Consider the following 72,089-nt stretch of genomic DNA (forward strand, 5'->3'; position numbering starts at 1 on the left):
TTCTTCTGTTGTTGGAAAGATATGTGTGTGGATAGTATCATGAAAATGTGTTGTGCTAAAGTGGCAAACTTTTACCTCCAAAAAACATCGTTTGATGCCTCAAAACGCTCCTAGAAAGTTTCAGACCTCGTTTCGCCAAATTGGGTCCCACCGGTAAAACGATCCCATAAGCTAATTCCTCCACTTTTCCCACTTTGAATGCATCGAGATGGATGAAAAACAATATAATGATCCAATCTGGATCAAGTAGCAAGTGATAATTTAAAATTTTAAATATTAATCCACCTCTCTCACTCTCCACGTGAATAATTGAAATATTTTCTTCTACAAATATTAATCCACCTCTCTCACTCTCTACATGAATAATTGAAATATTTTTCTCTACAAATGTTAGGCTCCTATACTACTAGTGTAACCCCTTATTGTTATTAGTACAACCCACTTATTATATTGATGTACCCATGTAGTGCCCATATTGTTACTATTGTGCCCCCATAGAAGCCCACTATTGTTATTATTGTGCCTTTATATTATTATTGTTAGGTCGGCTGGATTATATTGTGACTCCTTAGACTCCTATATATAGAAAGGAGGTTTTGTCATTTGAATCATCAAAGAATTGTTCATTTATGTAATGTAAAGGAGGTTGCCCCCTAGAAGAGGCTGAATTCTAAGTCGTTGATCTATCTTTTCTATCTTTTCTTGAGCTGGTTTCATAACATTTGGTATCAGAGCTTTGGATTCTAGGGTTTCGCTGCTTCAAAAATGTCATCGTGGCATTTTCGCTATAACATTTTTTCTGTGACGTTTCAGAAGTCGCAAAAAAAACCCATTTTAGAAGAAATCGCGCTGAACCTTGGGTCCGAATTTCAGATCTTTTCGCGTGATATTTGCGGAGATATGCTCTGAGGAAGTTAGTCTTTTTGCAGACTCCTGAATTACATTCAAAACAGGTGACCTAGGGAAAATCGTCATAACTTTCTCTCTAGGGATCGGATTGAAATTTCGTAAGAAGGTACAAAAATAGGACGGACTGTAGTTTCTTGTATATCTTTTTCAGAACCAAATATCGAAAATTGTACACGTGGCACTTCATACAACTTCGCTCTTCTGGAAAGGTATATAATCAGGTCATCTTGGGAGATTGTGCATAACTCTTTTGGATCAGACTGGTGGCATTGGAAAGAGGACACAGAGGGCTACTACAGGTAGAAATTTTAGAACTTAAAGATCCAAAAGTACAGAGTTACAGTCGTTTCAAGGTCGAGCTCTTAAAATCAAGAAAAAGAAAGATGAGGAAGTTTGATGGCAAGGATCCGTTAAATTGGATACTTCAGATGGAGCCATATTTTGATATACATGGTGTAAAACTGTTACAAAAGGTATGTATTGCATCTTCATATTTAGAACCAGATCAATTTTTATGGTACAAAGGGCTCTGTTCTCGTAAAAAACTTGTTACGTGGTGAATTCTCACGGAGGAAATGATAGCACATTATGAGGATACAAAGAGCAACACCTTCTTTAGAGCAACACCACAACAATTGGAAAGAGTAAAAGGGCCTTGTGACATATTTGAAAGTAAAATTATTGCAACAAGGAAGTCTACCCCTCACAACTATAAAGATGGACGTGTTGTTCCTCCTAGCCTTCCACAACCTACAAGGGTTACACCACAACAATTGGAAGAAAAAAGAGAAAAAGGGCTTTGTTACAATTGTGATAGCAAATGCACTAAAGGTCATAAGTGTGCTGAGAAGAAATTATTTTACATAGAGTATGAAGAGGAGGAAGAAAAGGATCAAGAAACATCAAAAGAAGAGGATATATGCCAGGACCCGACCCCAGAGAAAGAAGAAATGAATCAGAACATATCTTGTAAACTATTGGCAAGAATGACCACTCCTCAAACTCTCAAGATAGAAGGAAATATCAAGAAGAAAAAGGTGCAAGAAGTGAAAGATCACATCAGGAAAGAAGAAACGAATCCAACCATATCTTGTAATTCACTGGTCAGAATTACCACTCCTCAAACTAGCGAGACAGAAGGACATATCAAGAAGAAAAATGTTCAAGAAGTGAAAGATCACATCGAGCGTCAAGAAATGAATCCAACCATATCTTGTAAAGCATTGGAATAAATTACCACTCAAAATCTAAAGATAGAAGGACATATCAAGAAGAAAAAGGTCGAAGTAGTGAAAGATCACATCAAGCATCAACAACAAGTTCTCCAACTTTTAAAGGATAGCGCCACTTCGGTGCAAAATCAAATGAAACAACGGGTAGATCAAAATCATAGTGAAAAATGTTTTCATGTAGGCGATTGGGTATTTTTACTGCTACATCTAAAGCAAGCTATTTATGAGAAGGAACCGTTGGCAATACTACATGCACTTAAAAAATGGCGACCTTACCGAATGGGAAGACTCTTCAAGGATGAGGATGTGGAAGCATTGTTTTGTGTTATTTCTATTATCCAACCAGATTGGATAAACGAAGCAAGGGATGAATGGAAGAAGGACAAAGAAATATGGCCACTTATTCAAAACTTGCAAAAGATCCCAATTCAAACAATATTGCCAGATATTGAAAAGGAAGGAAAAATCATATTGGAACCTGGAGCAGTCACAGAAACAAGAACCCGACAACTACGAAATCGATCAATTTCAGAGTATCTCATCAAGTGGAAGAACTTACCCGCTGAAGATTCCACATGGGAGGACAAGAATTTTATACAGAAGCATCAAGAACTACTCAAGCGTTGAGGACAACGCTTTTTGAAGGAGAGGGGCATGTTAGGCCCCTATACTACTAGTGTAACCCCTTATTGTTATTAGTACAACCCACTTATTATATTGATGTACCCATGTAGTGCCCATATTGTTACTATTGTGCCCCATAGAAGCCCACTATTGTTATTATTGTGCCTTTATACTATTATTGTTAGGTCGGCTGGATTATATTGTGACTCCTTAGACTCCTATATATAGAAAGGAGGTTTTGTCATTTGAATCATCAAAGAATTGTTCATTTATGTAATGTAAAGGAGGTTGCCCCCTCGAAGAGGCTGAATTCTAAGTCGTTGATCTATCTTTTCTATCTTTTCTTGAGCTGGTTTCATAACAACAAATTTATATAAATTGGTGTTACATAGTTTATTATGATAATTTTATCACAAAAATAGTGAATATACCCATTCAAAGTAGTGATTAAGTGATTTTCTAATTCCTCATTTTGGAAAATCTCAAACTAGTTAAAGTAAAAAAATTCTAGATCCACAGTATAATTCCAATTTTAATGAAATATGTGTTCCTTTCTTATTTTTGCATTGGGTTCACTTCGATAAACAATAGTATTTGGCATTATATCTTGGGAAACATTGATATCCATATCCTCAATCCCTTCCATTCATTGTAAGTTCCAATGTCAGTGGTTTATCTAAATCTTTTAAGTTCCATAATTAATTATAGGGTTGTAAATTAGTGGTCCTAAAATTAAATCGACCAAGGGAAACACAAGCTGCTTTCCACTGAAGCTCCTCATTGCGAGTTCGAGAGACGACATGTGCATAGGAGGTACCACTATGGGTTCCAAATGCAACATTATTTTTTCCATATATTTTGTGATAATTCCAAAATTCAATCAAACGCCTCCCTTAAGCACAATTTCTTGCTACAAAAATATTCATCAAATTCAAGAATCTCCAAATGCTCTGCACCAGAAAGAAACCCAATGTAGGCTTTGATAATACACCTCTTATGTTGTGATCTGGTGAATGCTTCAATCACAATTGTGATAGAGGGACATATTTCCTCTCTACCATCGAACTGCAGAGGACTGTAAATTGCATCCATCCCAAAGAAGATTGCGAAGATCTTGGTGGGAGAAAGAATTTACATCGTGAAACTCAACAAAATCAAAATTTTCAAAACTTATCCAACTACTCTATCAAATAATCCCAAACTTATAAAATTATATCCCAGATCCCTGAAGCTTCTGTTATAAAGAATTCCAAGTGAGTTCAAAACTATGCTCATTACATTTTTCTTTACACTAGCACAAAAGTCTCTCATCGACAATCTCTAGCAATGGTAAAGTTCATCGCAAAATTCCATAAGTGGAATGCAGAGTAGTGGTGGTGGTGGTACCACTAAGGGCCCTCTCACTTTGTTAAACTTATAGCATGCAGGGGTCTGCATTTGAGCACCAACCATCGATTTCATACTTGCGATTAGATCTTGACACACATTCACTTAGCTTGTAAGCTTGACAAGGCTACATCTTCATCATGTCTAATATGATCGGGGCGGGGAATTGAACCAATGATTTCACATGAAGGAGTGCCTTAACATAGCACTGTTTATCCAATGTTCCGTGGATAAGATCACAACTTCTATCACCACATTTCAAAAACTCACTAAATGGGGTTTATTTGTGTGCAAATGGCTTCAAAACAAAATCCCATGTATTTTGAATATTTTATCCAAGGACTGGTTCCAGAATTTCACTACTTTGGTTAAATAAAACATTAAAATCTCATACAATTGTACCAAAAGTGTCTTTACTACATCTACAATAATCAGAATGAGCGTTTAGAGATTTGATGGATTAGCCAATCCCTTGACCTGTAATAGCAGGGGTATGGTCGTTAGGAAGGTAGAAAGCCTCACATTCCATGAAATGTTATATTGTGTACCGAATATGCATGGTGCCCCGCATAAGATTCATCATCCCCCACCTCAACTATCTGATGCGGTGAGATGGAAGATCACTATTGTCGAAGAATATTGAATTCAATTTCAAAAGAAAGGCAGACAGGAGGGGGAATAATGAATCTGCGAACTGAGCAACATAATTGTGTACAATAATTTGAAAAACTTTCGTGTAAAGATTAAATCAGTTCATTCCTCGAATCCCTCAATTTAATTATCTTATGCTAACATTTAATTAAAGGTTTACAGATAACATTAAATCACGAGTTTTTTATTTTTAAAATTAATTTTGTAGTCTAATAATTCCTTTTCAAACCACATACAAAGAGTGTTTTCATTAATTTTATCCAATAAAAAATTAAGAATTTTATAAATTTAAAAATATATTTTTAATTTTAAAAAAATTAAAATTAAGAAAAAAAATTCACATTCTAGTCAATGCTAATTTGAAATAGACTAATTACAATATTACATAAATTAAAGTATAATACGTTATAGATAATTACAATATTTACCTAAATGAAAGTATGATAAGTTATATTTCATATTTATACTTGTTTTTCTGGATGCATTAAATTTGTTACTCACGTCAAACGAGGCTTGATACTTTGTAGAACCCAAAATAATTGAAGGTTCTGCATTATTTTTCTTTACTAAGATCACATTAAGACTTTCTGGGTCGCTGTGGCGTTAAATATAATGAGTTGGGATGTGCACACTCGTTGAATCGCTTTTGAGCTCGTTTCCTTAGTGTTGGTGTTGTCTATAGATGTGACAAATTAGTCTCACGACAATTTTGTTGTTTGAATTCGGTAAACAAAATATTTAAAAATTAAATTGTTGGAGTGCTTAAACATTTTTTTATTAATGGAAATGGATTCAGCACAATCAAAAACCTCTGGACACCAAAAATCTTGAAGTTTGACTACTGTAAATCAATTTTTTTATCATAATTTTACTAGAATTTCCATTATTTTCCAAACTAATTTATAGGTTTTTTTAAACTACGCTCTTAGAATTAAGGAGAAATCCATTGCACGGGAAGCTATGCTTTGGAAAAGTATATGCAGGATTTTAATACGATGGATGACGTCTATACGTGGCCGTGGGGCACAAATAACAACGTCATTCTCCACTGTATAAAATTTCAAAAAATATTTTAAAAAAAAAACTATATATGACTTCTTTAGAAATAGGCGCACATAGCTTGCGATCTCAGAAATTATTCTTGGGATTTTAGTACAATGGATGACACTTATATACTGCCCCATATAGGGCACAAATTCCCAATGTAATTTTCAATATTTTGCATTTTCCAATGTAGTTTTAAATAATTATTAAAAAAAAAACAAAAGTAGGATTCCTGCATATCTATTCCATGGAGATACTGTTATAACTCCTCAAGGCTCAATGAACCAGTCAGTATGGTTAAAGAATGGTTAGCAGCACATAAGGTAGTAGCACTTGAAAGAGCAACAACAACAGTAGCGGCAGAGAGCAGCAGGCCTACGCATGACAAAGGCAATAAGAAGATTGTCAAAAGCGCGGAGGCGGAGCAAAGCTACAAGTTCAAGGAAGATCCACTTGTAGTAAGAGCGTCTTTGGAGATTGAAGCAAAGGAGTGACAGCGTAATAGAAGGATTGCGCAAGGACAGAGAGAGAAGCAGAAGCTGGAGGAGGCAGAGAATAAGTTGCAGGAGGTGAAGCAACTAAGGGAAGAACAAGAGCTGCGCAGAAGGGATAAGGAAGCGTAGTAGGAACAAGAACAACGGGAAGCAAAATGTGCACACATTGATGAAAATGCGCAAATACAGGTTAATGAATCAGAATATCTATCAGATAGAAAACAGGGTGAGCAGTCACAGGAGCAGGACTTTGCTCAAGAGATTGAACAAATGTTGGAGTAGATGGACACATATTTGTTTCAGCCAGAGTAGGATCAATATACAGAACTCATGCCCACTGACCCAAAGGTCACTCAACAGGATTCACCAGACCCGGGAGCAGAGAAAGTCCCAAGTGATCAAGGAGACATTGAAATCCTTGAGGACAATTCGAAAACAGATGTGCACAACATATCCTTTGGCGAGTCACATCACAAAGTTGTGCAGTCACACAGAGTGCCCACTAGGGATGTCCATGCATCTCCTGTGAATTTTCAAGAATGAGTGATCATGTCCAATGTGCATAGACATCCAACTACATTCGCCGATGCTAAAAGGCATACGCTGAAGCCACTAGCCCAAGAGTGAGATTCTTGATTGTTGAGAATGAGCGCATGGCTAAGAAATTGCAAGCGGCTAAGCACAGAGAATAGAAAGCTATAGCATATGCCAGAGTAGAGTGGAGGAAAGTGATACTTGATGGAGTATCGTCTCTTGAGATAGTCATGCGAAAGCTATACTTCAGGTTCGTCACCATACATAAGTTAGTTGTCCATCTTGATGGTTGGCAGCAGCACTGTGCTAGGGGAGCACGCATCTTGACAAACATACACACCGTTGTCGATCACATGCAGATATGGACAATGAGGTACAAGGGAGCCTCCTTGCACTTTCCAAAGATGATGAATCCAAGGGAAGTGGAGTTGAAGGCACAGATCTGGAACTATGAGGAACTCCCACAGCTCATCACCAGCTTATAGCTTCACATGCACAAGTGTTGAGGAGCATGGATTCCATAATGCGCACGCATGCGATCCCATCCATTATCACACTCACTGAGGCAAAAGCAAAGAACCATGTCCGACTGGAGCTGAACATGTACTTCGAGAAGTTGATGCACATAGCCACCCGTGTAGATTTACAAATGAGCGTAAACAATATACACAAGTATGTCATTGGTTTGGCTGCGCTTAAGACCATGATGCACATGCTACATGACGAGTTGGATAGAGATGCCAGATCAGTGTACCCGCATGCTACAAAGGCGAATGTTCACTTTCAAAAGGATGTCACCACGGAGTACGCGGACACCATAATAGACTACCAATCTTGGCATTAGTTCACCACCAACGATCACCAAGAGGATGTTGAAGAGTTAGTCTTCCCACATTTGTCCAAGTCTCAGTGATGTCTTGTATGGATTACTCAAGCCCATTTTTGTCTCACATGGGTACATGTGCAGATTGTATTGTAAATATGTTGTAAAGTGAAAGACCTATTGTCAATAGTTGAATGTAAATAGGCATGTGTAAGTTGAAGAGTCATGGGGGTAGCTCAAAAGTCACAAAGGGGAATGTCAAGGGTCACCACACCCTTTGCTATATATAGAACTTTATAACTCATTATGAGGGCTTTTGGGAGCCAAGCTTCTGATAGGTATAACTTAGAGAAATCTTGTAGTATATTGTAACAAGCCTTGGCTTCTCCATAGTGTAGAGAGAGTACATCTCTTTGGAGGAGCAGGCGACAGTGACTGTAACGTTCCACCATTGGGGCTAGTGACCATCATGGTTGTATGTATGATTGGATCTTTCACTCTTTTAATATAACAGATCCAACACGTTTCATGCATGTATTGTTATTGTAGTTCAACTATTTTGTTTACTCTAACAATGTATGTAGTTGTAACTTATGCATGTATGTATGGACTATTCCGCATATGTTTGTCTGAATCTTATCGAAGCATATTGTTGGTTTAACTCATCACTTTGGATTTTCAACTATTTTTTTTTTCCATCTTGTGATGTCTTTCACCTCGTGTGTTCCCTTTCAAGCTTTGTACTATTACAAGCTTCTAAGGGGCTCACTCGTCTCCCCTTCCGTGTGTTAGAGCCTTTCCATGCATCTTCCTTGACTTGTTGCAAGGTCACACCCTTGCTTCCATCAAGGACATCTTACTTACCTCTATGTGCAACTGTAGTTAAGGCGATACCGTACTACCCACTGCTAGGACTCCTATTCCAAATGGTCCGAGGTCTAGTTGGGAATTCTTACTGGGGAGATCCCCTAACATGTTGGCGATTCCAGCACTGTCAACATTTACGATGCTAGAAGGAGGGTCAGATGACAAGCTGATTCCTCACAATTTGTTTTGAATCTTCGCACATCTATCATGGAGTTTGTTATAGTTCACCCTCCGAAATGTCTATCCAACAGATGTATCTTTGAAGTTGAGAGGGAGTTCTGGGATGACTTGTCACAAATCATGTATGAAGGTGAAGGAGAAGTAGCCTAGCCTGAGCACTTATATGACTTCCATGCAGTCATGGAGAGATTGGAAGGCCTTAATGAAACTATGGTTTGTACACTACTCACACACACAGTTCATGACTACCCATTGCTACAGTGTAGCATAATGCCTCATAACTTTGTGCAATCATTCAAATAGTTCAATGATCAAATTGAATCTGTTTTTTACCATTTTGATCTTGAAGCACTTGATAAAAAAATGTTACAACAATGGAAGGCCCCGCACGAATCTGTAATGGAATTTTGGGATCGCTTTTGTCTTCTCTCTTTTGAAGCTCCAAACAGTAAGATGCCTTTTCAATATATTTTTGAAAGATTCATGTATGTTTGTACCATATCGATCAATCCAAAAGAAAAAGTTCTCAAACCCCTCTCAGCATACTTCGGTGATGGAGCTGCGCAATCACAAGCGGACATAGTTGTTGTCACAAGTGACTTTCCGCCTTCCTCTCATCAAACAGCTCCACCCCCACAGTGTGATGTGGGAGAGTGTGCACATAAGTATGTTGAACTGTCACCTCCTCCCACTCCTACCACTCTCAATTTCTGTGCAGATTTGGTTGGGAATCCCATGGGTTGTCATATGCACTTGTTACCTCAACCTTCGTCCCCACGTTCTATTGATCCTCCGGATTGCACTGTCTTGTGTTCTTTCGTTCCGGACTCCACACTTGTTGTGAACGAGGATCAAGTTATCGATGGAGTTGATGTTGCACAACCAACATGTGTTGCCATTTATGATGAGTATGACTGGGAATATGAATGTGAACCCGCGATGAAGGATGACCTCCTTCTGTCTGTGCGTCCTCCACCTTTTCCTGACATCTTCAGTGATGTTGTTATTTATGATTTTCCTTGTGAAAATTTATCCTCAGATGCATCTACTTCCTATCATTGGTATAACACACTCGATGTCATTTCATCATTTGACAACGGAGAGGACAAATCTTTCATTGAGAATCCACTCGATTTTGCATCTATTGTTTTTAGAAACATAGAGGGTGAATATTATTGCTTCTCATCTACCCCTCTGTATGATTCATCAAACCATGAGGATGCCGATGAACTCATTGATTCGTAGTTGTTGTGATCTCTTTACTCCTATATTCAATCATTGTTGATCTTTCAAAGCCACCCGTTTATGATGATCTATCTATCGATGAAGTCGAAACCCCATAAGTTGTCGAGGAACTTCAACCCTAGATGATGGTTATGTTAGGCCGTCGTTGTCGTGAGGTTACTTTCACTTCTGATTAGGAAATTTTTGAACAACCCAAGGGTCCTCATTACTCATTTGTATGCATTGAAGATCAAACCAATACACAGATTTCACTTCCTCCACCCGAATCACATGATCCCATCGCTCATGCATTGGAGGAATCATACAAAGCAAGCACACTTTCAAGGCATAATTTTTCTCTCTTTCTCATGTTTTATTGTCTGTCATAGTCGAAAGTGTGCACATGCTTATTATCTGCACGCAGTGTGTCACAACACCATGTTACATCCGCAGAATTCTTGTCTTGTGCTTTAACTCTTTTCTTTTCCGTAGACGTGTTTAAAATCAGAGTTTGTTGGTCTTCATTGTAATATATTTCATGTTTGCTAGTTCGCATAACCATCATTTCCATGAATCATGCCCTCACTAACATGGGTCAACCAATGCGCCAATGGCTACATTGCAAATATCACTTCACATGATCAGGCCCATGCACCCTTAGCTTAGGAGTAGGAGTAGTGTTTGATTTGTGTCTTGTTTGCTTGCTTGCTTTGCTTACTTTCTTTTCTTTCACATTTTCTTCTACTCTTTGCTTTATTGTTTTGTTTTCTTGTTTACGTTCATAGGTTAGTTTCGCATGAAACCATGTGCGACTCTTAAGACAAGCAAGGTAAAGTACAAGAGGACTTGTACAGTTATCAACACTTGGTTATATATTGTCCTTTCTCTTTATATAGAACTTGTTGTCTTTAGTAAATGATACACCAATGGAATATATGTTCTATTCAAAGTGAATCTTTGCAAAAACACAACACTTGCACTCTAACTAGTACCAATTACTCTTGTCTGTTGTTTTGGGTTAACCCTTGTCAGCTCAGTCGAGTAGAGTAAGGTGAGGGGAAAACCTTAAAAAGTATGTCAGAGGTATATATAACATACTTCTCTGAAGGAACAACCTCTTATGCTCTCAATAAGTAGGGATCCCTCTTCTGCCTCTGAAAAAATAAGTGCCTATGCACAGTTCTTTGAAAATAAAAATAAAATGAAAAATGTATAAGGTGAAAGAAGAGAAAGGCTTCCTACGCAGAGAGGTGATGAAAGTAACTTTGCTAGGGTAATGACCAGGCTCACTGGTAGCGAAGCGATGCTTTTGTTCCTACATGACTCCGATGGGGTACTGTCCAGGCTTGATGGTAGTGGAGAAACACCGTAGATGAAACTTAAACTTTGACAACTATATTACTTGTGCAACAATATACCCCTCATCCCCAATTTAAACAACTAAGTTGACTTGGCATGGAATGTGTGCTGACCGATCAAGAGAATGGCAAGTGCTACATTTTTCACTCAAGCTAGTGTGGAAACCACGATCATCGAAGGATCGAACAATACTTCCAAAGGAGTTAGACTTGATTTTCATGAAACAAGGTCCATTCAGAGAGCTGGAGTTCTACTAGCGTGTCGCCAATGTTGCAGTGGCTACAACCACCCTCCAAAATTTTTCCTTAGCTTCATTTTGGAGCCTCCCTACCAACCATTCTTAGCAACATGTCTTGCACTGCCCAGGTACTTAGGCTTTCAATTGAGTATCTTTAGCTTATCAGCCTGTGTTCGCTAACTTATTTTTCTTTCGCCTGCAAGCTGACCTCCCATGACTTGGTCTCAAACCGGCTCTTGTATTGACATAGAAAAATGTGCAACACTGGAGGGTAACAAGCCATGCTCTCCAGAATTGCACAGTGCATCTTGGAAACCAACACGGCTCTCCAAAATTGCGCAGAGCAGGCAGGCTCCCTTCTCTAAGAAAAGTGCGCAGAGCAGCCCATCACCGGGCTTGATCTCAGAATTTCCATAGTTCTAGCCAACAGCCCTAGCTTAAGTCTAGAAATTACGCAGAGCTTGAGGGGCAACCAGAGCTATTCAACCCAAAAACTGCATGGAATTCATCCCAAGGCTTGTTGACCGTTGCATGTGCTCACAGGTTGACCCGTTCCCTACAGGATTTTGCAATCTTGCGTTGCATGCATGGGAAGTTTTTCCAAAAAAGCATCCCTAGATTTTAGGGATCTATTTTTAGCATCTAGGGGTTACATGCAAAAACTATTTTAGAAACTTCCTGCGAAGAGTCTTTTTTTCCTTGAATTGTGGCATGCGCATCATAAGCCTCGATCTTGACAAAACTGTTTATTTTACACCTCATAGCTCATTCTTCACTTTCAATCTTGGAGCTCTTGCATTCCCAACACATCTAGGAACCTTCGGCACACTCATCACAGCTTTTTCCGAGTAAGTCCACTTTTCATGTATTTTGCTGCTTTTTTGTCACTTTTTACATTTTAGTTCGCGTGAGTTTTGTTTGCTTGGTTTCGTTGAATTCTTGATGTCGTTTCAATGCATGTTAGCTTGTAGAAGCATTGTTTCGAGGTTTTCATTGCATTTCCTTGCTATTGCATGCATGCCATTGTTTATGCACTAACGGTCGTCGTTGCGGTGACCCGCTTCAAACACTTCATTGTTTTACCATCTTATTGAATCCCACACATACTGATTGCATGCATGTTTATTCACTCATGTATGCACCCATCTTTTAACATGTTTTCTGTCCTTATTGATTGCCAATCACCCGTTGGCAGGTCTGAGCTGCCTTGGCTCAGACCTTGCCTTGCCCGGTTTGCACTGCACATTTCTAGGATGGATGGCCTTCCCTTGCTCCCAGGAATTGCATAAATCTTGCCTCACACTAGCCTCCCAAGGTGTGATCTGTGCAATTTTTATACAAAGTGCCTCAGTTGGCCCCAGGGATTGCGTAATGCAATTTCCTAGGTAGTAGTAATGCTGACTGAAACTGCGCATTGCGCAGTTCCAATCCTCAACAGGCCAAGTTGGACTGTTCTCTATGTAGTTTCAGCAGTAATTAAACTCACTGGCAGCCTGGATTGTGCTTTGCGCAGTTCCAGCAGTCATATTCCCGCCTCTCCTAGAGAAAGCTGCACAATTTTCCTAGTCAGTTATTTAGGTGTGTTGCATGTTAGTCCTCAAGTTGCTTTTGGTTTCAACTGACATTTTTCTTGCCATGAGAATTGCTCTGTCTCTAGGTATCACAAGTGTTCATCAATCTCTTAGCAATATAGGTACAATGGCTTCCAAGAGAGCAAGGTCAAAGGACACCATAGAGAGCACAACTGGAGATGTGGTCGAGCAAGTGTCTGTGAGCTTGCCCATCTATGAAGATACTAAGTTGTTCATAGACAAGGAGATCAAGATCACATGGTAGGACATCAATGACATCTTTTCATGTACCTTTGAGGATAATTTGGAGGATCACAAAGTCTATGTCAACATACACAAGTTTGGCTTGTACCGGGTTTCATGCAGGTATCCTGCATTTCCATGTGCAAACATGATCCACTGGATTGTCTTGCATACTGATCCAGAGACAATGGTACTAAGAAGTGTCGGTGGAACAAAACTTTCTATCTTCAAGGCAGAGAACTTTAAGGAGATGTATTACTTGCCGCAACCGGTGAATAAAATGGATACACTCTTCACCAATCCCAGGAGCAGCGCAAACTCAAGAGACATCTTGAAGAGTTGGGTGAGAGAGTTGTCTAAGTTCAGGATGACACCCAACCAGGTATACAAGACAAAGACACTGCGGAATGCTTATCAGTTCTTGGTCACCTTTGCATGTCGCTCGTATGAGCAAGAGAGTACAAAAACCTTCCCGCAGAGTTGGGTGATTGTGTTGTATCAACTGGAAAACAAAGGAAGACCTTTCAATTGGTTCGACATGTTGGCTCTCCAGCTAAAGGGGAAAGTAGCAAATGTCTGGCATCTGCCCAAGGGTTAGTAGGTAAAAATTTTCATGTCCACCTACAATCTTGATGCAGTCTGTGCCCGTCAATAGTTCCCTAGCTTGGGGTGGGCATGGACACCTTCAGAAACCTCTGTGCACATCTATTGCAGGTTTTTCTTCGAGTGCAGTTTCTGTGGAGTTATACTATAGCTATTAGACCACTTTGTCACCCCAGTGTACAAGATGATCTTTGAGCAGGATCCACCTTTGATGTCACATGCAAGGATGGATGCATTGGTTAACATAGCAGATTTGTATGCCTCACCCCTTGGCACCTTCATCTAGATGTACAACGTGGAGAAGGCTCTACATGTGTTACTGAAGTTTGCCATGGACAAGTTGGTCATGAAAGAGGTTGCATACCACATCTCAACAGGGTTGTCAGCGAGACTGCACAGGAAGAAGAAGGAACCTTGGTCTGCTCTTCCTTTTCAGATCGAGTTGTATGAGATCCAGAGTCTCAAGCATGCTGAGGCCAAGACAGAGGAATTCAAGAGATTCACCTTCGGCACCAGAAGTTTCAATCCATATGACCTACATTTCTTATTGAATGACCACTATGCGAGAGTGTATCATCCTTGGATCTAGCGGGCATGTCATTGGCCTGAGGAATACCCATGGAGATACTGCTATAACTCCTCAAGGCTCAATGAATCAGTCAAAGTGGTTGTAGAATGGTTAGCAGCGCAAAAGGCAACAACACTTGAGAAAGAAGCAACAACAGTAGCAACAGAGAGCAGCAACCCTGCGCGTGACAAAGGCAAGAGGAAGATTGACGACGGCGCAGAGGCGGAACAAAGCTACAAGTTCAAGGAAGATCCACTTGTAGTAAGAGAAACTTTGGAGATTGAAGCAAAGAAGTGACAGTGCAACAAAAGGATTGTGTAAAGACAGAGGGAGAAGCAGAAGTTGGAGGAGGCAGAGAAGAAGTTGGAGGAGGTGAAACAACAAGGGAAGAACAAGAGCTACATAGAAGGCAGAAGGAAGTGCAACAGGAACAAGAACAATAGGAATCGCAATGTGTACACATTGATGAAATTGTGCAAATACATGTTATTGAATCAGAACATATGGTAGATCGCAAACAAGGTGAGGAGTCGTAGGAGCAAGACTTTGATAAAGAGATTGAACATACGTTGGAGCAGATGGACATGAATTTGGTTTAGCCAAAGTAGGATCAGGATAGAGACCTCATGCCCAAGGACCCAAAGGTCACTCCACAGGCTTCACCAAATCCAGGAGCAGAGCATGTCCCAAGTGATCAAGGAGACATTGAAATCCTCAAGGACAATCCAGAAGCAAATTTTCAGAACATATCCTTTGACGAGTCACAACACAGAGTTGTGTAGTCACGCAGAGTGCCCACTCCGAATGTCCATGCATATCCTATGCATTTTCAAGAACAAGTGATCGTGTCCAATGTGCGCAGACATCCAGTTGCATTGGCCAGTGCTACAAAGGAATATGCCAAAGCCACAAGCTCAAGTGTGAGATTCTTGATAGTTGAGAACGAACGCATGGCTAAGGAATTGCAAGCGGCCAAGAAGAGAGAAGCGAAATCTACAACATCTGCCATAGCATAGTGGAGGAAAGCAATACTTGATGAAGTATAATATCTCGACACTATCATGCGAAAGTCATATTTCAGGTTCATCACCGTGCATAAGTAATTTATCCATCTTAATGGTTGGTAGCATCGTTGTGCTAGGAGAGCACACATCTTGACAGACATACAGATTGTTGTCGATCACATGCAAATATGGACAATGAGGTACAAGGGAGCCTTGTTGTACTTTCCAAAGATGATGAGTCCAAAGATAGTGGAGTTGAAGGCATGCATCCGAAGTCAGATCTGGAACTATGAGGAACTCCCATAGCTCATCACCAACTTATAGGCTTCAAATGCATGAGTTTTCAGAAGCATGGATGTCATTGTGCACAAGCATGTGATCCCATCCATTGGCACACTCACCGAGTCAAAAGCAAAGAACTAAGTCCAACTGGAGTTGGACATGTACTTCAAGCAGTTGATGCGCATAGCCATCAGTGGAGATTTGTAAACGAGTGCAAACACTATGCACAAGTATGTTGTTGGTACGGATAAACTCAAGACAATAATGCAAATGCTACATGACGAGTTGGACAGAGGTGAAAAATCAGTGTATCTGGATGGTATTAAAGTGAAAGTTCACTTTCTAAAGGATGTCACCACAGAGTACACAGACATCATAGAAGACTACCAAGCTTGGCATTATTTTGCCACCAACAATCACCAAGAAGATGTTGACGAGTTAGTCTTCCCACAGTTGTCTGAGTCTAAGTGATGTATTGTATGGCTTACTCGGCTCAATTTTGTCTCACATGGGTACATGTGCATATTGTATTGTAAAAATGTTGCAAAGTGAAATACCAAGTATCATTAGTTGAATGTAAACAGTCATGTGTAAGTTGAAGAGTCATGAGGGTAGCTCAAGAGTCATAAAGGGGAATGTCAAGGGTCACCCCTGTGGTGAAGTAAAATTCTAAGTGCGTACACAAGCAATTCCTCTAGCCTGAGAGTGGGTCTAGACACAAACAAGACATTCTATGGAAGATTTCCTTATGTTAGAACCAATTAAGAGGGCCTAACTCTCAGTACGCTTATCCCATTTGCTGATGACCTTGTTTCCTTGCTCCAGCTATCTCCCGTTTCCTTCTTAGAGCACCTGAAACGAGTAAACAAAAACAAATAACAACTGTGATAATAGACAAATTGTATTCAACCTAATTAACAAGTCAAGAAACATTAAGCCATAAACATGTGAGATGACATATTATGTAGGAAATCAATTGATAGTTGCATATATATTAAATAAAGAAGAGATTACAACCATTGTCTTGACGTTGTTTCTCTCCTCCAACAAATCTGGGTTCCCACAACTTCCATTAGCATTCCATGATGGCCTCAACATTGGTAGTTTTAAGGCTCTTCCCTTTAGTCTTCACACTAAACCAAATTCACACTTCTCCCTCACACACAACCAGAGAGCTACAAGTACAAATAACTTGTTGATTACTCCATAATCAAAACTTCAACTAGAGCCTAATTAGAACTAAAAGCTAACACTAACTTGTGCTTGGGAAAAAGGGAAGTTTGTAGAAATTTCTCTATAGATCAGCTAGCTCTGATACCATGTAGAAATTCTACAAATTCTCTACAAATCTCACTCTAAGACTATGTAGAAAATCTGAATATAGATTAACCCGATAATGCAATATACCAAAGAAAAATACTATAACCTACTTCTACTATCAATTTGTGGAAGCTTAAAGATTGAGCAAGATCGAGTTGAACACATATAACCAGAAGAAGAAGAATCAATGCACATGAACACATAAAATACTCAGGGGAAAGCCTCAGCTAAATACCCCACTATCTGTATTATCATACAAGGTGGAAATACATCAGAATTTACAAAGCCTTAGCTCTCACAGCTAGCCAGATCTCAGTACAATCCTCCTGGATGCTCATAGGTAATCAAAGCTTCTCACAAGCCTTCTCATCTACCCTCCAAGCTCCTATTTCCTTGCGTTGTTCCTAGTGGATGATTCTCACCTCACTAAGTGGAACACTGCTCTTACACACTGTAAAAATACACAATCCTCAAGGAACCTAGTCTTGACTAGATGCATGATTTTCCTTTATAGGAAAACACATGCAACTAATAGTACATTGTCCTTGTCTTTAATCTCAATTGGGTCTTTCTATGAATAGACATGCATGATTTCCTGATGAAGAATCTTCAGTTATCTAGAGTACACTGGTTGAGTGCATGCATGTATCAACTAACCGATAACTCACAATTAGTTCCTCAAAGAGTTTGGAACTAATTTAACTGGACTTACAGTAAACTGAGCTAACTAATTACAACTCAAATATAACTCAATCTTATCTCCTTAATTTAAGGGATAACTTTTGCATGACTTCATAAAGACTACTAACTTAAATTTCTCCAACTAATTAATCCATAATGAATTAATTAATTATTTCCAAGTAGCTGGTGAGACTAAATTCGAATTTTAATTCAAAGACAAATTAAAATTGGAATATTCTGGATTCTATTTTTATCATTTCTTGTTGCTATTTCCAACACTCCCTCTCAACAAGAAAGGAATTCAACTCAATCCCAATCGCGAAACTTTGGAATGTTATGCATGCAACACTTCTCTCTAGTGTTGTTGCTCCAACAACTCCAGAAACAAAAAAAAAAACATCGAACCTAAATCAATATGATGCATCTGTCATCAAAGTCTCTGACTGTTATTGCCTCTGTCAATTGAAAACTTTGTGCTTCTGCTGACTCAGCCTTTCTGCACTGTTGTCAATCCTTCTCTACGCTCTTCAGTGTCTGATTGCTCTACCGTCTGTCACTTTGATCTTTGACTGCATCAATCTCACTGATTCCTCCCCCTACTATGTACTTTGGGCTCTCGTAGCAAGGTATGATCCATGAGATAAACCCTCTCAATGGACCCTACCCAATTTCAGCCTTCTTGAGACTATCAATTCACATCACCCCACCTCACACCTGGAGGTATGGCTGCATGTGATCCCTCTACCCACTTCTCCAATTGTGGCTCCTCCACAATTGTCGAAGACTTCTTTTGGGGCTGCATGTTGAGAGGTAATTTACTCTCCCTCTCAACCACCAAGTCTCTAACATTTACCTTGCTCCTCAAGGCTTTGCATGCATCTTGAACCTCAAGAGCATACAAGTTCTTAACTTGTGAACCGATCTGTTTCACCTGTCTCATGGTGATGTGTCTAAGGAAAACCTTTCCCTTACAGAAGAAAACATTGTAGCCTTTGTCCTCCAACATCGCGACCGATACCAAGTTCTTCTTTAGTCTAGGCACATACTTCACATCTGTCAAGGTGATAGGAGCTCCATGCTCCCTCTAGAAAGCAACCGTGCCCACTCCTGAAACACTATAATTTTCGTCATCACCCATCTCTATGTGCATCTTGAGGTCTTTCTCCTCCATGGTACTGAATAAACTTTTATCGTCGGTCATGTGGAATGAGGCTCCGCTGTCAATATACCAGACACAACCCATCATTGATGGCACCATGCATGTGATGAGGGTAAAGTCCATTTCAAACTGAGAGGCTAATGCCTCACCTTCCCATCCATCCGAGGATCCCTTCATGGACTTCTTTAATGGGCAATTAGTTTCATAATGTCCCATCTCGTGACAATTAAAGCATATCACTTTAGACTTGTCAACATTCTTCCCTCCATGAGAAGAATTCGATTTGGAATGGGAATCCTTCCCCTTCCCTTTCCTTGACTTACTCGTTAAGGCCAGATTTTCTTCATCATCATCCTTGGATGAAGAACCATCTCAATTGCTACTCCTAATCTCCTCCTGCATGAGATCCGACCACAATCGTTCCCAATCTGGCAGTTTCTCACTTCCATTCACAGAGGCCCGGTAGTTATTCCAGCTCTTTGGAAGGCCAAGGAGAGCGAGGCTCACCATATCATCATCGGCAGTAGTTATTCCCACACTACCAAGCTCATCTATGCAAGTGGTGAGCTTGTTTAGATATGTGGAAATAGTATCACCGTTCTCCATCTTGATTCTTCGAAGCTTATCCTTGAGCGCCAATTTCCTCTGGTCGCTACTGTTCTGGTAGAGGCCCTTCAATGTCTTCCACATTCAATATGGAGTATCCTTCCCATGGAGACTTGAGACAATATGGTCTCGAACTCCCTCAAGGATGATATGTCTCGCCCTCGCCACACATTTCTTCCACTCAGCCAAATTTTGTGCATTAGTTGAACCTGGCTTTGGGATTTCTTGATCAATGAAATCCTTCAAGCCATTGTCTTCTAATACAGCCTCCATGCGATCTTTCCATGCTATGTAATTCGAGTTGTCTTCCAAGGCATACTCGAGTCTCAAGCCATAGAACACCATTGGCCAATCTTGAAGTATGATATGAATTCGATTTGCACCTGCAACCTCGAACTTCAAACTTCGAATTCTCTTCTCTGTATATTGTTCACAGCTCCGATAAACTTGGCTCCGATACCATGTAGAAATTTCTCTATAGATCAGCTAGCTCTGATACCATGTACAAATTCTGCAAATTTTCTAAAAATCTCACTCTAAGACTATGTAGAAAATCAGACTGTAGTAACCCGATAATGCAATATACCAAAGCAAAATACTATAACCTACTTATAGTATCAATTTGCAGAATCTTAAAGATTGAGCAAGATCGAGCTGAACACATATAACCAGAAGAAGAAGAATCAATGCACATGAACACAGAAAATACTTAGGGGAAAGCCTCAGCTAAAAATCCCACTATCTGTATTATCATACAAGGTGGAAATACATCAGAATTATACAAAGCCTTAGCCCTCACAGCTAGCTAGATCTCAGTACAATCCTCTTGGATGCTCATAGGCAATCGAAGCTTCTCACAAGCCTTCTCCTCTACCCTCCAAACTCCTATTTCCTTGCCCTGTTCCTAGTGGATGATTCTCACCTCACCAAGTGGAACACATTGTAGAACTGTGCAATCCTCAAGGAACCTTGCCTTGACTGAATGCATGATTTTCCTTTATAGGAAAACACATGCAACTGATATTACATTGTCCTCGTCTTTAATTTCAACTCGATCTTTCTCTGAATAGACATGCATGAGTTCCTGATGAGGTAATCTCAGTTATCTGGAGTACACTGGTTGAGTGCATGCATGCATCAACTGATTGATAACTGACAATTAGTTCCTCAAATAGTTTGGAACTAATTTAACTAGAATTAACTCAGTAAACTAAGCTAACTAATTACAACTCAAATATAACTCAATCTTATCTCCTTACTTAAGGGATAATATCCTTAATTTAAGGGATAATTGTTGCATGACTTTAGAAAGACTTCTAACTTGAATTTCTCCAACTAATTAATCCATAATGAATTAATTAATTATTTCCAGGTAGCTGGTGAGACTAAAATCGAATTTTAATTCACAGTTTTAATTCAAGGACAAATTAAAATTGGAATATTCTGGATTCTATTTTTATCATTTCTTGTTGCTATTTCCAACAAGGTTTATATAGCATGGATGGAAGGGAGATAGTTCCTCTTCTCATGGGAGAAGATCTTATCTCTTGAGGTAGTTCCATCCTAATAGGGGAAAGGAGCCCAATCTGACCTCCTCCGCTCCATCCAAGCTAACCATTTACCAAACTTCCGTTACAAAGCTTCTAGAGTTGGAAGCTTTGGATCCTTCTTTAAAAAAATTTCCAAAAGAGGATCGGCGAGACTAGAACAAGGCTCAATCGCTCCAGTCAACGCTAGGAACGGTTGTAATCCCTGCATATCGGCGCGAGGAGGACACGGGTCATTAGTGTCGGTCTTGTAAACTGGGAAAAACAGAAGATTTTTGGGAAATGATGCAAAAGGGAATTGTTCTACTCATGAAGAGGGACACAATGGGAGTTTCTTCATAAAGTGAAAGCATGTAGGGTTCACTGTACAGGTCCTCTAAGATCGTGGAACAAGGAGTACAGGGACAGTGACAAACTGTTGTTTAAGAGATGTCCCCTGAAGCGTGAAGGATGAACTAGAGTGAGGGGTGAAATGCTTTATGAACCAGTGTGGGGAACCGGAGTCTATCATCAGAAAACCTGCAAGAAAGTATAGATACATATACATTATTGAAAACTCTGCCAAATGATACATGAATCTTGGTATGGACACAACCATCTAGAGAATGATCATGTAAATGGATCTAGGTATGGGCACAGCCATCTGATAAAGAGGATCATATCGAAACCAAGGTATGTTCGCAGCCATCCAATAATGAGAAGGATCACATATGAAAACTCATGGTATGGTCGCATCCATCCATCTGAGAGAGACATGCATATCAGTACAATCACGTCACACCGCCTTGCAACTTGGACTTTTGTAATCTAAGTCTAGGGTCTTGTGCTCCAACACGACCCGATCAAAGTACAAATTCTAACACGTGAATAGATGTGTTGACGTCGAACATGCTAGAAAATCACTTGATTACTAGCAATGATGTAAATTGTTAACTAACGCAAGAGAAACCACCAATAATGAAAATGGTCCTCAAGGTATTATCAGCACAATTCACGGAATGTGAATAAAGGAACTGAATTCGAGCACCCGTGAAATCACCCGATCAAAGCCAATGATGTGAACTTGTCGTTGACTGTGAAGAACTTTCCATTAGGGCATGCAAGCTCTGAGGTACTGGAAGGGAGTTTCTCAGTCAACTTCCTGGATAATGAGCTGAAGTTGACAGGGAGCGATCGTGTTGAAGGAGGGCCATAATGTATCCCACATCGTCAACATGAGACAAAGGGATGCAAAATGATTTTGGATGATGTTAGCACTCAGGATTGTACCTCAAGGCTTGGAAAAGGAAATCCTGAGGTTACCACAGACCAAGCTTTCGATCTTGCATCTAGCCCTTCCAGACCAGAGAGGGCTCTCTCTTTTCCAACGAAGGGTGGATGCAATAAATGAATCTTAGGCTAGCTATAAAGTGCGGGGATTTGTTTTAAAGTTTTGGGTCGAAAATAACAAGACAAAGGACCATTGGGCTATGGAGTCGATGTCGGTTTCTACCGTCAAACTTGGGGCAAAGTAGGCGCAATGCTCAACCAGATAAAAGATGTAAATGAGAGAAGAAAAGAGGAGAAAGCCTACTGCCCTGCAGGCATCAATTAGGGGATGGATCTACAGTGGCAACATTAGAAGAAAGAGAAACACAAGGTTACTCAATAGAGCATCTAACAGAGGATGGATTCTGCAAAGATAACCACTACATTTAACAACAAAATCATTGCGAAAGGAGCATTGTGCATGGATGGATTCCTAACACTTCCCTTAGATAATGTTGTAACAATAATTAGCAGAAAAAACAAAGTATTTAAGTGATCTTACAAGGAACACATGCTGGATATTAAACACCGTGATGGATCCAAAATCTAAAGGGCAAAAACTCCTCCATTAAAAATAATATTCAAAAAAAGCTTTACATAGTCCAAAGCAGCCTCACTCTGCTGCAAAATCAAAACCCCATTCTTTCAAACTAATCCTATTTATATAATATTACAAAATCATTTTAATTTCCTCAACATAGGAAATAAAAAATAAAAATAAAATTAATAATGAAATCCTATCATAAAACAATATTATAAACTAAACAATATTAAAAAACTCTCGTGAACTATGGCAAATAGAGTTGTTTTGAAAACCAAAATCAGTGAATTTTGGTCAAGATCTGCTTCCTTTAAGGGTGGAATTCCATAAAATCTGCCTTTCTACTACCATTTCACCCTTTGGCTGCTGATATTGAGCCCTAAGATCTGAGGTTTTCCTCAACTACTGTTGGAATTGTGCTTACCAACTCTGACACTTCAGTTTTTACCACTAATTTTCCTCTTTCAAAAGTTGATCTCCATTTCCTCGAATCTGGGACTTGATTATTCGATGATTTTAATCCTAAAATATCTCACTTGTTTCCAAATCTTCCACATTATCTAAGTTCAATGACAATGATTTTGTGAAATTTTTTAGAAGAAGCATTATGTCTACAGACATTCCCCATCTATAATGGTTGCTTGCTTGGTTGTGCTCTTTACTACAGTGTCCACTGACATATGAAATAGAAGTGTCAGCAGGCTTATATCCATCAGATGAGACACCACTTTCATACTTGTCATCAAAACTACTCTGCTTCCTTTCACGGGACCTATTTCTGTGCCTACTTTCATATTTATCATATGAACTCCTGGAATTTCTCCCTTCATGCCTATCAGCAAATATTTCCTCAGAAGTGGAGTTGCAATAATAAAAGACATTATTATCATTATAAAATTTCACACTATGACATCTATCATTGCTTTCATCCTCAAAATGATCATTCTTCTTTCTACGCTCATGCTTGTCTGACCCGTTGTCATTGTTAAGGAAGCTTTGTGAGCAATTGCTTCACCACCTTGTGTTTTCCAACCAACACAATTGCAGCTAGTTGTGCAAGCTCATTCAATTTCATGAATAATGCTTGGAAAGAAAAAGAGGGCATTGTATCTGCGTCCCAAAATAAATCCTCATTCTTCCCATTTAGGTATGTAGTTCTAGTCAATTGCACAGTGCCTTCTCTAGAATATATGAGGCCAAGGACATATTGCCGACAAAAATGATCTCTCAATATGTCTCCTACACATTGAAGATGGTGTCTCCACTCCTTGAGTTCTACAGGGAGTGATGCAAGCTGCTCTGTTGCTGCTATTTTGCATGTGCATTCTTGGTTTTCAGTTTGCTGTCCCAAAAATTTTGAGATAGAAAGTGGTATCAGTTCATCAGCAAGGGCTGACGCATTTCCCAAAAGGGCAAGTTGTTGAGTCTTTGTTTCCGTGCAAATCAAATTAGAGTTATCTATGAACTTTATGCTATTTTCCTCTTCCAAGGTATAGCGTATAGCTCCCATAAAAGTGTTCATATAGCTTTCAAAAAGGCAAGCAATCCATTTCAGAATACTCCCTCCAAAGTGCACAATTGCGAATGGGGTCAAGCATTCTACAGTGCCCTGTACCACTGAAATAAATTTGAATGCAATATTAGAGAGCTTAACTTGACAAACGAAACTAGCAACATTTTGTATCTGTGATGTGTGGTTCATAAGAATATCATTAACTGGTAAAGTGAGGACCCAATCATCACTTTCTGTAACAGCACAGATATCTTCCTCAACCTGCTTTAAGTTTTCCTGTAAAGCTCATTCCCAATACAGCTGAGTCCGCTCTAAGAGATATGGAGATAATATCAAGCCTTCCTTCTCCAACAATGAACAAAGCGAGAAAGAAGCCTGCACACACATCGTGGCAGCATGAAAACCTACTTTTGGATTTGAGAAGGATGTGTATTTCTTCACCAGCTTCACAAAATGTTTGATTTCTTTCTAAGCCCATTTTAAAAATTTGCAGAATATTCTGGTGCATCTACAGAAATTGTTGCAAAATTTCTTTGTTGCTTGTGAAATGACTGAAAAAACCAGTTGTGCTAGGTTTGTAGCATAAGTTTCAGGGTAGAATGGAATGGAAGGAAAAATACTTTGTATATTGCTCTCAAGTCGTGAATGATAAGAATGTAAGAATAATGTGATTGCCTCAGGACCATCACCAAGTCTGAGCAGACCAGACAATGCTTTCCGTAGCTCAGAGCCATGCACTACAGGTTGTTCAGCAATTTCAGCAAATTGTTTAGAAAGTCTGGCCTTGCACTCACTAACAACAGATTGATATAACAAGAATTCTGATGATGAAGAGTCTCCTTCTTTCTGATATTCAATGAGAGCTCCATCCTCTTCATCTGATGACAAAAGCGAGGATCCCATCCAGGAGTTGAATGCTACATTAGTGTGCCTCTCCAACTCAACTTGTGATAATTGTGTTGGAGCCTCAAGCATCTCAAAACCTACTGTGAGAGAAAAAGATTGATACAACAACTAAGTTGCTGGTTGTAAGATGTCTGTGTTAATCACTGATGTTTTTCTTCATTTTCCAATCTCCCCTTAAGAAATTAGGTTTAGTAGAGGCATGAATTATCTCAATATCTGATTTGCACATCATAACATAGGTGCATCTTGATATTTTCAACTCTCTTGACTTAAATGAGTAATTAACTAATGGTCTCTGTCACGTATAATACTATTAATACATCATTAAATAAACTCTGCAACATACATCAGTATACTTGATAAAGAAACATTTCTGCTTGCATGAAGAGATTCTTTCCAAGCCTTGGGCAGTAGAAATTTGCAGGAAACAAGAAAAGTTGCAATCTCCTCACCAACAGTTCTACTTTTCTTGCAAACCCACTTCCCAAGAACCAGAGTAAGTGGAGGGTTTGTGCTTCTATGGTTTGATGGCCCCAACAGTCTCTTGAAATCCTACTGCATATGGATAGCTAGTGCTATAGCATGGTCAAGAACAATTGAACCATTTGGTGGACACTTCAACAGACTATGTAGAGCTTGATGATACATCTGCATAGCCATTGATGGTCTAGCCACCTTAGAAAACTGAAGATCTTTGTCATTCAAAATAATATCACTGTCAGCAATGTACAGTGACCTATGCCACGAATTGGAAGCAGGTTCTCAATTACCAAGAACTACATCTCCTTTTCCTCAGGAGATCATTAAATACATGAACTACTGCACTGGGAGATCTTTGAGTCAATCATTCATTCGGTCATATCTTCTGATCCAGAAGCCAGTTTCGGGAGTGTGATATACCATTGGAAAGCTCTTTCCGAGCCACTTCTAATGAACACACTTATGAAATGTTTTGTAGTGAAGATCATGTGAAAAACATCTCTAAGATCCAGACATAGTAAAATCCCATTTTGATCACTAGTGACAGGCTGCGAAGACTGGAACTAACATTGGCCTTATTGGGGATGGCATCTCCTTGGATGTGTCAAGAACACCATAGACCAAGTGCCTAGCTGATTGGGCCAATACAGTCACCAACAAATCCAAACCTGAACAACTTATACCAACCCAAAACACACATACTGCAGCCTGTTTATAAGGAAATTGAAACGAATGCTGAAAACTGAAATGCTACCTTGGGTAGCTTATTTATGTACAAACCTACCCTAATTTGCTACAAAATTACTAGATCAAGTGATGCTATAGTGCTAAATCAACCAATCAAACAGCTGTGGCAACGATGATGCTAGGGAGTGCTTGAACCAGGACACAATTGGAAATGTTGACAACCATACATGCACACAATGCTTCTGGCTGTGTAAAAGACAATCTGGTTTGTCATTCAAACTGAAAAAATATTCCATATATGCAACAACAGGATCATAGAAACCAGACCATGTATGTTGCCCTAACTTCTCAAAATATGCTTCCAGCTGCAAACTGTTAATGCAAACATCCAAGGGCGGCCTTACCTTTCCTTCCTTTTGTTGAAAAAGGTCCCCAAAGAATGGGACTTGACAGTCCAGATCCTGGGACTGTATTTGGATCTCCAACTCGGTAAGATCTTCTTCAATTTTAATGGCAAACTCTTGCAAAAAATCCATCTTAACTTCATGGCTACATTGATAGGATTTCAGATAAGAAGAAAGAGATGAAGCAAAGTTCTCATATACCTCATCATCTATGTACATATCTTCCCATTATCTAAAGCCTTGAATAGAGGCCACCTATATTTTGAATTCTTCCTCTTTCTTATCCATGTTTTAAGAAAGATACGCTAGAAATCTACAAATGACTTAATATATCTGATAGGAAAACCTTTAATCCATCTTCTACATTTGCCTTGAAACGAATCAAAGAACAATTTGATGAAGACATCTTCTTTTTTTACTCTAATAATTTTCACAAATGTTTTAAAATTTTCTATATGTTCAAAAGTCAAAGTCAAATCTTCCCCATTGAATTTAGGGCCATTGCTCAAAATATATGCATCCTTCGGTAATTGATTAGGAAAACTAGGAAGATTAGAAAAATCGATACATGAATACCTTGAATAAATAGAAACAACATCTGAGTCCTTCATTTAGCCAGTGGAGCCACCATCAATACTTTGAAACTCGAGATTTCGAACAGTGGAGTCACCAGGAAGATGTTTCAGCCTTCATATGTGTCTGACTGTTGTCCACCATCAGCAATCAGAGCTGCAACTTGAACAATCTTTCCCGGAGAAGATCTGTCACCTCGTTCCCTGGAAATGGCACCAATATGTTAGCACTCAAGATTGTACCTCAAGGCTAAGAAAAGGCAATCCTGAGGTAACCACAGACCAAGCTTTCGATCTGGCATCTAGCCTTGCCAGACCAGAGAGGTCTCTCTCTTTGCCAACGAAGGGTGGCTGCAATAAATGAATCTTAGGCTATCTATAAAGTGTGGGGATTTGTTTGAATTTTTTGGGTCGAAAACAGCAAGATAAAGGACCATTAGGCTATGGAGTCAATGCCAGTATCTTCCGGAAAACTTGGGGCAAAGTAGACGCAATGCTTAACCAAATAAAAGATGTAAATGAGAGAAGAAAAGAGGAGAAAGCTCATTTCCCTGCAGGCATCAATCAGGGGATGGATCTACAGTGGCAACGTTAGAAGAAAGAGAAACACAGGGTTACTCAACAAAGCATCTAACAGAGGATGGATTCTGCAAAGATAACCACTACATTTAACAACAAAATCATTGTGAAAGGAGCATCGTGCATGGATGGATTCCTAACACTTCCCTTAGATAATGTTGTAACAATAATTAGCAAAAAAAACAAAGTATGTAATTGATCTTACAAGGAACACATGCTGGACATTAAACATTGTGATAGATCCCAAATCTAAAGGGCAGAAACTGCTCCATTAAAAATAATATTCAGAAAAAAACTTTACACGGTCCAAAGGAGCCTCACTCTACTGCAAAGTCGAACCCCCTATTCTTTCAAACTAATCCTATTTATATAATATTACAAAATCATTTTAATTTCCTCAAAATAGGAAATAAAAAAATAAAATTAAAATTAATTACAAAATCCTATCATAAAACAATATTATAAACTAAACAATATTAAAAAACTCTCGTGAACTATGGCAAATAGAGTTGTTTTGAAAACCAAAATCAGTGAATTTTGGTCAAGATCTACTTCCTTTAAGGGTTGAATTCCACAAAATCTGCCTTTCTACTACCATTTCACCCTTTGACTGCTAATATTGAGCCCTAATATCTGAGATTTTCCTCAACTACTGCTAGATTTGAGCCTGGCAACTTTGACACTTCAGTTTTTACCACTAATTTTCCTCTTTCAAAAGTTTATCTGCATTTCCTCGAATCTGGGACTTGATTATTCGATGATTTTAATCCTAAAATATCTCACTTGTTTCCAAATCTTCCACGTTATCTAAGTTCAATGACAATGATTTTGTGAACTTTTTTTAGCGGAAGCATTATGTCTATAAAGATTCCCCATCTATCATGGTTGCTTCCTTGGCTGTTCTCTTTACTACGGTGTCCATTGACATATGAAACAAAACTATCAACGGGCTTATATCCATAAGATGAGACACCACTTTCATACATGTCATCAAAACTACTCCTCTTCCTTTCACGAGACCTATTTCCATGCCTACTTTCATATTTATCATATGAACCCCTAGAATGTCTCCCTTCATGTCTATCAGCAAATATTTCCTCAGAAGTGGAGTTGCAATAATAATAGACATTATTATCATTATAAAATTTCACACTATGACATCTATCATTGCTTTCATCCTCAGAATGATCAATCCTCTTTCTACGCTCATGCTTGTCTGATCCATTGTCATTGTCAAGGAAGCTATGTGAGCAATTGCTTCACCACCTTGCGTTTTCCAACCAACACAATTGCAGCAAGTTGTGCAAGCTCATTCAATTTCGTGAATACTGCCTGGAAAGAAAAAGAGGGCATTGTATCTGCGTCCCAAAATAAATCCTCATTCTTCCCATTTAGGTATGTAGTTCCAATCAATTGCATAGTGCCTTCTCTAGAATATATGAGGCCAAGGACATATTGCCAACAAAAATGATCTCTCAATATGTCTCCTACATGTTGAAGATGGCGTCTCCACTCCTTGAGTTCTACAGGGAGTGATGCAAGCTGCTCCACTGCTGTTGTCTTTCATGTGCATTCTTGGTTTTTAGTTTGTTGTCCCAAAAATTTTGAGATAGAAAGTAGTATCAGTTCATCAGCAAGGGTTGATGCATTTCCCAAAAGGGAAAACTGTTGAGTCTAGGTTTCTGCACAAATCAAATTAGAGCTATTTATGAACTTTGTGTTATTTTCCTCTTCCGAGGTATAGGGTATAGCTCCCATACAAGTGTTCATATAGCTTTCAAAAAAGGCAAGCAAGCCATTTCAGAATACTCTGTCCAAAGTGCACACTTACGAATGGTGTCAAGTATTCTACAGTGCCCTGTATCACTGAAATAAATTTGAATGCACTATTAGACAACTTAACTTGACAAACGAAACTAGCAGCATTTTGTACCCGTGATGTGTCGTTCACAAGAATATCATTAACTGGTAAAGTGAGGACCCAATCATCACTTTCTGTAACAGCACAGATATCTTCCTCAACCTGTTTTAAGTTTGCATGTACAACTTATTCTCAATACAGCTGAGTCTACTCTAAGAGATATGGAGATAATATCAAGCCTTCCTTCTCCAACAATGAACAAAGCAAGAAAGAAGCCTGCACACACATCGCGGCAGCACAAAAACCTACTTCTGGATTTGAGAAGGATGTGTATTTCTTCACCAACTTCAAAAAATGTTTGATTTCTTTCTGAGCCCATTTTTAAAAAAGTTGTAGAATATTTTGGTGCATCTACAGAAATTGTTGCAAAATTTCTTTGTCGCTTGTGAAATGATTGAAAAAACTAGTTGTCTTAGGTTTGTAGCATAAGTTTCAGGGTAGAATGGAATGGAAGGCAAAATACTTTGTATATTGTTCTCAAGTCGCGAATGATAAGAACGTAAGAATAATGTGATTGCCTCAGGACCATCACCAAGTCTGAGCAGGCCAGACAATGCTTTCCGCAGCTAGGAGCCATGCACTACAGGTTGTTCAGCAATTTCAGCAAACTGTTTAGAAAGTCTAGCCTTACACTCACTAACAACAAGTTGATATAACAATAATTCTAATGATGAAGAGTCTCCTTCTTTATGATATTCAATGAGAGCTCCATCCTCTTCATCTAATGACAAAAACAAGGATCCCATCCAGGATTTTAATGCTGCATTAATGCGCCTCTCCAACTCAACTTGTGATAATTGTGTTGGAGCCTCAAGCATCTCAAAACCTACTGTGAGGCTGCCATAAGGTTCACCTTCATCAAGAATGACAGTTGCCTTGTGCCTTAAGAAAAATAGAGTGCCTCCAAATAAGAAGACAAGGCCCCAACACATAACTTCATAGCACCAAAATAATATACTAGATCAATCACTTTCTTGAGCGAGGATAGTTGGCCCCAGAAGTAATGTAATTAAATACAATGTCCATCAACACCTCAATACCATGCTTGTGTGCTTCTCTAACAAGCATTTTAAATTCATGAATTGCATCTCGTCCACAATTCCTAACACCTGCAGCAGCATATCGAATCATTGGAGAAAAGAAGTTGATGGTTGAGTAGCCCCAAAAATTCATCTTGTGATCACCCATAACAGGATTATCTGAGTAATATTCCAATTCATTAAACTTCACGTAATTGAGTTTAGTTCTATCTATCCTTCATACCAAGATTGAGATGAAGAAATAATGGCCCATTGATTATTAGGTTCCATCATAGGAAGCTAAACCATCTTTCAATAAACCATCCTGAAAACATATCATCCAAAGTGATACATCTCTTGCCTATTTCAGTGGACTGCATGTCTAGAAATCCTGTAGCCTTCATATCATTTGAATTTGGCATTGATATTAGTGAGAGAGAAATATTGATACAACAACTAAGTTGTTGGTTGTACGATGTTTGTGTCAATCACTGATGTTTTTCTTCATTTTCCAATCTCCCCTTGAGAAATTCGGTTTAGTAGAGGCATGAATTATCTAAATATCTGATTTTCACATCATAGCATAGGTGCATCTTGATATTTTCAACTCTCTTGACTTAAATGAGTAATTAACTAATGGTCTCTGTCATGTATAATACTATTAATACATCATTAAATAAAATCTGCAACATACATCAGTATACTTGATAGAGAAACATTTCTGCTTGCATGAAGAGATTCCTTCCAAGCCTTGGGCAGTAGAAATTTGCAGGAAACAATAAAAGTTGCAATCTCCTTACCAATCATTCTACTTTTCTTGCAAACCCACTTCCTAGGAACCAGAGTAAGTGGAGGGTTTGTGCTTCTATGGTTTGATGGCCCCAATAGTCTCTTGAAATCCTGCTGCATATGGATAGCTAGTGCTATAGCATGGTCAAGAACAATTGAACCATTTGGTGGACACTTCAACAGACTATGTAGAGCTTGATGATATGTCTGCATAGCCATTGATGGTCTAGCCACCTTAGCAAACTGAAGATCTTTGTCATTCAAAATAATATCACTGTCAGCAATGTACAGTGCCCTATGCCACGAATTGGAAGCAGGTTCTCAATTACCAAGAACTGCATCTCCTTTTCCTCAGGATCATTAAATACATGAACTGCTGCACTGGGAGATCTTTGAGTCAATCATTCATTCAGTCATATCTTCTGATCCAGAAGCCAGTTTCGGGAGTGTGATATACTGTTGGAAATCTCTTTCTGAGCCACTTCTGATGAACATACTTATGAAATGTTTTGCACTGAAGCTCATGTGAAAAACATCTCTGAAAACCAGACATAGTAAAAGCCCATTTTGATCACTGGTGACAGGCTGCGAAGACTAGAACTAACAGATGACACAAAGAATCAGAGGTAAGTGTAACTTTAGAAGGACAACTCTTAAACATATCAGTGACACGACTGGAAGTTTGGCGGCTTTTGGATCCAAAGGATCAGTGGTCATGATGATGTGGCGGAGTTCAAAAGGAAGGCAAAAACGGCCCAACCCAGGAAGGTCGAAGATGAAGTGAGGATATCCCAACCCGACACGAAGCAGAAAGTGTCATGTTCAAGAGTGAGCTACCAACATGACTGATTGAATTTCCAAATTTTCCCCCACCTTTTATGGCAAGTACCCCAATTATTTTTTAATCACAAGCTTGAAGGGGATAGCATATGCTTGCATTGTAAGTTCATCCTTCGGATGAATCCGACCTAGTAAGTTTAACGAGCCCTAGGAAGGAGAAGCTCATGTTCGTCATGGTGAAAATTCCAATGTTGTTGTATGTTTTAACAGGTCCGACAAAGGTGCAACTCGATATATTTTTCATGTTTAGAGAGTTTGAAAAAGACACAGAAATGAAAACTCCACATGGTCCCTTTTCATACATTTGTGTCTCTTAAGCCCAAAAAGGTAGAAAACAATACTTGAGAGAACCGCTTGACCATTTCAGTAAAGGAGTACCTTTTTAATAAATAGTGCATCCCATCCCGAAAATGGGGTAAATGCATATTGGTCGCACGGCGTTTCGCATTCGTTAATGAGCTCAAAACGACAGGATCTTGACAATATTTTCGTGTTTAAAGGGTCAAAAAAGAGCTTGAAAGCGGACCCCCCATTTTATTCTCTTTTACGAGTCAAAATGGAAAAATACTTGGCAATCTTTTCATTTGAGTTTTACGAGTCAAGAAAATAACTGAAACGTGACTCGGTACCATCGTCGAACATCCATCACTTGTTGTTGCGCAAAAGTTAAAATGCATTATTAAATTCTTGAGGCAAAATAGGTCAAAAATACTTAAAAACTGTAATATTTCATGAAAAACTGAATAAAAGGAGGGAAAAGTAAATATTTTTTACCATTTACCATTTTACGTTGTTGTGAAAAACATTTTACCCACTTTTGCCCTAATTTTTTAGGAGCATATTCCGGGAGATCCAAGAGGTCATTCACCGAGCCGCCAGTTGCAAGTAAGAGCCAAGTCCTTAAGCTCCATTTCCATACTGTTTATTCCTCCTTTTATCCATTTTTTGGATTTTTGAGGGGGGTTTTGGCAAAAAAAATTTCTCTTGGTCGGCGCGATTTCTGGGCATAGAATTGCTGCGGTCGAGGGTTGCTAAAACGACCAACCACGCCGTCAGCGAAAATGTTTTTGAAATAGGCGCACCAGCGCCGTGAACAAAGAAAAAACCATTTTTTTCTCTTAAATCCACCGTTTGAATCCAAATTTTAGTTGCCAAAAATTATTATTGACTTGAATACATGGTTTCTGCAAGAAAGAATCATAAAAAATGGTAGCCTGGAAAGAATGTGAGCATGAAGATGTGGACACCCAAGTAATGGCTGATTTGAACTGCTTGGATGCCTTGAGGAACTGTGGGCTCCTCAATTTCTTTCTCACACCAGGGATGTGGGCTTAACCTGAGCTACTTCAATACTTGATTAGTCTCTGGAAAATAATATGGGAAATTTTATCATTGGTGACCAAGAGCTGGAGTTGGAAACTTCAGACATATATTTCATCACAAGACTGTCCCGGAGAGGGGAACCAGTCAACCTATATGGGTGATGGCCGATTGGGGCAAGAATATCCATGCTACTCGTCGAATATTGCCCAGAAGCCCTCAAATCCAAGAGTGGCAAGATCGAGATTTCCACTGTGCAAGATCTTACACTAAGAGTGCTATTGTTGATCATCAACAGAGTGGTTGGGTCCCAAACAGAACACGAAACCAACAAGTCGAAATTTCTATATGCTATCGACTGTACAACACCGACGATCTTCAATTGGGCGAAAGCCATGAAGATCAACATGAAACGCCAGCTGTCAAAAGCTAAGGTGGGGAATCTGAAGCAATTTTTCTTTGGATCTATGCTAGTGACCTTCTTCCTGGAGCAGGTTTCACTGTTCTAGTACCAGCTGACTGAGGTAGATCCATTGATTCCACGAGACCCATGGATGGTCTATTGGAGTCGTTTGATGCCTAGGATCACCAGGGGCTAGCATATGTCCTACAAGCCTGCCGTCTTCTCATGGCTACAACAATAGTTGATCGTAGTGGAGGATTGGTCGTACAATGGTACCGACTTCCACAAAGATCCGGATATGCTGCTTCCAGATGGGGAAGATTTCGACAATGAAGGTAAAAAATTAATTTTTAATTTTTAATTGTTTTTGATGTATATGTGTTTATAAAATTTTGTTTTATCAATGTAGTTGTTGGACCAGAGTGTCCTGCCAGGATGTCCCTAATAGCTAGGCGCGTCGCTCGCCAGTTTGATGTCACTCCTTATCAGGAAGGAAGCAACAACAAGGATGAGATTGCAAGGAACCTTGAGGAGTTGAATCATGGTATCCTAGAGTATGCCCAGGTGGGAGACATCCCACACCAGTACCAAAGGCATATGGTGGGGGTATCTGATCGGATCCGCCGATTGTTGACTCGTGTAGCACAAATGGTTTCATGTTACCATGATCACCATGTTGATTAGCTCTTGGGTCCAACATTTACATTTTTTAGGCCTGCGTGCCACAGATATATGAGGGTTGTGAGTCGCGGATGTTATTTGAGCACACATATTACTTTTTGTGGTTTTGATGTATCAAACATTATCACCATATATATATATATATATATATAGCAGTTGTCTATAACGCGACTTTTTGAAAGCTTTTCCGGCGGGTTTTTCCGGTCGAAATCCGGCAGGGATTTATTGGAATCGCAAGTTTGATAGCTAGTTTCTGCACAATGAAAGCGTCCCAGGGGTTTTCGAGGGTGCTGAATCCAAATATGCAGTTAAAAAACCATTTTAACTGCAACAAATCAAGATTTAACCTCAATTTCTTCCGCCGGATTCCGTCACCGGAATCTCCAAAAAGTCGCATTATAGACAACTCCTATATATATATATATATGTTGTATTTTCTACCTTATTATGGTACAAATGATTTGTTTTAGCTTTTCACATGTTTCATAAATGTCTATCCAACACATAATTAGCTAATGCATCTATCAATGTATTCTTGTGTCTGGGAATATGATGATATGTAATGTAATCAAAATTTCTTTCCAGTAGACGAAAACGTAGATACATTCTCAATATCTTAGGGTTTCTGATGCAATATTGCCCGTTGAGTTGAAGGACAACAATATGTGAATCCAAGTTGACAACCATTTCTCGAATGTCAAGAGAAATGGCTTCTGACAATAACTCGATAACTGTGTTGTATTCAACAATGTTATTAGTTGTACGACCTAAAAAATACCTTGAAGATCAATCAAATCACCATGAGGGTCATAAATGGCCCATGCCGTGAAGGATAGATTCTGGGTACTAGGACAAGCACCATCAGTGAAACCGTTGCGACGAGTCACAGACATCTGCAAAGTAGGTAAAAACATAGTAAATAGGAAAGTTGTTTGAAAACTAACACACCAAACCACACTGCACAAAAATGAATGACACACTAATGTACACAAGTAACCATGCAAGATGACCTAAGCATAGTACTTTTTGAGATAAAGCTCATTTCGAGGCTTGTCTAGAGGATTGCCTTCATAATCAATTAGCTCATAGGCCCCTTTTTGCAACACTCGTTTAATAATGTAGGGCCCATTCCACATGGGTTCGAACTTGCCTACCCCCAACTTATCATTAGCTTGATCATATAGTAAACCCAAGTCACCCTCAGAAAACGCGCGAGGGGAACCGACTGATCAAAATGGGACTTGACTCACTTCTTTTGTGCTTCGATGACCAAAGTAGCAAGACAACAAGTCTCATCAATCTATTCTAAATACAAGAGGCCCTCTTCTTGAGGTGAGGTTTCGGGGATAATTTCGACAGCTAGCTTGAGTGAACGAATTTCGCACTCAATCGCTAACGTTGCTTCCAAACCGTAGACTAGCTAGAATGGTGTGAAACCAGTTGCGTCCTTAGTCGGGATTTAGTAAGCCCACAGGGCTGAAAAGAGCATGAGATGCCAATTTGACTTATGAATCCCAATATTATGCTGAAGCATTGTAACCAAAACTTTGTTCACAGCTTCAAATTGACCATTGGCCTAAGGGTAATACAGGGTTGAGCCATCGTGGTGTAAACCCAACGTAGAGGTCATCTCAGCCATCATGTAATCTCGGAAATGGGAGCCATGGTCAGTGATAATGGCTTTAGGTAAGCCGAACCTGGAAATAATGTGATTGAATAGAAATTGAGCCACCGTTTTACCGTCTGTAGAGTATGTATGCATCGCTTCGGCCCATTTGGTGAAATAATCCATAGCAACGATAATAAAATTGTGCCCCCCGGTCGAACGAGGGTTACATGTCATATAGTCAATGCCCCATTTCGCAAAAGGACCAACGATAATGACGGGGTGTAGGTGAGCGGGCGGGGCGTGCATCTTGCGCTAGTAAATTTGGCATTCATGACACTTGCAAACGGCAAGGATGCAATCCTTAAAGATGGATGGCCAGAAATAACCAGCGCGAAGGATTTTTTGAGCAGTAGCATAGCTAGACATATGATTGCCACATGCCCCAAAATGGCAGTCATTGAGAACTCTCTCAGCCTCCTTGAGAGTAAGACATTAGCGAAGAACTGAATCGACACTGACATGGTATAAAGTATCTCCAATAATACGGTAGGGTTGGGAGTGATGCCGAATACGTCGGCGATCATCCTTAGTCAACGCAGATCGGAACATGGACGTCTAGAGATACATGATGATATCACTGTACCACAGGTCAAGGGTGCTTATCAGGAAAAGAGTCTTATCCGGGAGCTTCTCATCTGCACTACGGGGAGAGACGTAGAAGGAAGGGAGCAAATCAACTCAACAAAAACAAGTGATTTCTTATATTTGGCAGTGGTAAACACCAAATCGAATTCTTGAAGGATGACAATCCATTTAGAATACTTTCCCCCCAGCAACTGACAAGTCAGGATGTAGGTCATGGGGTTGCATTTAGAAATCACAGTAGTAGTGTGTAAGAGAATGTAGTGCCGAAAGCACTGAACAGCCTGTATGACAGCCAAAGCCAACTTCTCGACATGGGCATAATTCGTTTTGGTGTCGAGGAGATTGCTAATGAGGTAGTAAATAACATGTTCATTTCCTTCATCATCGTCTTGTACCAATACCATAGCAATGGTACTAGACTGCAACTAGATAAAGGAAGTAATCGCGATGATAATCTGAGGGATGAGCAAAGGAGCATTTATGAGGATAGCCTTAAGTGTTAGAAAATTAAATATTACAGAGCAATGGAACACATAAAATATTGTAGAAATATAAGCATAGAAAACGCATAAAACAAGAGAGACATAGATATACGTGGTTCACCCAGTTTGGGCTACGTCCAAGGAGAAACAACCAGTCCTTCCTTTTATATTATCCAGCAAACTGAAGAGATACAACCTACAGCAGATCTGTTGTAGTTCCCTCTTCGCTCTCAATCTCCTCTCTCTTCCTCACTCATTCAGAATACAAATCTACCTATACGCAATACAATTCCCTCATATATAGCAAGGGGTTGCCTTCCAGGGCAAAAAACCCTAAATTAAACATAACTTCTACTGTCATATCTCTGCCTAATGAACGGCCCAGATTGACTACGAAATTACAACATTTTACAAGGAAATTTTACATCTGTTTTTAGCTTCGGGGGTGCTTCCCCCAATACCCCTGCCAAGGGGGGACTCCCAAAGGTCATAGCTACCCCCCTGGATCCCCCCCTACAATGAATATTTTATAGGCAACGTTGCTACCCCATTACGAACTGGGGTCCAATGTGGCGATAAAATTGAATACATATGATAATCAGGCTCCACACCCAACAATCTCCCACTTGGAGACTGATTATAGCAACTCCACCACTACTTCATTTGCTGGACAATGACTCCACTTTGGACCTGGATATTTCTCATCTTCTTCATAATACTTAAAGACCAATTGAAACTGAGCATATTATTAGATTCTTGAGTTGTATATCTTTAGTCTTGGAATGAAATGCAGAGTTCTTATGGCACTTTGGCTATCGCTATATAACCTGCCCAACTCCTCCTTCTTACCCAATTCATCCATAAACCTTTGTAACCAAATCATTTCTTTACTAGCCTCTATAGCAGCAACATACTCTGCTTTTGTTGTTGAGAGTGCAACAACACTTTGCAGTTTTGAGACCCAACTGACAACTGTTCCACCTACAGTAAACACATACCCTGTTGTGCTCCTCCTGTTATCTCTATCACCCACCATATCTACATCAACATATCCCTGTAGAGCAATGTTTGAACCACCAAAGCATAATTATTGATTTGTGGTACCTCTCAAATACTTGAGAATCCACTTCACTGCCATCCAATGTTCTTTTCCTGGATTGTTCATGTACCTGCTTACAACTCCCACTGCATGTGCAATATCAGGCCTTGTGCAGACCATTGCATACATTAAGCTTCCAACTGCTGATGCATATGGAACTTTAGACATATGAGCCATTTCTTCCTGAGTCTTAGGACACTCCTCCTTACTTAATTTGAAATGGCTAGCCAAAGGTATACTAACTGGTTTTTCATTCTGCATATTAAACCTTTTCAACACCTTTTCTATGTACTCACATTGAGACAATGTTAATTTGTGATTCTTCCTGTCTCTAGTTATTCTCATACCAAGGATTTGTTTTGCAACACCAAAATCCTTCATTGCAAATGAGTTCACCAATTTTCTTTTGAGCACATTTATTTCTTGCATGTTAGAACCTGCAACAAGCATGTGATCTACATACAATAACAATATAATATAGCTTCCATCATTTTTCCTTTTGAGATAAACACAATGATCAGAGTGACATCTAGTATAACCTTGTTCAAACATAAAACTGTCAAATTTTAGATACCACAGCCTTGGATCCTGTTTTAAGCCATACAATCTCTTCTTCAACCTGCACACTAGTTTCTCCTTCCCTTTTACCTCATATCCTTGTGGTTGCTACATATATATCTCTTCCTCCAAATCCCCATGGAGAAAGGTTGTATTTACATCTAACTGATCAAGATGCAAATCTTCAACTGCTACTAGACTTAAAATAGTTCTGATTGAAGTCATTTTAACAATAGGAAAAAATATCTCATCAAAATCTATATTCCATTTTTCTATGTAAACCCTTTCACCACAAGTCTAGCTTTATACCTTTTTCTACCTCCATATTCTTCCTTCAACTTGTAAACCCTTTTATTCTACAATGTTTTTTTACCTGCAGGCAACGTGACTAAGTCCCAAGTCTAATTATGTGCTAAGGAGTCCATCTCTTCTTTCATGGCTTGCTCCCACTTCTTCCTAGTTTCTACCTATACTGCTTCTTCATAACATTCTGGTTCACGAGAATCAATTAACAATACATAATATAATGAAGGAGAGTATCATTTAGGGGGTTTACTTATCCTGGTAGATCTTCTAACACCACTTTCAGGTGTTTGAGGTGCTTGTTGTTGTTGTGTTTGTTATTCTGGATGTTGATCATTATGATTTTCAAGCACCATCACTTTTTCTGTGATCTCATCAAGCATTGTGTATTCTATGTTTCCTTTTTCCCGCTTCTTTTCCTGTAGTTGATCCTTATACAAAACCTTTTCATTGAATATGACATCTCTGCTCCTAATGATTTTGAGTTTTACATAATCATAAAAGCGATAACCAAAATCATTAACACCATATCCAATAAAGGTACATTAATTTGATTTTGCCTTAAGCTTTGTTCTATTTTCTTTATTGATGTGGACAAAGGCTTCGCAACCAAAAGTCTTTAAAAAAGAGTAGTTTACCTTTTTACCTATCCATGCCTCCTCTGGAATACCACCATCCAAGGAACTTGAAGGCCATCTGTTTATTAGATAAACAACAGTATCTACAGCATCTGCCCAAAATTGTAAAGGCAATCCTACATGCAATCTCATGCACCTTGCACGCTCCATTATTGTCCTGTTCATCCTTTCTGACACACCATTTGCTTGTGGTGTTCCTGGAATTGTCTTCTCTCTGCGAATTCCATTCTCTGAACAGTACCTATCAAACTCTTTGCTGCAATATTCACCTCCATTGTCTGATCTAAGACACTTCAACTTTTCTCCTGTCTCATTTTCAACCAAATCTTTCTATTTATTGAAAGTATCAAATACATCAGATTTATTTCGAATGCAATAAATCCAGGTTTTTCTAGTTGCATCATAAATAAAAGTAACATAATAATGAGAACCACCAAGAGATGATACTTGAGCAGGTCCCCATACATCTGTATGCACAGGCTCTAATTTTTCGCTCTTCTTTTCTTTCCCAACTTTGAGGAATCTAACTCTCTTCTGTTTTCCATAAACACAATTCTCATAGAATTTTAAATCAAAATTCTTCAAACCTAGCAACAAATTTCTTGAGTGAAGAATCTACATCCCCTTCTCACTCATTTTCCCGAGCCTATGATGACACAATGCTATATCTTCTCCTGTAGAGGTTAAAGCATTAACAGAATTAGAAATACCATTGCATAAATACAATGTACCAACCTTTTCTCCTTTTGCTATTACTAGGGACCCTTTAGTGACCTTCCAAGTTTTATCTGTAAAAGTAGTCACACAGCCTTCACCTCCCAACGACCTTGTTGAAATAAGATTTTTCTTCAGATATGGAACATGCCTTACCTCCTTCAATAGCCATTGATTTCCATTCTGTTGTTTTATGAAAACTATACCCATTCCAATGATTTTACAGGGTTTATCATCACCCTAACGAACCTGTCCAAAATCTCCGTCAATATAATCATGAAAATGTTTCCTATCAGGTGTGGCATGGAATGAGGCCCCTGAATCTACCGCCCAGGCATCAATAATATTTTCTAAAGAAAGAATCAAAGCATATTGCAACACATCACCTGTTACATTCGCTTCATGATTATTTTCTTGTTGCATGTCTCCTTATTTTCCCCTCCAAGACTTGCAGTCTTTCTTCAGGTGTCCTTTATTCCCACATGTCCAGCACAATATCCCCGATCTAGACTTGGATCTGCCTTTTCTTGACTTACTGCGATATCCAGGGCTCTTTCCTCTTTCCATTTTTCTTTCCCTAGTCTTTGCAGTCAAAGCATTACCTTATGTCTCACCGAAGCTTTTCCGTCACATTTCCTCGCTAAGGATTGCACCGACAACATCATCAAACTTTAAAGTACTAGATCCAAAGACAAAGTTACTAATGGTCATAACTAAACCATTCCAACTTTCAGGTAATGAGAACAGAAATAACATAGCCCTAACTTCGTCATCAAAAGTTACCCCTACAGAACATAACTGACTGGTAACTGTATTAAATTCATTTAAATGATCAGCAACAGATCCACCTTCTCACATCTTCATATTAAATAAATGCTTCATAAGACATACCTTATTTGAGGCTGAGGGTTTTTAATATAGTTTGGCCAATTTCGACATTAACCCTCTATTGTCGCTTCCTTTGAAACATTAAACGCTACCTACGCAGCTAGGCATAGCCGTATTGTTCCAAGTGCTTTTTTGTCGAGAATATCCCATTTTGTGTCTGTCATACTCATTGGCTTCTTTGCCTTTCCACTCAATGGTTGGTATAGATTTCTCTGGTACAAATAATCTTCCATCTACATCTTCCACAGCTGGTAGTTTTGGACTTTAAATTTTTCGACCCTAAACCAACCATCTTCTACCATTGCTCCCATTCGAACCAGGAAACCTTCTCTCCAGCAAGTTTATCATCCAAATAGACCTTCAGCTTTGATACCAGTTGTTAGAAAATTATATATTACAGAGCAATGGAACACATAAAATATTGCAGAAATATAAACACAGAAAACACATAAAATAAGAGAGACACAGATATGCGTGGTTCACCTAGTTTGGGCTACGTCCATGGAGAAATAACTAGTCCTTCCTTTTATATTATCGAGCAAACTGAAGAGATACAACCTACAACAAATCCATTGTAATTCCCTCTTCGCTCTTAATCCCCTCTCTCTTCCTCACTCACTCATAATACAAATCTACATAGACGTAATACAATTCCCTCATATATAGCAAGGGGTTGCCTTCTAGGGCAAAAAACCCTAAATTAAACATAACTTCTACCGTCAGATCTCCGCCTTATGAACATCCCAGATTGACTACGAAATTATAAAATTTTACAAGGCAATTTTACATCTATTTTTAGCTTCGAGGGCGCTGCCCCTGATCCCCCTCTAGGGGGGGGCTCCCAAAGGTCGTAGCCGCCCCTCCTGGACCCCCCCTGCAATGAATATTTTACGGGTGGTGTTTCCGCCCCATTATGAACTGGGGTCCAATGTGGCAATACCTTTGAATATAGAGGATCATCAGGCTCCACACCCAACATTAAGGTCATCGAAAGCCTTTTGGGAAATCTCATTCCAAACAAAGGGCGTTCCTTGCTTGAGCAACCAGGTAAACCCTGAAGCTAGCTTAGCATAATTGGGTACGAAATGACGGAGGAAATTTTCTTTTCCCTGCAAGCTCTGCAATTGGTGCAACGAAGATGGAGGGGGTAAATTAACAATGGCCTCGACTTTAAGTGGATCAAGGTGAATGCCTTCCTTAGAAACAATAAAGCCGAGGAGTCATTTGGATTTGACGCAGAAAACACATTTATGCAGATTCAACTAAATGTTGTAGTGTCTATAGCGAAGAAAAATCTGTCAAAGATGATCAGGGTGATCATGGCGCTTACAAGAATGAGCGAGAAGGTCATCCAAGTAAGGCTGAATGATGTTTCAAATGTCGTGAAATGCATAGGACATCGCCCTCTGAAACGTAGCCCCAACATTTTTGAGGCCAAAAAGGAGATTTTTGTACGCGAAAGTACCCCTTGGACAGATAAAAGCCTTCTTTTCTTGATCGACCAACATAATTTTAATCTGGTTGTAACCAGAAAAACCATCCCTAAAGGAAAAAAATTCGCTCCCAGCGCATTCATCAATGATCTTATCAATGAAGGGAGTGGGATAGTTATAATTAGGACAGGCACGATTGAGGTCACGGTAATCGATGCAAACGCGGATCTTGCCTTGTTTCTTTGCCACCGGTGCAATATTTAACACCCAATCTGTGAGAGGGATCAGATAAATGAATCTAGCTTTGAGAAGTTTTTCAACTTCACCCTTAATAGGTGCTACTTTCTTAGGGTGCATTAGGCAGAGCCATTGGCGAACGAGCTTCGTGTGAGGATAAGTCAGTATTTCGTGCATGACAATGCTAGGATAAATGCTAGGCATTTCCTCATATGACCACTCAAACACATCACAAAATTCGTGGAACAAATGAGCATAGATCTTGATCTCATTTGGAGGACAAGTTACCCCAATATGGACATTTTCAATGAAACCAAGCTTAACAGAAATATCAATTGGCATTGTTTGTTACCCAAATTTCCTTCTGACCATACTTCATGAGTCATGATCGCGCTTGAAGCGGTAGGGAAGGAAACTAAGAAAAGAACTCTTCGAGACAAGTAGACATGACCGTCGGGCTAGGCAGGAACAAGGAACGATGATGAGTATCATTCCAAGGTGGTTCCTCCAAAGACGTTACTTCCATGATACTCTCGTCAGCAAGAAAAGCCTTGGCTAAGGAATCAGAGGATTCCAAAGCACCAAGCCACGGGGATTGAGAATATGTATTGAGATATGTCCTTGAAATAGGAAAATCGGAGGATACGGAACTTAAGGACGAAACAATTTCCACATAATTTATTTCGGAAGGACTAAGTGGCATAACCTCACCCCAGGTATCAAAAAGATCTAGTGAAGGTATGACCCAAGGATCATATTTGACTGAGATCATGTTGACAGAGGCAACATGAGGAGGTGGGAGCAGAAAAATTCCCATCAAGGTAGAATCTTTAAAAAGTCTTGCCCCCACACTCTCATAAGGAGCACCAATGTGCTTGTCATACGGAACATTGCCATCTGAAGAGGAAGAGTAAAAGAAAGACAGTTGGTCGGCTTTGACGATCTTCCCTTGATGGGGAAAATGAATCACGCAGAACAGGGAGGAGGCTACAGCATGCATGGCATGGGTCTAGCTTCGTCCAAGTAGAAGATTATAATTGATATTAGCGTCAAAAATCTCCACCTCAACGTGTATTTTCTTACCCTCCAAAGTAATGGCAAGGTTGGGTAAGACATTGAATGGTCGCAAATCGTGCTCGTTAAAAGCTTCCAAAGTGTTAGGGGATTGGTTCAAAGTAAGAGAACCAATTGCCTTCTAGCAAGCGACTGACATGATACAGGTAGAAGCACCTTCATCGATGATGGTCCTATGAATGGTTTTCTCATTGATGATTACCTGAATGAGAAAGGCAATATGATGACACAGTCGCGGAATGTGGTTCTCTAAATCAAAATATATCATATTGGAATCGATAGGATCCTATACCTCCAATAGCCTACAGTAATGATTTCCGCTGAGACAGATAACTTTGGAGTACCTCGAGAGAAGACATAACTGATGGCGCCTGAGCCAAATCCTCAACAATATTATAGTTTTGAGTGGCTCGAGCGTTGGGATTATATGAGGAATTCCTTAGCACACCTTGAGAAGGAGGTCGAATGGCGGAATCAGGGTTAGGGTGCTCAATATGAAGAGGGCCAAAACTCAGGGGCGGGGGGGGCAGGCAAAGAAGAAGGGGTGGCCTCTTTCTCCTTCCCGATTGTCGAAGTAGGAGTTTGATTATATTTTGATCTAGTAGCCACATTAATAGGTGTACTCATCATGAACACTTGTGATCCTAAGGAAGCAAACAATTGAGGCTGGTCTACCATTTGAGTCTTCTAAGATGAAAATGGCTGTATCAGGATAGCTGGGGTCCCTTTGAGCAAACGACTAACTTCGGACCGTCAGGGACAATCCTTAGTATAGTGATCCTCCTCACAAATGAGGCACGGATACTTAGGCTTCCGTTGTGAAGAATCACTAGCAGATGACTTAGGAGGACCCTATTTTGGGGCATCGACTTTACCCTTGCCTTTGCCTTTCTTCTTACCTTTTGAGGATTTTTCCACTAAGGTAGATTGAACAGTGTGGACCTCTGAGGTTTTACCAGGGCCAGGTGGATTCTAGGAGGGACTATTGGAAGCAGTGTTCGAGACCAACTTTTGTTTGGAAGAAGATTTCGTAGGGGTATAGGACACTGAACCAATTACTCCATCAACAGGAGGTGTAGCCTGTGACTTCAATGCCATTGGATCGGATGATGGTTGCAGAGCATCAAGTAATAACTCATACAAAGTGCCAGACTAAGAATAAACAAGGTCTAAGTACAGGGCACAAGAAATGGCTTGTTCTTCGGTAATGCACCCAACCATAGCTATATCATGATCAATTGGAGTGATGAATGACTTGGTAAACCATTTGGTTAGCAACTGATCAGTAATCTCGAATTTGATCAGGTGACGTCTATGTCTCCATTCATGGATGTGACCGGAGATGTGCATCACAGTATCTTGCTTGAGAGATGTAAGCAAATAGGTGCCAGTTTCATAGCAAACCAACAACTGGAAATGCGTGAGGAAAGCCATGGCTAAAGAGTTGAAGTCATGGTAAGTACTTTGAGGGAGCTCGATGTACCACTTGGCTGCAACACTTGTAAGGGTTCGTTGGAAAAGACGGAGACGAATAGAATCATCAACGTAGGAATTTGAAGAGCACCAGAGGTGATATGTCATCACATGGGCTTGAGAACATTCTTTTTCTTTCCCATCGAACTTCGGACAATCGCTCGGGATCTTAGACGAAACCAGAGTCCAGTATGGCGAATGAAGAATTGGATCACTTGTGAGTCGAGACACATCTCGCAACTCTAGTGTAGCTAAGAACGACAATTGAGTATTGAAAGGCATTGGAGGTCAATAAGCGAGTCCAACTAGAGGAGCCCATCCCTATTGGTAAGGGTTTTGTCCCCATAGTGGAGGGTTTTGGCCATATGGAATTTGGTTTTTCCCCCACTGTAGGTTACCTTGGTCGTAGGAAGGATTTTGACCTTGAAAGCCTTGAAACTGTCCAGCCAGAGGTGGCTGATAAGAAACATACAGGCTAAAAGGCTGTTGAACCTGTTGACCTTGGACATATGGATATTGCACCTGTTGTCCTTGAACATACGATTTTTGAACCTGCTGCCCCTGAACAAGAGGATTTTGGACCTATTGTCCTTGGACATAGGGATTCTGCACTTGCTGTCCTTGGACATAGGGATTTTGGAACTGTGGACCTTGGATAAAAGGATTCGGACCCTGTTGACCTTTGACATTAGGATTTTGGGCCTGCTGCTATAAGGCTTGACTTTGACCTTGTCCTTGCAAGGGTTGACCCTATTGATATGTATATAAGGGTTGTTGTGGCCCGGGTTGGCTCTGCTGCTGCAAGGATTGACCTTGCGGCTGCAAAGGTTATCCCTGTGGCTACAGAGGTTGACCTTACGAAGACATACGCTGGGAGGTTTGCGGAGCATAATGCATCTGCAGCTGCATGGTTTGTAGCAACTGCTATGAGGGTTGCCCTTGTGGTTGTTATAGTTTCCTTTGTTGCGGCATCATCTGCCCCTGCTGCTGCGCAGATGGTCCTTGCTGCAACAAAGGTTGCCCTTGTTGCTACAGAGGCTGCCCTTGCTACTACAAGGATACTTGAACAGTTCCCGAATTAAGACCTTGGAAATTATGAACTATATCTGGCCATAGCCACTAGGAAAAGAGGACGGACTAGGTTGAACATACTGTCCAAGATGAAGGACGCAAGGCAGATTGATCATTCCTTGGGAACCATATGGAACATAAGGAGCTTGGTACTGAAGCTGAGCCTCAAAAGGCTGCTGATACTGGAAATTGCTTGACCCAGACGGACCAACAGGATTTTGGACCTGTTGGTACTGGACATTGCTCAATCCAGTAGGACCAGCAGGGTTTTGGATAGCACTAGAAGAAGGCTGGTTCATCCCAACCATGTGAGCCTATGAGCTACTCACATTGGTTATGCTTGACACCATAAAAACACTCAAATTCTTCCCCCCAGGTGGTGGTATAGCTTGTCCACTTACTAGAGGGGTCGAAGAACTGACAGCAATGTGCCTCGAGACCATCGGTTGAACCAGACAGGTGACTTGGACGGACGAGACAAGAGGGTTCAGAATGGTGGGTTGCACTGGGACTGAGGTAACTGCAGAAATCATCGTCTGTTGGGAGGTCAGGTTCTGAATGAATGGACCTGTGGTAGGCATAGCGCCAGATGCCCAAACAGGGTTGTGATAAAGTGATGAGGCACTAGGTGTACCTGAGACCAACTATGCTAAAGTCACATAATTAGGTGGAAAATCCCGATACACATTGATGGGAATGCTCCCCGTGTAGGGGAAACCTTCTGGAGGAAATTGATGCTCTTCCTCTTTGATAATGTGTGGAGTAGAAACTTTTGATTGATCTGGAGAGGTAACTGGAGCTTCGCCTTCGGGTTCCATAGCTGGGAACAAGCGACCATGAACTATTGAAGATGTACGAGGGGATAATTCCAAACAAACACCTGGTTGATCATACGGACTATACGAACGCTGCGGTGATATCACAACATGGTCGAACAAAGGATTTGGAGGATATATCACTAGTCCAAGCTGACCTTCAGTAGTTGGCGAACTCTCGAAGTCTAGACGAGATTGTCCAGAGATTCCGGGCCAATATCAGAAGGTGACCCATTATCTGAAGTAGGTGGAGGACGAGATGAAAAAGGTTGAATGCTCAAAACGATTCCAAGTTCAATACCTTGGTCCTCAAGTGACTTTGGTAATTCAGGAAAAGGCTCCTCAGACAATCTTCCATACGGAGGAGAGGAAGAACAACTAGGTGAACTAGATTGTTCAACCACGATGACCTCGTCTTAATTAACAGGAAAAGAGAGATAAATTTCAAGGCTTTAAAATGTACTTTAAGGAAAACTCACGATTTGGTCTAGAAAAGACTAACATGATGTTATAAGATTGTGGGAAACAATTTTTTAAGACGCATAAATAAACTGGTGCTCTTTCATGTTTTAAGAGTCGAGAAAGAAGCAAAGATGACTCTATCACTTTCAATTGGAAACAAGATCAAAAGGACAAGCGCTCGAATGATATTTTAAGTTTAATGAGTCAAAAAGATCAAATGACTACTCCGGATGATCTAGGTAAAAAGGATTACCATGCAATCGTGAACTGCAGAATACCTCCCGGTGAACCGAGAAGTACGGGCAGGCAATCTCCCCGAATGTTGTGTTCGGTGTATCACGTTTGCAAGGCAGCAGACTCGGCTTCCTATGGATAAAGGATTGCAGCCTAGAGGGGTCTCCCTTTATATACTCGACGGTACGGGGAGCACAAGTTCGTACTAGCGTTGTCTAGTGTCGAAGCTAACGATAGCTGCTAGGTTTAAAGACGTCGGAACATGTCTCTAGCCTAGACCTTCTAGATGTGATCGTTAGGTTTCAAATGTGTCTTAGGTTAATTGAGTTCATTTTAAAGTTTATCTTGAATTATGTCTCGGTTTTCAGGCCTTAGCGATGTGACTCAAAAAGTCCTAAATGCAGCTAAATGAGACAAGACCCTTTCAATTCGATGAATTGTCTACACTAGAGAGGGTAGAAAACACAATCAAATGCAAACAACCAAGCAACCGAAAGCAAAATGATTTTTCACTACTTCACTTTTTGAAAAAATAAACTAATGAAAAATTCATTCCAATTCCTAGTTTCCTAACAAGTACACTCCAAACAGTCCTTTCAAAAGTAAAGAGGATTCTTTTTTCTTTTCACATGCAAATGCAATCCTAGTCTTCGATGACGCTTACTAACGTAACATATTGAAGCAGCAAACTAGAATTATGTACTTTTCATGAAATGACAAAATGAATTTCTCATAAAACACTTCAATGAAAAAGTTTCGTGACAATCAATTCTCAAGCAAATTGAAAACACAAAAAGAGAATCTCTTTCAAACTAATGACACAATGACTCTACCAAAAACAAGACAAACAATGTGATCTACGTTGGAAAAGAGACATTTAGACAAGCAAACGAAACTTTTCAAACTTGTGTAATGGAGACCCAAAGCAATAAGAGGACTATAAATGAAATGCAAGGAGTAAATGCACCAACAACTTGACTCACTGAGTTTACAATCAGCTGAATGGATGACAACCTAGATGCCCTAGGGCCACAAACCATCACCCAAGAAATCAAGCAAAAAGAAGGCAAGTCAACAAGCAAAGAAAACAAGTGAAATGCAGCTTTCCAGTCAGGGAGAAGACAGTCTAAACAACTTACAAGGCAGAAATCAAGAGAGAAAGACACATTGATCAAGATCTAGGGTGAACCCTAATCTTCACTTATAGGCATCAGCATGGCTGCCTAACTGACAACAAGTGCCAAAAGGGGGTCGGCGCGACTGTTTCTCAGCATATCGCGCTGATCGACGTGACTGTCAGCGAAATAAGCGCGCTGAGTGAGGATGCAAAGAAAAAAATAGAAATTTTCAAAAGTTGAGACCAGACTTGCTACTGTGAATTTCAGACCCAAAGCAGTAAACAAAGAAAAGCAAACATAACTAAAGGGAAATGGAGAAACTAGAAAAGTTCACACAAAACCATGAAATTCCAAGCAAGCAAACAGAAGGATTGGCTCCCCAATGGAGTCGCCAATTTGTGGTGAAGTAAAATTCTAAGTGCGGACACAAACAATTCCTCTAGCCCGAGAGTGGGTCTAGCCACAAACAAGACATTCTATGGAAGATTTCCTTAGGTTAGAACCAATTAAGAGGGCCTACCTCTTAGTACGCTTATCCCGTTTGGTGATGACCTTGTTTCCTCGCTCCAGCTATCTCCTATTTCCTTCTTCAAGCACCTGAAACAAGTAAACAACAACAAACAACAACCGTGATAATAGACAAATTGTATTCAACCTACTTAACAAGTCAAGAAACATTAAGCCATAAACATGTGAGATGAAATATTATGTAGGAAATCAATCGATAGTTGCATATATATTAAATCAAGAAGAGATTACAATCATTGTCTTGATGTTGTTGTTCTCCTTCGACAAATCCAGGTTCCCACACACTTCCATTAACATTCCATGATGGCCTCAACAATGGTAGTTTTAAGGCTCTTCCCTTTAGTTTTCACAGCAAACCAAATTCACACTTCTCCCTCACACACAACTAGAGAGCTAAACTATGAATAACTTAGATATCATTCACTTTAATATAATGCACTGCGTAAAATCCCCGTACTTAAATTCAAAAAGAGTGAAGGGGTCTCTACTTGAATGGTTCATGAGGCACAATACTTGCTAAGGTTTTGCAAATGGGGTAACAATCTAAGTGGGCTTGATTGTGGGGAAAACTCCACAATTAAGCGCGCTTGAGCCAGAGGTGATCTGGGATGGGTGACCTCCCGGGAAGTCCTGGTTACTGGGTGAAAGCCCCAGAAGTGATGATTGATGCTATGTGATTCATTTCACTAGTTTCAATCCACTTCTTCACCCCTATGAGCATCACCCAATGCAATGAGTGCTAAGTGAACTATTCAAAAATCATGAGAAATTAGTCAGTTACGACTACCTCTCATGGAAATGGTCATACGTGAATGACTTACTTAATGCAGTTGAATCCCAAAAACCATATTTAATATAATGCACTGTGTAAAATCCCTATACTTAAATTCAAAAAGAGTGAAGGGATCTCTACTTGAATGGTTCATGAGGCACAATACTTGCTAAGGTTTTGCAAATGGGGCAGCAAGCTAAGTGGGCTTGATTGTGGGGAAAACTCCACAGTTAAGTGCGCTTGAGCCAGAGGTGATATGGGATGGGTGACCTCCGGGAAGTCCTGGTTACCAGGTGCAAGCCCCGGAAGTGATGATTGACGCTATGTGATTCATTTCACTATTTTCAATCCCACTTCTTCACCCCTGTGAGCATCACCCAATGCAATGAGTGCTAAGTGAACTATTCAAAAATCATGAGAAATTAATTAGTTATGACTACCCATACTTAAATTCAAAAAGAGTTAAGGGATCTCTATTTGAATGGTTCATGAGGCACAATACTTGCTAAGGTTTTGCAAATGGGGTAACAAGCTAAGTGGGCTTGATTGTGGGGAAAACTCCATAGTTAAGCGTGCTTGAGCCAGAGGTGATCTGGGATGGGTGACCTCTCGGGAAGTCATGGTTACTAGGTGCAAGCCACAGAAGTGATGAATGACACTATGTGATTCATTTCACTAGTTTCAATCCCACTTCTTCACCCCTGTGAACATCACCCGATGCAATGAGTGCTAAGTGAACTATTCAAAAATCATGAGAAATTAGTTAGTTATGACTACCTCTCATGGAAATGGTCATACGTGAATGACTTACTTAACACAATTGAATCCCAAAAGTGATATTTAATATAATGCAATGTGTAAAATCCCCATACTTAAATTCAAAAAGAGTGAAGGGATCTCTACTTGAATGGTTCATGAGGCACAATACTTGCTAAGGTTTTGCAAATGGGGTAGCAAGCTAAGTGGGCTTGATTGTGGGGAAAACTCCAAAGTTAAGCGCACTTGAGCCAGAGGTGATCTAAGATGGGTGACCTCCCAGGAAGTCCTGGTTACTGGGTGCAAGCCCTGGAAGTGATGATTGATGCTATGTGATTCATTTCACTAGTTTCAATCCCACTTCTTCACCCCTGTGAGCATCACCCGATGCAATGAGTGCTAAGTGAACTATTCAAAAATCATGAGAAATTAGTTAGTTACGACTACCTCTCATGGAAATGGTCATACGTGAATGACTTACTTAACGCAGTTGAATCCAAAAAATGATATTTAATATGAATAACTTGTTGATTACTCCACAATCAAAACTTCAACCAGAGCCTAATTAGGACTAAAAGCTAACACTAGCTTGTGCTTGGGAAAAAGGGAGGTTTATATAGCATGGATGGAAGGGAGATGGTTCCTCTTCTCATGGGAGAAGGTCTTATCTCTTGAGGTGGTTCCATCCTAATAGGGGAAAGGAGCCCAATCTGACCTCCTTGGCTCCATCTAGCCTAACCATTTACCAAACTTCCGTTACGAAGCTTCTAGAGTTGGAAGCTTCGGCTCCTTATTTAAAAAACTTTCCAAAATAGGATCGACACGACTCGAACAAGGCTCAGTCCTTCGGTCGGTGCTAAAGACAGTTGTTATCCCTGCATATCGGTGCGAGGAGGACACGGGTCATTAGCGCCGGTCTTGTAAACTGGGAAAAACATAATATTTTTGGGAAATGATGCAAAAGGGAATTGTTCTTCTCATAAAAAGGGACACAATGGTAGTTTATTCATGAAGGGAAATCATGTAGGGTTCAATGTAGAGGTCCTCCAGGATCGTGGAATAGGGAGTGCAGGGACAGTGACAAAATCTTGTGTAACAACCCCACCCTTTGTTATATATAGAACCTCATAACTCGTTGTGAGGGCTTTTGGGAGCCAAGCTTCTAATAGGTATAACTTAGAGAAAGCTTAGAGTGTATTGTAATGAGCCTTGGCTTCTCCACAGTGCAGAGCGAGTACATCTATTTGGAGGAGCAGACGGCAGTGACTGTAACGTTCCACTATTGGGGCTAGTGGCTGTCATGGTTGTATGTATGATTGGATCTTTCACTCTTTTAATATAATAGAGCCAACACATTTCATGCATGTATTGTTATTGTAGTTCGACTATTCTGGTTACTCTAACAATGTATGTAGTTGTAACTTACACATGTATGTATGGACTATTTCGTATATGTTTGTATGAATCTTATCAAAGTGTGTTGTTGGTTTAACTCATCATTTTGAATTGTCGACTATTATGCTTTCCATCTTGTGATGTCTTTCAACTCGTGTGTTCCCTTTCAAGCTACGTACTATTACAGGCTTCTAAGGGGCGCACTCCTCTCCCCTTCCGTGTGTTAGAGCCTTTCCATGCATCTTCCTTAACTTGCTACAAGGTCACACCCTTACTTCCAACAAGGACATCTTAGTTACCTCTGCACGCAACCGTAATCAAGGCGATATTGTACTACCCACTGTTGGGACTCCTACTCCAAATGTGCTCCAAATGGTCTGAGGTCTAGTTGGGACTTCTTATCGAGGCCCTAACATGTTGGTGGGTCCAACATCATCAACACATCTATCTCTTTATCTCTAAACTATTTAATAATAACTAATTTTTTGATGTAATAATATTTTAAGTATTAATATATTGTTTCTACAAAATGATCTCTTCCTTTATCTCTCAATTGTATAGCCAAGGTTGCTCATACATATGTCATCCCCACTTGAGTTGAAGGTGGTTTTGGTTAGATTTACAAGCAATTTCAGGAAACCTCTTGTCTTTAATGTTATTTAACCTCCTTATACATAAAATATTGATGCCATGCTTTCAATGGGAGAAATATATGATTTGACAAAGAGGATATGATATGCTAATGTATTTCCTTGAATCTCAATATAAACAAAATAAGTTGCTATAACAGTGGTTGAAATTGTTGTAAAGTATAACAATCACAAAAATTGGTATTATATCATTCAATAGTTTTATAAATCCGACACTCTAAAATCACAGAAAATTTTAGGGGCTAATATTCGTAGGTGGGCTAATATTCTATGCTTTTTCCTAAAAGAAGATTTTCCAATTTCCATTTTTCTAAAAATGAATTCGCCCAAATTTTATAGTATAAAATTATTTTACCTTAAAAACCGCCAGGTCTCAGGCTGCGGCTCCAGGTAACTCGTCTCCAAGTCTCTGCGCCTCTTCTGCGGCTCCAGGTCTCCGGCTGCGGCTCCAGGCATTACTAATACCAACAGTTCGGCTGCGGCTCTTATTAAAGCAGATCTCCGCGTCTTATTAAATCAGATCTTATTAAATCAGATCTCCGCGTCTTTCTCCAGGTCTTATGCATTTCGATCTAATTTTTTACGGTTAGATCTAGATCTAGGCTGCTCAATCTAATTTTCTGCGGCCAGATCTAGATCTAACCTTATCTTCTCTAAGGCTGGGTTCTACGGTCAAGTAAAATATGGCTCCGAGCTTCGCAAAAATCACTGGTGGCTCACCCCCCTCTGGAGGGCAATCTCCTGCCCATATCGTCAGTGAAGCCCCAGCTCCCACTATCCAAGTAGTCCAGGCCTCACTCGATGAAGCTTTGAAGTTTTTCGAAAGTGCCCTAATTTGCCGGTTCAATGGTTTTTGGCCGCGGTTGATAGCACTCCACAATTGGATTTCAGAGGTATGGAAGCCTGTCATTTCTGATGAAATTAATATCTACCCTTGTGCTAGGGGTTTCTTTATAGTAGATTTTGAAAATCCTGAAAGCAGACAATGTATTCTAGATTCCAGCCCTTGGTTTTGGGAAAAATCAGGCCTATTCATGAAGCCATGGGACCCATCATTCGATCCCTCTACAACAGTGATAACCTCAGCACCAGTTTGGGTGAGATTGCCAAGCCTACCCTTGCATCTCTGGAATCTCTCCTCACTAAAAGCCATCGGAAATGCAATTGGGAAATTTTACTGCAGGTGCCCAGAAACAGAGGAATATGCTAGAACCACCTATGCACGCATCTGTGTGGAAATGGACTTCAGCGCCGGATTCCCAGCTGAAATAAACCTAACAAGTAAAGACTATGTGTGGAACCAAAAACTTGATTATGAAAGTGTCCTCTTCAGATGTCGATCCTGCTTTGAGACAGGGCATCTAGCCAAAAATTGCCCAAAAGCCTCTGAGAAAAATTTTGCTAGAAAAAACCACCACAGATCTACATGGTGGGAAGGAGCACAAAAAGAACACTACACTGTCATCAAAGAAGAATATTCTAGAGAAAACTCTGAGTCACAAGAAAGCAGGGAAGAAATAAACAACTCTCAAGACAAGCAAGGAGAAATCCCGCCCCAACAAATCAACAGTTATGAGGATTCGAATAACTCAGAAAATAAATCTTCATTTAACAGCAAAGCAGATCTCCCAGACCAAACTTCTTCTCCGACTATCTTCAAAAGAACGAACACAATAGATCGCGAAGCTAAGACACCAATGTTCCAAGAACCAGAAGAGATGAAGGAAATGCAAGATAAAGGAAGTTGGAAGACCGTAGAGAAAAAAAAGAAAGCTACAACACCAATCTCGCCAAGAAAGACGAGGAGCCAGACAAGTAAAAATTAAGAAAATTGTAGGTCCGATAGACCAATTTGGTCTCAGTGGACGTTAACCACCATCATCATCATCATCATCATAAAATAATTAGAGATCTAAACATTTTAATATTTGGATATTAGGGACTAGTAAGATTCGCCAAAGTTGTTAAATTTTAAGATAAATATCCATCCTTAAAATTTTAACTGTCTAAAATGGTCCCATCTCCTAGACTTACTATAATAAGTCAATCTAGATAAAATAATTTCCATAATATCAAAATATATAGAAAATGTAACTTAATAATAATATCAACTATGGATTACAATTAATATCATTATATAATTTTATATAGGATTTTTGTTTCCATAATTTATTATTTGTTAGATTATCCTTGATCAACTTAACTTTCAATTAATATCAAACAATAAATAAATAAATAATATCAAACCATAAATAAATAAATAATACAATTGTAAGTTCAAAATCTTTGTATTACATAAAATTTACAGTGGTTGTGTTGCCTTGGCTTGTGAGCCAAAATCCCTCAGAATGAGCCATGGGTTTACAGAGGGTATGAATCCAGAGTACAACAAGAGTCTGCATAAGAAAGAAAGCCGAGGGCCATGAGCTAGATCTATACAACAAGACTCTGCATAAGAAAGAAAGTCGAGGGCCGTGAGCTAGTTCTAAGACTGAATGTTTCACAAAAGAAATGACGCATGGCCGGCTTCATAGAGAGCCTAAAGAAAAAAACAGAGACAAGGTCATGGGCCATGAGCTATATTTAAGACAAAAGGTTTGACAAAAGAGATGAGACATGGTCGGATTCATAGAAAGCCAAAAGACAAAAATAGAGGACACAAAGCCAGAACACCTAGTCACGGCGGCTTCAGTATGACAGATATCTCTTCCTCGACATCGCTTATGCTCACAGTGATTTAAAGGTTTACAGGTAACATTAAATGAGGATTTAAAATACCACATACAAATAGTTTTTCCATTAATTTTATCCGATAAGAAATTAAGAATTCTGAATTTTAAAAATTTGAAAATATATTTTTAAATTTAAAATTAATAAAATAACATTCACATTCTAGTCAATGCTCATTTGAAATAGACTAATTACCATATTACCTAAATGAAGTATAACTGAATGTTAATTTGAAATAGACTAATTACAATATTACCTAAATGAAAGTATAACAAGGATTGCATGCAATGGTAGTCCCTGCCGATTTGAAAGCACATTTTATGCCCTGTAAAATTTAAATACCATTGGAACAATAATTTCTCACACATTTTGTTTTCTCCCGAACTGTATCAACTACATTGTGTAGTAGACAGAAAACGTTATTTAACTGAATGTATTTTACTGCAAAATGTCATTAATTTGTCCATATTGTAGTAGATATAGCAGGCCACCAGATCCACGTGATGGTGTCCAGTTGGTACTTTAAACAGAAGCCATGCACGTGCAGGCTTTTGTATTTCTAAAAGCGACAACCCCATTAATTCTTGGTGCGGCACTAGGCATGTGCATGTTCACCATGTCATAATCAGACGAGTTGAAAATGCATGCTATGGAATAGATCAAGGGATTGGTTCTATATATTCGATCACTTGCCCTTGAACTTTCCAACGGGAAAAGTCTCTGGCTTTGCAGCTCTGTTCGTTTTTCATTTGATCTTATTCAACTGTTATGTAAGTCCTTCATTTCTTTAAAGTAGCTACTATGCATTAAATTTATTTTTCTAAGCGAGGATTCTAGTCATTGGATTGATGAGTTTGTTTGGCTGTAGACTAATGGTGCAGTTACACAAAATTGAGCTAATTTCATTGCAGGGACTCCTATGGATGGTTTCTCAAGCTTTTGGATACGGTGGCTGACAATTTGGCCATGCCACGTTCTAAAGTGGCAGCGAGAACTATGGGTATGTAAGACATTTGGTTGGAACACACTTTAAAATTTTGTTTCAAAATTTGGTAGATTTGGGAAATTTTGTGAAATTTAATAGATAATTGGTAAATATGTTGGAATTTTTCATACAAAAGGACGCAATCTATATATATCTGTAAATATTTTGGAGTTTTGGAATTTGAAGTGAAACAATTAACTTCTGTATAAAATCTTATTTTAAAATATTCTACCAATCTACAATTAAATTAAATTAATCTGTCATAAAGAAACTATACAATTCTGGTAAAAATGTTATTCTCCAACCTCAATAAGTAACTATAAAATTCAGGATAAAATTCAGGTAAAAGTATATTGTCCAAAGTCTTGGACTTATAAAATTCAGGTAAAGGTATATGGTCCAAAGGTATCCTACGAAATCCAAAACGAGATCGTAACTTAGTGGCGAACAAGCAACCAACCCAGGTAGATCTTCGGTTCTGTTGATAAAATCAAATGGCAAATAATTCCCAAAGCTTGAGGCTATAAGTATCGTTGTAGTTTGGTTTTAGGAACTGTTTGAAATTCCAATACAAGATCCCAAATGGATATTCATTCATATAACGGGATGGCTGAAGCAGTCTCCTAGCATGGCCTAACTCTGTACGACATTCACTTTCTGATTTCTTCTTTATCTTTTGAATATAAATTAGTTGTACCCTAATTTTTCATATATGCTTGTTTGCAGGAGGTGCGTGTGGATAAGGGAATATGTACAACCAAGGTTATGGCACTAATTCTTCTGCTTTGAGTATTGTGCTTTTCAACAATGGACTCAGCTGCAGAGTTTGCTACGAAATGAAATGTAACAACAATCCCCAGTGATGTTTGCCCGGGATAGTGAGGGCCACAACCACTAACCCCCAGTGATGTTTTCCCGAGATAGTGAGGGTCACAACCACTAACTTCTGCCTACCAAACTATGCTCTCCCAGACAACAATGGTGGCTGGTGCAACCCACCCCTGCGACATTTCGATGGCCGAGGCATATGGAGTTTGTGCTTGGCTGGGAAGTGTTGACCTTTTAGGACCAAACAAAAAAGACTATGGTATTAGGTACCTGGCTCAAGGGGATTGAATCAAGCACTATAGGAAGAGACCCAGCTCAGGTATTAGGGGTTAGCCCGACCATACACCGTAGATATATACCTATCACCTTCTATACGTCTAGCATAATGATTTATTCAGTGTAGTTTTCTAGCAATTCCGAACTAGACCAAGCCAGGCTGATAGATCTCGAGGAATTAGCAAGATCAAATCTTGATCAACACGACATGAGATGGTGTTTATCTAGCAGAATCATAACCAGTTTCAATCGATTCAGTTCCAATCCAATTATCAGTCAAGCAAGAGAAGTACTAGGTCAAGTAATTAATTAGGTTTTTCTGAAACACACCTGATTTTTTGTGAGCTTCAGTCTTCCCTCCTTCTGTATCCTTTACCAGTTGGAATCAACCCATACACTCTCGCGCCTTTGGTCTTGCATGTTTACTGGTTACAAGTTCAAGCTTCTGCGAATTTTTCTGGAACAGGTTTAAGTTTATGAGTTGCAACATGAGAGAGAGAGCATGAGAGCATAAGCATGTGACCCAGCTGGAGCCTATTCCCAGAATTCAGTTTCCAAGGCAACTCTAATGAGTTATGGTTGTTGCATTTAGGGTTATTTAGATGTAAGTCTAAGATCACCTAGGGAAAGGATCCACCATATATATTTCATTGAATATTTCCAGGCTGAAGAAAAATAAATAAAATAAAAATATAAAAATAAAAATAAATAAAAATTTAAAATAAAAAAATTTAAAATTAAAATTAAAAAATAAAAAGTAAAAAATAAATAAATAAAAATTAAAAAAAAAATTAAAAATAATATATATATATATATATATAATAAAAAATTAATAATAATAAAATAAAATAAAATTGGATATGAAAATAAAACCCTGCCATAAGACCTCCAAAACAAAACTTTGGATAAACTTTTTATGATAAAATGTTCTTTAAAAACATTGGTTAAATAGATTGTCCACCCAAATTAATATGAAAGCAATCATAGTCTCCTTGCAGGGACTAATAAGTTATAGAGTAATTACGATAAGTTATATTTTATATTTATACTTGTTTTTTCTGGATGCATTAAATTTGTTACTGAGTTCCAACTAGGCTTAATACCTTGTAGAACCCAAAATGAATAAAGGTTTTTGCATTATTTTTTTTTTTTTACTAAGATCACATTAAGACTTTCTGGATCGTTGTGGCGTTAAAAATAATGAGTTGAGATGTGCACAATTGTTGAATCGCTTAATAAAGATGCCACAAATTATATTTTTTTACAGTTTTGTGGCTAAAATCCAATAATAAAAAAGTTTAGAAATCAGATTGTTGGAGTGTTTGAATAGTTTTTAATGACGGAAATAGATTCAGGACAGTCAAAAACTTTGAAACACCCAAAATCTTGAAATTTGATAATTGTAACCTAGATTTTCAAAAATTTATACAAATTTTTATAGTAATTTTATGGAAATTTGCATTATTTTCGACGTCATTCTCCACTATTCAATAAAATTTCAAATAACTATTATTATTATTATTTTTCTCAGTAATGAAGAAGCCTCATAGCAGTATATAGAACCCTTTTTCAAAATTATTTAGCATAGTCATATTTCATGAATAGAACCCGGGAGGGGAGGTTATAATTAAACCCTCCCAACCACCCAGGCTATACATCATTGACTTTATATATATATATATATATAACGTTTTTAGAAATCAACACACAGAGCCTGTGATCTCGGAAATTATGGTTAGGAATTTAGTACAATGGATGACACCTATATGCTGCCCCATATAGGGCACAAATACCTAATGTAATTTTCAATATTCTGCATTTTCCAATGTAATTTCAAATAATTATTTTAAAAAATATAATAATAATTAAAAGAACAAAAGTACGATTCTTGTGGATTTCAAAAACCGAAATTCCAGAAGCAAAAAAGAAATTTTGCACCAAGTGAGGAAGTGATAATAGGTATATGGAAATTAAATCGGAACATTCACTTTTCGAGGTTCTAGATGTTTTTTCACTATTGAGCAATTCTGCGCTGAGTGAGGAAGTGATAGTATGTGAACCTTCACTTCAGCATGTATTTTTCTATGGGATAAAAACCTCAGAACCTTCACTTTTCGAGGTTCTCAATGTTTTTCACTTTTTAAGGTTCTCGATGTTTTTTCATTATTGATCACTGGCCTACTGCGTTATTCATACGGTTATTCATACGGTTGTATGGTAAAAAAAATTATTGGAATTGAAAAAAAATAAAAATAAAAATCAGAATGTTGTAATGTTTGAATCATTTTTATAGTGGAAATGGATTTCGCGTTGTGAAGAATTTTTAGGGATCTAAGTTTGACAGATATAACTTAATTTTTAAAATTTTCTGCCAAATTTATCTTAATCTTGTCAAAATTTCTATTATTTTCCCAACTACTTTGTGCATTTCTTTTAAACTACCCTTTATTCATAGATTCCTAAATTTGTAATCAATTCTTTCCGCCACTTTATTCATATATTCCTAAATTTGTAGTCAATTCTTTCAGCTTGGAGTTGTAAACTGTGTACTTAGCTTTCCTAAGAAGCAACACAAATTCTGTCATTGTATCAATCCATCCTAATTTCTCTGCACAAAATAAATTTGTCTAATATGTAACTATGTACCACATGGTATAATGTGCAAGAATATCAACTCCCAACTTTGGGCCATATTATTCTGGACTGTAATCATCTATTATCTACATCGAAAACATGCTATGTGCAGGAAAAGAAAAACAAAAAGTGTCAGATGTGTGCTCTTCCAGAGCTTGGATATTATCCAGGAAGTGGAAGTACCCCGACCTCTACCATAGTATAGCCCATCTTAATTTCTATGTGCATCCCATCCAATTCATCCTGTAGCCCCCTCTTAGACAGACAGTCTGCATTTTGATTGAATTCCCGCCCAATATGCCTCATCATAGAGTTCCTGAATGTGGCCCAAAGATTCTCAATTTGCATGAGCCATCCATGTAGCAGTGGCTGATATACTTTTTTGCATCCCATTATATGTTCGATGATGATCTGAGAGTCTCCAAAAATGTGAATGGAATGGATGTTTAGATAAATTGAGAACCAAAGAAGGCCCCATAGTGCCACCGCTTCATCCTTCATATTCGTGCCCCTGCCAACACCCCAATGTACCCAAAATTTCTGCTCCTCTCATATAGCAATTCAAAATCCGCATCCACAGTTATTCCTTTGAGCCGCACCATCAAAAAATATGGTTGGATACTCAGTCTCAGGGCCTGTCTTTTTGTTGTTATTCTTCTTAGTCCCTGTGTTATGTTGTTTACCAATTGTATACCACCGTATAAAACGGTCCTTTACCCGCACATCATTATCCTTGCAGTTATCATAAATTATTTTATTGCGTCATCTTCATATTTCTCAGAAAAAAGCAAGTGTGATGTACCGCCATGAGGGATTTTGATTTCTCCACCATATTAAGCATTCATAATTATTGTCATATTGGTTGTATGTGAAACCAATGGAACTAGAAATGTAACTGCAAATGTAAAAAGTTATAGGACACTTTAGAAAGAGGTGGCCATTATCCTCCTCCACATTCCTGCACAGAATACAAATCCCTAGCCCCTACCAATTCCTCTTCTGAAGGTTCTCCCATGTTAGATTTTTATTTTTCCAGACCAGCCAAAGAAAGAGTATGATCTTAATGGGAATTTTAGTTTTCCAGAATGTATAGAACCAACATACCTCATTGTTGCGTGCCTCCTGGTAGCAGAGGGTATTGTATACATCAACTACCATAACGCCACCTTCCTTCATTTTTCTAATCCATACAATTTGGTCCCCACCTGCCTCTCGGCAGACCCCAACTAATTTCATGTATGTTCAAATCTGATCCCACTCACGAGCCAACTGCCCATCCAGTCCCATTTCCCGTGCCCGTTTCCAAATCGGAACATGACCCTGCCATTCGGATATGGCCTGGCTCCAAAAGAAAATCCCACGTCTGTTAATGTAATGGACAAGGCCTTCTGAGATATTATTGTCTCTTTCTGTGCCAAGTATATGATCAATCCCGATTATTATCCGATGCCCAATCCCTAGTCTCCAACATAGGTTTTGCAAGAACCATTTACTGATTTTTTAGAAACTAAGCCAAATGGCTGACCCCGATGCAATCCAAATACTTCCTTTGTGATCTACTCTTTAGGCACTGGGTTGTCTCGTTTATTTGTAGAATTTGTTTCCTTTTAAGTTCCAATGATTGAATATGATTCCTGAGTGCATCCGGGGGATTATCCATTAACATCTGAGGTCGCATAGCATCCAACTCCGCCGAAATATCATTTAGCTCTTTTTTCAATTAACCTCATTTCCTCCTCTCCCATGCTTTGACCTCCACCTTAAGGGCCCGAAGTTTCACCAGAATATGTGTCATGGGAGAGTTATTTCGAACCTTGTCCCGATTCCATACTTCTCGCACAAGATTGTTAAAATATGGGTCTTCTAGCCACACGCGGTTAAACTTAAAAGGCATCCCACTTCTAAGATCCCCTTGTCTCCAGAGAAGGATAATGGGACGATGGTTTGAGATATAACTATTCACAATATCCGATTGTACAGACCTGAGCCGCTCAACTAACTTTTCATGTAATAGGAAACGATCAAGCCTTTTCGCCACATATCCGTCCCCCAACCTGCCATTGTCCCAAGTAGGAACAATCGAAGGAGGGCATATATCAACAAGGTTAAAGTCAACAATGATGTCTTTAATCTGTGCAACCAAAGCATCCACTTTTCTGGAACTCCCTCATACCTCGTCCATACCAATTGTATAGTTCAGGTCCCTAGCGATAATAAGGGAAGCCAATCCCAAAATCTTCGATGTAACAATTTTATTCCAAAAGGAGGTTTCGTTTGTGTATGGTGCATATACATTTAATATATGTATGCGACCTGGTAAACCTCTGATGTAACCAGCAAGGAGAATGCCCGCAAAACATGAGTATGCCTTCACCCTAACCCAACGTGGATCCCAAAGAGCCACTGACCCCCCGAGAGGCCTGCAGCGTCAGTGGATGCCATGTACCAATCAGGGAGCATCTTCCTGAAATATTCAATCACATGAAGTGAAAAATGCATAGTTTCTTGTAGAAGAATGATATAGGGACGAGATGAAAGAAAAATTTCCTTGAGAGCTAAATATTTTGGAGCAGCCCCCAGACCCCGAATGTTCATTGATAGGATGAAGTTCATGTTAGCTCAGGAACGGGCATCTGTGCTCTAAGGGCCTGAGGGGAGGTAGTAGATGCAATAGGAACGTCAATGAGGGCATGAGAATCGGATGAACCAAATGGAGGAGGCCGTGCGCGTCCTCGGAAGTGTCTACTTTCCCGATTTTGTTTCCGACAGACGGTGATATTGCCCGCCGAGGATGGACTGATGTGGGGGGTCGGTGTGCCCGGAGGCTTGTGTATGGTGAGGGTACGTAGGTCCAAGGTCTTCTTCTGGAGAAGGAAATCTATGTCACTATCCACTGAGTTGGTGGGAGAATATAAGGGCGAAATAGGCGATGTAGGTCGGGTCCTATTCCCCGGGGTAGGTTGAGAGGCGCGTGTAGGGGAGGTCGCAAGAATATACATAATATGTGATGTGGAGGGTACATCATATGACATCGGAGGGGGTGGTACAATATTCGGAAGAGCTGAGTCAACATGAGAGGGAAGGGGAATCCAGTCCAACAGGGGTGGTGAGGTGTCATCAACTGTAGGAGTACCAGAACCTTTCGGGGTCCAGGGGGAGGAAGGAATGAGTAAGGGGGTAGATTCGTCATGTTTCACAGAATGAAAATCAATGGAAGGGAAAGGGTGGGAACAGGGCGGAGTACCTGATAATCGTCGAGCATCGCTCAGGTAATAAGCCTCCCCTTGACTGTTCATAGGAATAGTATAATGAGCATTCGCCTTCTCCCTCGAAACGGAACCATGTCTCTTGTGTTGCATACGCCTGCCACCCAATCCGCGTGGACACTGTGACATAAGATGCCCAATATGATGACAGATAAGACACCGGAATGGAACGCCCCAAAAATCAAGCTGCTGCACCAGGTGGGTGTTCTGCCATTGTAGCTCAATGTGATCCGTAAATCCACCTCTGTATTCCTTTTCGATCAGGATCCATGCAATTCTCTTATCATGTGCACCCAAACAGCGTGGGTCAACATATACAAACTTGCCAATTGCATTGTCGATATCCATGAATACTTGGCGAGTCCAAAATTCAATGGGAAACCCTGGCTATTTGACCCAAATTAATTTTTTTTGTGGCATCTCCTTCAAGGGGTTAAACCCAACATACCAAGAATGTAGTGCCAGAAATCTCCTCCCCCTTATCCAAGGAATGACCTTGATCTTTAGTAAATCATCCTAGCTGAGGAAATGGAAGTTGTACCAGTCGTTCCAAAACCGCACCAGTGTAGGCATGTAACCCAGTAGTGATTTCCATTTAGTTTCCACCCATCTCCTCATTTCGACTTCACTTAATTCAGCGAAATACCATTTGCCAACAAGTTCCCGCTTCTGTAGACTATTAACCTGATCAATCAAAACATCATGGCCAAAACAGAGCATAGGTGTCAGGGTGGTAATTTTAATAGATCGTGTTTGTTTCCTAGTTCGACGTCCTTTTACGTCATGGAAAACCGCATGAGATCCAGACCCAGCATGTCCACCACCTGGTATGTATGTCGAGGTGCCCAACAAGCGCCATGTGTCCGGGTCATTGGGGCCCGCCCCCCCCCCCCCCCCCCCCCCCTCCCCCGCTTCGACCCAGAAAATTAGCGATAGGTTGATTCAACTTCCACCGTGGCACAAATATAGGCCTCGTGCACTAATGTGTCCGACGCCAGCAAATCCATAGTTTCACAAGCATCCAAGATGTGATGGGATCGAATATTGAGAGAAGAGAATTAAAAACAACCTTTAAACCCCCTTAGAGCGATAGGTTAGAAATAGGTGTATCCTGCAGAAAATCTCCGCCAGGAATGTCTTGGGATCCACAAACCTCCAAACCCGAATCAGAACCCGTGGAACATAAACCCACATCCAGCGAAAAGAGATATGTCGTCGTCGAAACTCATCCTAAAAGGGAATGATACAGATGAATTGAAATATAAAATGGAATGCTCGATCCGGATTAACGCCAAGAAATCTCCAATATCCAGGATGTCAGTAGACGTGTGACAGAGAATAATGTGTGATGCAGACCCAAGTCATCTCAAAAGAGAGTGATCCGAACAACCATCGACAAGAAAATTCAAAAACCGTCAGGAAAGTAAAATCCGGCACCGTATAAACCAATACCCCTGGTGCACCAACACCTGTAGTCGAGCCACCAAGAGATACAGAAACCAACCAGAGACAATGACCAAGTGACCAGATCTATACTCTTTCACAGCAACAGTAGCAACAACACCCCAAACAAGTCCACCACCTGTTACAAACCCGAAAACCAAATGCCTTGCAAGGCCTGGAAATGATGAAAGAATTAACCCAACGTTGCCAGAGTGGATAGAAAATTTTTGGACGTAGACAAGATCCCTCTTCTTGGTTATGTTGAGAACAGACAAGTGTGAGAATCTCAATCCAAATAGACATTAGGACGTCGGAAGGGAGATGTCATGTGAGTCCGAAAAATATAGATAAAAATGTATATAACAATATAGAGAATCATCAGAATGTGAAAGATTTCCAATATAAAAAGGAAGAGAATGTCATCTCGGAAATTATGCTTAAGATTTTAGCACAATGGATGACACCTATATGCCGCCCCATATAGGGCACAAATACCCAATGTAATTTTCAATATTCTACATTTTCCAATGTAATTTCAAATAATTAAGAGAATGTGATCTCGGAAATTATGCTTAGGATTTTAGCACAATGGATGACGCCTATATGCCGCCCCATATAATGCACAAATACCCAATGTAATTTTCAATATTCTGCATTTTCCAGTGTAATTTCAAATAATTATTTACAAAAATATAATAATAATTGAAAGAACAAAAGTACGATTCTTGCCAATGGATTTCAAACACCGAAATTCCAGAAGCAAAAAAGCAATTCTGCACCGAGTGAGGAAGTGATAATAGGTACATCGAAATTAAATCGGAACCTTCACTTTTTGAGGTTCTTGATGTTTTTTCACTATTGACAAATTCTGCGCCGAGTGAGGAAGTGATAGGATGTGAACCTTCACTTTAGCATGTATTTTTCTGTGGGATAAAAATGTCGGAACCTTCACTTTTCGAGGTTCTCGATGTTTTTCACTTTTTAAGGTTCTCCATGTTTTTTCATTATTGATCACTGGCCACTGCATTATTCATAGCGGTTGTATGGTAAAAAGAATATTTTTGGAATTGAAAAAAAATAAAAGTAGAAAACAGAATGTTGTAATGTTTGAATTATTTTATTTTATATTAAAAATGGATTTAGTTTTTAGGTATTCAAAATTTTGAAGTTTAATAAGTATAATTTAAATTTTAAAATTTTTTATCAAATTTATTATAATCTTGTCAAAATTTCTATTATTTTCCCAACTGCTTTGTAAATTTCTTTTAAACATAGATTCCTAAATTTGTAATCAATTCTTTCCGCCGCTTTATTCCTAAATTTGTAGTCAATTCTTTCAGGTTGGAGCTGTAAACGGGCACGCTTGCCTTACAACTGTGTACTTAGCTTTCCTAAGAAGCAACACAGATTCTGTCATTGTACCCGGTCTCTCTTCCTTTATTACAACTTGTCTTCGAATCACAAACCGCCAGGTTCCTGCTCTGTTAAAAAATATAGTAACTGTATTCCAGTCGAACCTCAATTTCTCATCATCCAAGACGCGGCAGCTCCCATTGCTTCAGTTAGGAATTCCACAGCCATTTCCCCATCAATGGCTGAGAGCGAAATGTCATTCGGGAGCAATTCTGGAACTTCAGATGAACCTCGTTTTTCCAGGTTTGGATTATCTTTATCAGAAATCGAGAGATGGCTTGACTATCAGCTAACGATTTCTACAACCCATCTCATTTCTTTCCTCAGTTCGCCCGAGGGGCTTGATATACTGAGACAGATAGCAGACAACCGTTCTCTGTCGTCTCAAATTGTTTTCAAATTGGCCAAACTTGTAACCAGGGATGATATAAGATGTAGCGTGGAAAGGTTTGATACCAATAAAATATACGGAGCATTTCTGGGGTCGGCTTTTCTCACACAGATTCAAGCCCATGTCGGAGCCATGATGGAGCCGAAGCCCAAGGATTTATGGCCCTTTCTTCATCTTTTGGAAGAGATGCAGAATCGAACAGAGGATGGATGGAGGTTCTTTCCCGCTGAGACTCTTAGAGAAGCAATTAATGAGATTCCAGAGGGCGCTGAAATGTTTAAACTGTGTCAGCAATTTTGCAAGCTCATTGAATATCGAAATAAAATGAAAAGGCTTCAGCAACTTTCAAAGTCTGAAGAGCAATACCAGGTAAGAGTCATTCTAGCGATCAATGAATATTGTGTTCACTTCATGGAACCAAAATACAGTACACTATCATGGATCTATAATCCTTCACCTACCTCTATATTTAGTATCACATAAAAATCTATTTTTTAAATCAATTTAAGTTTAATGATATCAAAATACACGCACACGGTTTTATGCTTTTTATTTTTAAGTGGATGGGATAAGTTTGGTGTACTTTTTATTTTCTATTTAGACATAGGCAAATTTACACCACATGGATTCACTAGGTGGCCTTTAACTTGTCTCATAGAAAAATTGAGTCTCTTAGCCACCTATCCGCATTGTAAGTTGGCCTGGTGTATTTTTTAATAGACTCTTACAATTTTTATTTTTGAAAAAATGTATAGACAATTTAGATTTACCAAGTTAAAAAACTCTTTGTCCAAAGCTTTTTATTCATATGGGTTTCAAAACTTTTTGTCAAGAGAAAAAAAAGCATACTATCTTTTATTAAGGTTCAACCTTAGCTACATTTTCTTTAGTCTCTCAATATTCAGAATGCAACAAAAATCAGGTGGAAAGAAAACTATTGGAAGTAATGCTTTTGCATGTTGTTGTGAGTTGTTACTATAAGTTTGTGTGTTGTTGTGAGTTGTTATTGTAAGTTCCCAAGGGCCAATTTAGAAGTTGTTGATTCCTATATTATGATTTGGAGTCATAATCTAAATGTGCCGAAGTGAGTGTGCTATGTATTTTATATTTGTATATCTTGTGATCAATAAAACAGTGAAGTGTGATTGGTTATGTATTTTAATTGCTCTATGCTCTCTCTCAATTTTTCTAACATGGTATCAGAGTTGGTACTGACTTGGCTCCCTCAAGGGAGAGCCAAGAATATGTGAGGGATCCTTAGTGTTATTGTTTCTGTACAAATATTGCTATAAGTGTGTGAGAGTTTTTTTTTGTTTGTTGTGAATTTTGTTTTTGCCAGTGTGAAATTTCTATGTATTTGTAAATTTGGAGATTGTGTTGTGTGGAGTGATTGTTGTGAGCCAACCTTCAAAAGATTCCTCTTACCATAAGTTTTGAGAGAAAATGGTGTCAGGTATTAATCACGAACGACGTCGCTCACTCTTCAGACGACGTCGATCACTATTCAACAGTCAGCTAGCGTCCGTAGATAATAAATATCATTCGGCGTAGTTATTGTTTGTCTGTAGCTGAAGATGTGTATAAATTGCAATGTTTAGTAATGAAAGGTGCAATCTTTGAGTGCCGACTATGTTCTCTGTCATGGTATCAAAGCTCAGGTGAGTTGTGAGGAGATAGAGCTCGCTGTAAGGAGGCTTGAGGAGCGGTTGCATGGATGTGGCCAAAGCTGTTGAGAGAAGTCATCAAGTCGTTGTCGGTGACCGTGGTAGCAAAGCTGCTAAAGACTGCTACATTTATTGAGCGCTGCATGTGAAGTTTGGAGTGTCAGTTTGAAGTTTGGAGGCAACCACAGTGTGAAATATTGTGCAAGTTGTTGTTTGGGTTTCGTTGTTGTGCCTTGGGTGATTGATCCAAGTTGAGGGTTTCAACAAATAAGCCAAGTGGTAAAATAGCTGCGTGGTGCTGAGTGTTTAATTACAATGAACGTGAGAGTCCAGAGTCCAGAGCCATGAGGGCTCGGTGAAAGGAGCGCAGAGTATCTGTTAGTGTGTGCAACATTGTAATTTGTTGTGAAGCTCTTTGTGAATCTTCAAAGTTTTGTCGTGGAGCTTGGATGTTAGAGGTGGAGTGGCTTTAGCGAAGTGCAGTTTCGAGCTTGTGGTAGTCGTGGAGGCGTAGTCAAAGTGGAGGAGCGTTGTAGCAGCCATCGTGTGAGGAGCCAGTGTGGCTTGAAGAACTGTTGTGTGTGTAATGGTTACACACTAGTTGTGGCTTGGAAAGAAAGCCGAATTCTGAGGTTTAGAACACAGGTGAGGGGCAAATAGAGTGACTGCAAGAAAGAACGTGTGGAAAAAGTAGGAAAATTGAGATTTTTGGTTGTGTCAAAGGTCAAACGAACAATGCATTCTTTACGATCTGTGTGGAGAAGGCTATGTCGGCCATTGAGGGGCACGAGCCCACAACGAGAAGGAGAGCCCGCTGCACTATTCAGAGGAGTGCCTGATTGCATGGTGTAGACAATTTTTGCAGAGAGAAGCGATGGCTCTGCACTAGCATGCATTGATTCTCATCACCGGAGTTCAAGTCGACGCTATGCAAGTGTGACTGTGATCTGCGGTTGTCTCCACCTGGAATAATAGAAAATGCAATGGAAGTGCGGGTTATTTTTTGGAGCTGAAAGAGGGCTTGCATTGTAGCTATGGGTCGGCAAAAGAGAATGGGAGAGTTCCAAAGAGAACTCAAAAATATCAAGGGAGAGAATAAAAAAGCAGAGCTGGAATATGAAATGTCAAATAAAAATTTGAGTAAGCAAGAAGAATTTGAAGATAGTGATGCAATACTGAAACGATTAATGCCAGTTTTGCCAATTTTCTCAGGTAAACATTTTGAGCTTTGGGTTATTAAAATGGAATGATTGCTTGGTTCATTAGATTTATGGCAATTTGTTGAAGAAACATCTATAAATCCCCAAGATAAGTGTAGAAGTGCAATGTCATTACTTCTCATTATATCAGCTTTAGATGAAAATATTTTGTTTAATATTTTGCATCAATTTGGTGAAATACGTAATGCGAAAATATTTTGGGATGTTCTTGAAATGAAGTACAGTATGGAGGGGAGTGAGAAAGTTGAAGTTGATGAAATTGTTGTCGCTAAAGGTGATTGTGTTGAAAGCATCATAATTGTGATTAAGACTAAAAGTATGTGTGTCCCTGACAATAGAGTGGCATGTGATAGTAAGGAAACTCCCTATGATGCAGAGACTTATGAAGTCAAATTTGATGAGAATTATGTATCTCATGAAGAGTGGTACAATATGATGCATGAAGAGCATCTTATTGATGATTTGTTGTTTGGTGAGAAGATCTGCCTACCTCCATACACAAATCAAATGCAAGACAACATGTTTGCAGCAACAAAGTTGATTAAAGAGGTTGAAGACATGAATCAACCAACTATGTCAGCAAAGAAAGATGAAAGAAGCAAAGCTCTCTTCAAAGAGCACGATGACAAGAATCAGTATGGTTCTTTTTATGAATCTAACGTTGTTTTTGAGTGTGCAGATATTGACAATCAGGGAGAAGCAACAAAGCTTGAAGAAATTGCAAGCATTAAAGACAAGTATAAGTCTCAAGAACCTGCAGCAATGTTGAATACAAAAAATGTGAACTTGCAATCAAGAAAGGAGAAGCTCCATCAATATCTTATGACAAGAAAGGTGAAGATGAAACTGCACCAGCAAATGAACAAGCATGAACCCTTTAGCAAGAAGGAAAAAATGAAATGTTTTGTTGTAAGCCTAGATGAGACTTAGACCATCAGGCAAATTAAAGTCTAGGTCGTCGTGATTAAGGGGAGGTGTTAGAACATTAATCACGACTGCAGTCAACATCGCCGCCCATTATTCCCACATCACCAAGTTTAAGATTTAGATAGAGAGTAAATGGCAGTAGGTGAATCCCTGTAATGGGTTTTGTATAAATGTATGTGTTTTGTAATGTAATAAACAAACTCTTTGATAGAGTCTTCAGTGTTTCTAACAAGCTCTTTCGTAGAG

The 72,089-nt window shown here is 39.4% G+C and overlaps 1 protein-coding gene and 2 pseudogenes across 1 annotated transcript in view; 1 reads left to right on the forward strand and 2 right to left on the reverse strand.

The window, feature by feature from the left end:
* Window positions 1-23,983: 23,983 nt before the first annotated feature.
* Window positions 23,984-25,414, reverse strand: LOC149184406 (exocyst complex component EXO84B-like; annotated as a pseudogene).
* A 3,967-nt stretch (window positions 25,415-29,381) lies between these two features.
* On the reverse strand, window positions 29,382-30,992 carry LOC149184407 (exocyst complex component EXO84B-like; annotated as a pseudogene).
* Window positions 30,993-67,707: 36,715 nt separating this feature from the next.
* The window catches only part of LOC149184408 (uncharacterized), a 102,053-nt gene continuing 97,671 nt past the window's right edge, over window positions 67,708-72,089 (forward strand). Inside the window, exon 1 of the mRNA XM_089417464.1 lies at window positions 67,708-68,401. Within this exon, the coding sequence (XP_089273590.1) occupies window positions 67,820-68,401 (582 nt within the window). The 5' untranslated portion in view covers window positions 67,708-67,819. The remainder of the gene's footprint in view (window positions 68,402-72,089) is intronic.

This window comes from Pinus tabuliformis, chromosome 3_2, assembly GCF_031772625.1.
Source record: "Pinus tabuliformis cultivar Carrire ecotype Pingquan chromosome 3_2, CPIR1, whole genome shotgun sequence".
NCBI classification, from domain to species: Eukaryota; Viridiplantae; Streptophyta; class Pinopsida; order Pinales; family Pinaceae; genus Pinus; species Pinus tabuliformis.